This window comes from Prionailurus viverrinus, chromosome B3 (assembly GCF_022837055.1).
Source record: "Prionailurus viverrinus isolate Anna chromosome B3, UM_Priviv_1.0, whole genome shotgun sequence".
Lineage (NCBI taxonomy): Eukaryota > Metazoa > Chordata > Mammalia > Carnivora > Felidae > Prionailurus > Prionailurus viverrinus.
In genome coordinates this window covers 66,345,124-66,417,212 of record NC_062566.1, presented here as the reverse complement: position 1 = coordinate 66,417,212, position 72,089 = coordinate 66,345,124, and the positions used below count along the sequence as shown (strand labels likewise).

General features: G+C 36.8%; 3 protein-coding genes across 3 annotated transcripts; 2 read left to right on the top strand and 1 right to left on the bottom strand.

The window, feature by feature from the left end:
• The first annotated feature begins 4,290 nt into the window (after nt 1–4,290).
• On the top strand, nt 4,291–5,217 carry LOC125168602 (olfactory receptor 4N2). The gene has a single exon (XM_047863754.1). It carries the CDS (start codon nt 4,294–4,296, stop codon nt 5,215–5,217), a length of 924 nt encoding a protein of 307 aa, XP_047719710.1. The 5' UTR covers nt 4,291–4,293.
• A 27,780-nt stretch (nt 5,218–32,997) lies between these two features.
• Nucleotides 32,998–33,960, top strand: LOC125168547 (olfactory receptor 4K2-like). The gene has a single exon (XM_047863666.1). It carries the CDS (start codon nt 33,001–33,003, stop codon nt 33,958–33,960), a length of 960 nt encoding a protein of 319 aa, XP_047719622.1. The 5' UTR covers nt 32,998–33,000.
• Nucleotides 33,961–47,607: 13,647 nt separating this feature from the next.
• LOC125168432 (olfactory receptor 4K3) lies at nt 47,608–48,555 on the bottom strand. Its single transcript, XM_047863555.1, has one exon. It carries the CDS (start codon nt 48,553–48,555, stop codon nt 47,608–47,610), a length of 948 nt encoding a protein of 315 aa, XP_047719511.1.
• Between the last annotated feature and the right edge of the window lie 23,534 nt (nt 48,556–72,089).

The window sequence follows — 72,089 nt, the reverse complement described above, 5'->3', positions numbered from 1 at the left end:
CATAAAACCCTTGGAGACTCAAATTTCAGGGGCTGGGAGCAGTATTTGTATTTATAAGAAACAAGAAGGAAAGAACAACAGAAAAGGTATTACAGCTATTCTGCTCCATCTCCTGCCCTGGAATACAATGGAACAGAGGTCAGAGTTTCAGTAGGAATAGCAGAGGCAAAGGCCTAAATTCAGCAGAGTGGCATTTTCTACCGTCTCCTCTAATACATTTCCATTATCTCTTGATGCTTAGAATTTAATGGTGGACAAAAACTTTCATTCTCTTGTCATAGTTAAGTGAAATTATCAGTGACTTTCAGCAAATTGACATTTGATGTTAAAACCAAGGAGCATATAAATGACTGATGTGTTTTATTTTCCTTATGAAGAACAGATGGAAGGAAGGAAGATACAGAAAGTTAGGCTAAAGTCTTCAGGGGAAAAACTTAACAGATTTTATGATTTTTCAGATTAGCGCAGATATCTTAACTTCCATACTCAACATATTTGAGAGTTTCTTCTATTGTCTGTGGTTCCATTATTCATCAACATAGGGTAACTGAGAGAAAGCTTGTAAAACTGAGAAAAGCTTGATCTACAAATGACTTACACGAAGGCTTTATTGCACTTCCACAATTTCTTCTATTAATCAGATTTTTGCAGCTGTCACCCAGGGTTTACCCTGCAGTCATTGACAAAGGATCTCGTGGCAGTATGTCCACTCAGTAGAGCTACCTCGTAACATCTACAGATTTGCAGGGTTAGCTTTGGTTTAAACACACTGGAATAAGTTAATTATTATTATTATTATCTCCTTTGATCCTTATATCCCTGTCAGACAGGAGTCAACACATTATTCTATATGATAAATGAAAATTCAGCCTTCTGAAAGCTGGGTGACTTTCCTAGGGTAATACATTTAGTGAATTGCTGAGCCAACACTTACTCATTCTAAAAAGGTATTAGAATCTGGGGCGCCTGGGTGGCGCAGTCGGTTAAGCGTCCGACTTCAGCCAGGTCACGATCTCGCGGTCCGTGAGTTCGAGCTCCGCGTCAGGCTCTGGGCTGATGGCTCAGAGCCTGGAGCCTGTTTCCGATTCTGTGTCTCCCTCTCTCTCTGCCCCTCCCCCGTTCATGCTCTGTCTCTCTCTGTCCCAAAAATAAATGTTGAAAAAAAAAATTAAAAAAAAAAAAATAAAAAGGTATTAGAATCATATAAAAGGACTTCAAACCAAGGATATTTCTACATTATTTATTATTTCCTAAAAAGCTAGGGAATTTAGAAGTACTTTAATTTAACCATCTCATTTCATTGATGAGAGAATTTTCTGGCTGAAGACCAACACATTTGTTTAGTGCTTTATACGTCCATCATTAGCATCAGTATTAAATTTTTGATCATGTTCTTCAGCTTGATCCACATTTTTAAGGATATGTAGAACTTGTTAATTTATACTTAAATAATTTATAAGCTTCAATCAATATGCTGACAGACATTACACTCAAATTTTTGGAAACTTTGTTAAATATATTCATTAGAATGATATTAATGAAATTTACTTTTCAAAAAGGTAAAGTATCTCATTTTATCAAGTTCACTTATATGCAGTAAAAAAAATATATGAGGGAAATGGGAAGTATTAATGAGTGGTTCAGATTTAGTAAACTGTAAGGATACCATTCAAGAGAAAATGGTTAGTACTGAAAAGTGACTTACACATTTTATTTTGTAGACCAACTGTTTAGAATGGAAGATGATGGGAAGCATATGTATTGCTTGTTTTGTTTGAAAGGAAACAATATGGTTTTTGTTTCATATTTATATTAATTTTTACACTTGATCTTAGCCAAAAGGCCAAGAAGTGATTAATATTAATTTTTTAAAAGTTTATTTTGAAAGAGAGAGTACACATCAATGGAGGAGGGGCAGAGAAAGAGAGAGAAAGGAGAGAGATAATCCCAAGCAGACCCTGTGCTGTCAGCGCAGAGCCTGACATGGTTTGTAAGATGATGGCCTGAGCTGAAATCAAGGGTCAGATGCATAACCGACTGAGCCACCCAGGCACCCCTTGTTTTTAGATATAATGGCAAGAGAGGCATGGGATATAGTGGAGTGACAGTGAACAAGGGGACAAGCAGAGAGAGTGAAAAAATTTCAGAGAGAAGAGAACACGAATACATGATAGGGAGAAAGAAGAGAAAATGATACAGTGTTAGATTTATAGAAAGCCAGGTAAATAGGGAAAGAAAATTAGGAGAAAATGAGTTCAATAAATTAAAAGGGGAAAAGAAACCATAAACAAATTTATACAAATAAATTAGGAAAATGAAGACTTGGTGATGAGTGAAAGGGGAGAGAAGGAGAATAGAGGGAACATTAGGAAGGAAGCATGAGTAAATGTTTCAAAGAGATGGGGAAGTTAAGGCCCTTTGGTCTCTACACCTGGCTCCAGGGGCTGGTCGACCACTGTTGGCGCTCCAGGCCTGCACAGTTGGTTTCCACCTTAAAAATGAGGGCAGCCCTTCTCCCTTGCCTTCCTACTTCTATAATATATCATCATTGCCACAGTGAGAAGAACGTATGTATTAGCTGAAATGGCAAGGAAAATTGGAGATAGGGTGGTAAGGATTTAGATTTTTGATCCTTTTCCGACTAATTGGCTAAAATAGGATATTTTTATTCTGAAGAGGGCTGTAATTTGTAGATTTTGTCCAGAAATTTATTTTACTTAGAAAAATGCTCATCTCATAGTCTCTGCATCTATGCCAGCCACCATTTCAGAATCACAGGTACAGAAGGCACATATACGAAAATAGGTTATGGGATAAAAATGAATTACATATGTCAGGTAGTGTGTAATACCATATGTTTAGGTAATAGTTGAAAAACAGAGGTGAAAGACAGGAAAGAGGCTGAGTAGAAGAGCCTATAACCCTTAATCACAAAGACCTTCAGAAATCTTCTGATGTCTTAGAGATATATTTAAACACACATCACGAAATAATACACTCTGAGTGAGTTTGTGGGATGCAAAAAACCTAAGTAGAGGGTGGCTTTGACTTACATTCTTTGGTGTATTTTTATAGGAAAATTATGGAATGAATGTTGAGACAAATGGCTGCTGAAATGTTGAAAAGTTAAGAGGTGAGCAGAGAAGCTAATTTAGAGAGTCTACAAATTTTTTATTAAAATTATGTGTCTGTCCCACTTTCTGTGTGTGTGTGTGTGTGTGTGTGTGTGTGTGGTGTTTGTGTATATGTATATCATGTATATATACTGATCAATATACCAAAGTATGACTTTCATAAATTCCACCTGTGGTTGCAAGTAATACATGGAAACCTGTATATTATCCACTCTATTCAGCTCTGGAGATACTTAAAACAGATATTTTTAATGTTTTCTAAAATATGTACCTTAACAATGCACTGTATAGACATACTATTTTGTTTTTTGTTTTGTTTTGGGGTTTTTTTTTGGCTTCTCTATTTCTTCTTTCTTTCCCTCACTCTTCTGTCTTTCCTTTATAACTAATGACTCATTAGCATTTTTGGCACCCCATGTTCCACAGAACTTACTTAAAGCAACTATGCTATTTAGCATAAATAGCATAGGGGAGTACTGGCATATATTACATTTTTCTGTAGATGAGCAATTTTCAATCTTAGATCATTTCATACCCATAACAAAACATTTTTTGAACATGTGCTTTAAGTATATGCAATTTATTTATACAGTACATATATGCCTTGATACTAATTTATATTATACATATTAAAAAGTAGCATTTGAAAAGAATAAAATTAAAATATAATGACTGACTCAGAGAGAGAGAGAGATAGAGAGACAGAGAGGGGGAGAGGGGCAGAGAGTCAGGGAGAGAGAGAATCCCAAGCAGGTATCCCGCTGTCAGCATGGAGCCTGACACAGGGCTCCATCACAGTAACCATGAGATCAGGACCTGAGCCAAAATCAAGAGTCAAATGCTTAACCAACTAAACCACCCAGGTGCCCCAGGATGCCAGATTCTTAAAGTGGAGAGCAGTTCTATAGAAGCACATGATTGAATGGGAATAAGAGTTGTGGTATAAGAACAGTATTTTTGTTTGTTAGTTTGCTTGCTTTAAATCTGGAGTTAATGAAAGGTTTGGAGTTTACCCAGGATACTGGAGAGGGCTGAGACCTGTTTTTAGCTAATGTGATATATATGTCAAATATTTTTAGTTGGACAGGAATGAGGGTCTAGATAGAAGAAACAGTAATAACAATGAACTCTGCTTCTTGATGTACTGCAGACAGAGGAGATGGAAAATGACAACAGCACGGTGGTGAAAGAATTCATCCTTCTTGGTCTCACCCAGTCTCGAGATATTCAGCTCCTGGTCTTTGTCCTAGTTTTAATTTTCTATCTCATCATCCTTCCTGGAAATTTCCTCATCATCCTCACCATCAGATCAGACCCTGGTCTCACAGCCCCCCTCTACTTCTTTCTGGGCAACTTGGCTTTCCTGGATGCATCCTACTCCTTCATTGTGGCTCCCAGGATGCTGGTGGACTTCCTCTCTGAGAAGAAGGTAATCTCCTACAGGGGCTGCATCACTCAGCTCTTTTTCTTGCACTTCCTTGGAGGAGGGGAAGGGTTACTCCTTGTTGTGATGGCCTTTGACCGCTATATCGCCATCTGTCGGCCTTTACACTATTCCACAGTCATGAACCCTAGAGCCTGCTATGCCTTGCTGTTGGCCCTGTGGCTTGGAGGCTTTGTCCACTCCATTATCCAGGTGGCCCTCATCCTCCACTTGCCCTTCTGTGGCCCAAACCAACTGGATAACTTCTTCTGTGATGTGCCACAGGTCATCAAGCTGGCCTGCACAGACACCTTCGTGGTGGAGCTTCTAATGGTCTTCAACAGTGGCCTGATGACCCTCCTGTGCTTCCTGGGGCTTCTGGCCTCCTATGCAGTCATCCTCTGTCGTGTACATGGATCTTCCTCTGAGGGGAAGAGCAAGGCCGTATCCACATGCACCACCCATATCATCGTTATATTTCTTATGTTTGGGCCTGGCATCTTTATCTACACTCGCCCCTTCAGAGCCTTCCCAGCTGACAAGGTGGTTTCTCTCTTTCACACAGTGATCTTTCCTTTGCTGAATCCTGTGATTTATACACTTCGCAACCAGGAAGTAAAAGCTTCCATGAGGAGGCTGTTTAATCAGCACATAGCCTAATTAAAGGAAAAAGAAAAGAAAATCAAGACCAGAGAATTTCCTCTAAAGTAAACTTATCCATTTCCAAATACTGCATTTATTGAGCATTTTCATTTTTGTTGGTACTATTTTAGGCACTAGGAGAAAGAGTTATTAATGAAACAAGTAAAGTCACTGTTCTCCTTAAGGTACAATCTAGTGGAATAGACATTAAAGATAGAAACATGAACAGAATGGTTTCAGGAAGAGATACAGAAACTAAATAAAAAAGCAAAAGGATTGATAGATAATAGAAAGTGTGGAGTGAACATTATAAGTTCACTTTCCATCTTTAATCAAGGTGTTCTTCTGGATGTGACATTTTGGCTAATAACTAGATGAACTAAACGGTCAACCATGCAAACATCTGGAGGCAGAGCATTCTAGGCAGAGGGAACAGGTAGCACATAAACCTGAAGATTAGGTAATGAACTTGGTGTATTTGAAGAATACAACAAAGTTCAAATTGAGGTATAATAAGTGAATGTGAAAATGATTAGAGTTGGAGGTAGTGTTCAACACACCTGAGTCTATGAAGTGAATATAAAGAGGTTCTTTTTGGTATTTTTTTTGTAATTATAATAAGAAACCATTCTAAGGCTTTAAGCAGCAGAATGATTTCTCATATGCAGTTTTATAAATGTCTTAGGGCTGTAAACTCAAGATTCTGTGCAGATATCAAGAGTTGAAAAATTATCAAGAGGGATTATATTTTGAAAAAAATTAAACTGCCAACTTTTTTTTTCTAAATTAGATGAAGGCAAAACAATTTAAAAAATTCTTGAGTAGAGTTGACACACAATATTAAATTAGTTTTATGTGTACAACATAGTGATTCAATACATCTGTATATTATGCCATCCTCAATACAAGTGTAGCTACTGTCACCACACAACACTATTACAAACTGTTGACTATATTCCCTATCCCGTACTTATTATTCCCTTGACTTTTCATTCCATAGCTGGAAACCTGTATCTCCCACTCCTTTTCACCCATTTTCTCCATCCTGCCACCGATCAGTTTGTTCTCTATATGTATAGGTCATTCTGTGTTTTGTTTCTTTGTTTATTCATTTGTTTTTAGTTTCCACATACAAGTGAAATCATACTGTATTTGTCCTTTTTTTTTCTTAAGTTTTTATTTAAATTCCAGTTAACATGCAGTGTAATATACAATACAGTGATTCAACACTTCCATATAACACCCGGCGCTCATCACAGCAAGTGCGCTCCTTAATCCCCATCATCTATTTAACCCATCCCTCTAACCCAACTTTCCTTTTGGTAACCATCAGTTTGTTCTCTATAATTAAGAGTCTGTTTCTTGATTTACCTCTCTCTCATTCGCCCCCCCTTTACTTGCTTGTTTTGTTTATTCCACATGAGTGAAATCATATGGTATTTGTCTCTCTGGCTTATTTACCCAAAGAATACAAAAATACTATATCAAAGGGATACATGCACCTGATGTTTATAGCAGCATGATCAATAGTTAAATTATGGAAAGAGACCAAATGTCCATTGGCTGATGAATGGATGAAGAAGATGTGGTGTGTATGTATGTGTGTGTGTGTGTGTGTGTGTGTACATACATATACATACACACCACACAATGCAATATTACTCAACCATAAAAAAGAATTAAATCTTGCAATTTACAATGACCTGGATGGACCTAGAGTGTATTATGCTAAGTGAAATAAGTCTGTTTCACTTAAAATACACTCTAGGTCCATTTATGTTGTCACAAATGGCAAGATCTTATCCTTCTTTATGGCTATATTATATACACACACACTATATATTATATTCATAGCGTTACATATATATAACATATGTATATGTTACACATACATACATTATGCAATATATATATGCATATTATATATGCACATATATGCATATACATATTATATATATATATATATTTATATATATATATATATATATAATGTGTGTGTGTGTACCACATCTTCTTTATACATTCATCTATCAAAGGGTACTTCGGTTGCTTCCATATCTTGGCTATTATACATAATGCTGCAATAAACATAGGGGTTCACGTATCTTTTCAAATTAGAGTTTTCACTTTCTTTGGTTAAATACCTAGTAGTCAAATTACTGGGTCATATGGTAATTCTATTTTTAATTTTTTGAAGGACCTCTGTAGTGTTTTCCATAGTAGCGATATCAATTTGCATTCCTACAAACAGTGCATGAGGGTTCCTTTTTCTCTTCATTAAAACTTAGTATTTCTTTTCTTTTTCATTCTAGCCATTTTGACAGGGGTGAGGTGATATCTCATTGTGATTCTTACTTGGATTTCCTTGGTGATTGGTGTGATATTAAGCATCTCTTCATGTGTCTGTCATCCATCTGTCTTCTTTAGAAAAATGTCTATTTAAGTCCTCTCCCAATTTTTAAATTTGATTATTTGGGGCTTTTTTGGTGTTGAATAAGTTCTTTATATATTTTGGATACTAATTCTTATCAGATATGTCATTTGCAAATACTTTCTTCCATTCAGTAAGTTGCTTTTTTGTTTTGCTGATGGTTTCCTTCACTGTGCTAAAACTTATTTGTTTATAATAGTTTATAATAGTTTAAATAGTTTATATTTGTTTCCCTGGCTTATGGAGACATAGCTGGAAAAACATTGCTACAGACAATGTGGAATAGATTACTGCCTATGTTCTCTCCTAGTAGTTTTATGGTTTCAAGTCTCATATGTAGATCTTTAATCCACTTGATTTTATTTTTGTTTATGGTGTAAAAAAAGTGGTCTAGTTTTTTTTTTTTTTTGCAAGTAGCAAATGCAAAATGTAAATATTGAAGAGACTTATCTTTTCTCCACTGTATACTCTTGGCCCTTTGTTGTCATAGATTAATTGATCATGTAAGTCCAGTTTTATTTATGAGCTCTGTATTCTGTTCTATTAATCTATTTGTCTCTTTTGTGGCACAACCATACTGTTTTGATAACCACTTTGTAGTATATTATTTTGAAATCTGGGATTGGGATCCCTCCAGCTTTGTTCCTCTTTTTCAAGATTGCTTTGGCTATTTGGATTCTTAGGTAGTTTTATATAAATTTTAGTATTATTTGTTCTCATTCTATGAAAAATCATGTTGGTATTTTGATAGGGATTGCATGGAATTTGTAGATTGTATTGGATAGTATGGGCATGTTAACAACATTAATTCTTCCAATCCATAAGTATGGTATATCTTTCCATTTGTTTGTGTCATCTTCAAACTCTTTCATCAGCATTTTATAGTTTTCAGAGTATAGTTCTTTCCCCTCCTTGATTAAGTTTATTCCTAGGCATTTTATTCCTTTTGGTGAAAATGTAAATAGAATTATTTTCTTAATTTCTCTTTCTGTTACTTTGTTATTAGTGTATAGAGGCACAGTGAATTTCTGTGTATTAATTTTTTATATTGAAGTTTTACTGAATTCATTTATTCTAGTACTTTTTTTGGTGGAGTCTTGAGGGCTTTCCATAGTGTATATAGTATATATAGTATATGGTATCATGTCATCTGCCAATAGTGAAAGTTGAACTTCTTCCTTATAGATGCTTTTTTTTTTTTCTCTGATTACTGTGGCTCGGACTTCCAGTACTACATTAAATAAAAGTGGTGATAATGTATATCCTTCTCTTGTCCCCGATTTTAGAGGAAAAGCTGTTTTTCACCATTGAGTATATTAGCTGTGGGTTTTTCATATATGGCCTTTATTATGTTGAGGTATCTTCCCTCTAAACTCATGATGCTGAGAGTTTTTATTGTGAATGGATGTTGAATTTTGTTAAATATTTTTTGTATCTATTGAGATGATCATATGATTTTAATCCTTCCTTTTATTGATGTTGTTTATCATGTTGAGTCATTTGTGAATATTGAACCATCATTTCATTCCTGAAATAAATCCCACTTGACTGTGTTGAATGATACTTTTAATGTATTGTTGAATGTAGTTTGCTAATATTCTGTTGAGGTTTTTTGCAACTATGTTCAACAGAGATATCAGCTTGTAGTTTTCTTCTTTTGGTGTCTCTGTATAGTTTTGGTATCAGGGTAATGCTGGCCTTGCAGAATGTATTTAAAAGCTTTCCTTCCTATTTTTGGAATAGTTTGAGGAGAATGGGTACTAATTCTTTAAATATTTGGTAGAATTCACCTGTGTATCTATGTATATATGTGTGTGTATGTATATATATACATGTACACGTACATATATATATTGGTAGTTTTTTGATTACTGATAGAATTTTGTTACCATACCTGGCTAGTTCAGGTTTTCTATTTCTTCCTGATTCAGTTTTGGAAATTTATATGTATATAGAAATTTATCCATTTCTTCTAGGTTGTTCAATTTGTTGGCATATAATTTTTCATAGTATTCTCTTAAAATCCTTTGTATATCTGTAGTGTCAGTTCTTTTACTTTTATGACTTGTGTCCTCTTTTTTTCTTAATGAGTCTAGCCAAAAGTTTATCAATTTGTTTATCTTTTCAAAGAACCGGCTCTTGGGTTCATCTTTTCAATTGTTTTTTAGTCTTATGTCATTTACTTCTGCTCTGATCTTTATTATTTTCTTTCTTCTAGTGACTTTGGGCTTTTTTCTGGTTCCTTTAGGTGTAAGGTTAGATTGACTTTTTTTTCCTTGAAGTAGGTCTGTACTGCTCTATATTTCCCTCTTAGAATATCTTTTGCTGTGTTCCAAAGATTTTGTACCGTTGTGTTATCATTTTCACTTGTCTCGTGTATTTTTTAAATTTCTTTTTAAATTTTTTTGTTGACCCATTGGTCATTTAGTAGCATGTGGTTTAGCTTCTATGCATTTGTGTTTTTTCCAGTTTTTTTTTCTTGTTACGATTTCTACTTTCATACCATTGTGGTCAGAAAGGATGCATGGTATGATTTCCATCTTGTTGAATTTGTTGAGACTTGTTTTGCAGCCTAACATGTGACTTATTCTGGAGAATGTTTCATGTGCACTTGAAAGAATGTATACTCTTGTTTTGGGATGTTCTGTACATATCTGTTATGTCCATCTGGTTTAATGTGTCATTCAAAGGCACCATTTCTATGCTGATTTTTTGCCTGGATTATTTATCCATTGATGTAAGGGGGTGAGGAATGTTAACGTTTCCTACTGTTATTGTAGTACCATCAATTTCTCTCATTATGCCCATTTACATTTGATTTATGTATTTAAGTGCTCCAATGTTGACTATGTAGATATTTGCAATTGTTATATCCTCTTGTTGGATTGATCCCTTTTATCATCACGTAATGCCCTTATTTGCCTCTTGTTCTAGTCTTTGTCTTAAAATATATTTTGTTAGATATAAGTATTGCTACCTTGGCTTTTTTTTTTTCTTGCTTCCATTTGTATGGCAAATGTTTTTCTATCCCTTTACTTTCAGTCTGTGTGTGTCTTTAGGTCTGAGGCAAGCCTCTTGTATGAAGAATATCAATGTCTTTTTTATTCATTCCACCACCCTATGTTTTTTGATTAGAGCATTTAGATCATTAATGTTAAATTATTGATATGTATGTAGTTATTGACATTTTGTTGTTTTCCACTTGTTTTTGTAGTTCTTTCTGTTTCTTTCTTTTTCTTTGTGATTGATGAGTTTCTGTAGTATTGTGTTTTGCTTTCTCTTTGTTTTGTATCTATTATAGTTTTTGGGTTTGTAGTTTCCATTAGGTTCATATATAATATCCTAAATATATATAGTAGTCACTAAAGTTGATGGTTATTTAAGTTCAAACACATTCTAGAAATACCTCTTATTTTTACTCTCTCCTCCATGTTTTATGTGTAGACTGTCAAATTTTACATCTTTTCATTCATAATTTTCTTATGGTCTTATGGTTAATTATGGTCTTTTCCATTAAAAAAATTCCTTTTAACACTTCTTGTCAGGTCAGTTTAGTGGTGATGAACTCCTTTAACTTTTGTTTGGGAAACTCTTTAAGTCTCCTTCAATTCTGAATAATCTTGCTGGTTAGAGTATTATAGGAACTACCTCTTATTTTTACTCTCTCCTCCATGTTTTATGTGTAGACTGTCATATTTTACATCTTGTCATTCATAATTTTCTTATGGTTAATTATGGTCTTTTCCATTAAAAAAAATCCTTTTAACGCTTCTTGTCAGGTCAGTTTAGTGGTGATGAACTCCTTTAACTTTTGTTTGGGAAACTCTTTAAGTCTCCTTCAATTCTGAATAATCTTGCTGGTTAGAGTGTTATAGGTTGTAGGTTTTTTCCTTGAAGCACTAGGAATGTACCATGCCACTCCTTCTTGCCTGTACAGTTTCTACTGAAAAATAAGCTGAGAGCCTTATGGGGTTTCTTTTGTGCCTTTTTTCTCTCTTGTTGCTTTAAAATTTTTCTCTTTAGCCTTTGACATTTTAATTATTATTATGTAATGGTGTGGACCTCCTTGGATTTATTCCTAAACCTGGATGTCTATTTCCTTCCACAGGTTAGGGAAGTTTTCAGCTATTATTTCTTCAAATGTGTTTTCTGCTCCATTTTCTTTCTTTTTTCCTTTTGGGGCAGCTATACTGCAAATGTTCATTTCCTTGATATTTGCTAGGAGATCCTTATTTTTAAGCTGTCCTTATTTTTAAAAATTCTCTTCCACTGTTCACCTTGAGTGGTTTTCATTACCCTGTCTTTGAGATCACTGATCTGTACTCCTGCACCCAATAATCTATTGTTTATTCCCTCTAGTGTTATTTTCTATTTTAGTTATTATATTCTTCAACTGTGATTGGTTCCTTTCTATATTTGTCTTTTTGTTGAACATCTCAGAGTTCTTCCACTCTTTTCTCCATTCTGGTGAGCATCTTTAAGATAATTACTTTAAATTCTTTTTAGGCATATTGTTTATATGCTTGTCATTTAGTTATTTTTCTGAGTTTTTTTTTTCTTTTGGAGCATATTTCTCTGTCTCTCCATTTTGCTTGACTTTCTATGTTTCTATGGATTAGGTAGAACTGCTAAATCTTTTACTCTTGAAGGAATGGTCTTATGTGTGATTGTAACCTGTGCAGATTGTGGGTGCTAGGTGACTTTTGCTGGCTGGCAGGAGCTGTGGCTGGCATGGGGTGGGGGCTGTGGAGCACTTCATGCTGGGTCGGCCCTACTGGGATGTCCAGAATTGAAGTGGAATTGTGTTGGAGTTATCCTGAGACTCTCCAGGGAGTGGGTGCCCTGGGTGGATAGCTGAAGCGGAAGGAGGTGAAAGCCAAGGAGTACCAGGACTTTTTATGCAGTGTGAGCCCTGGGAAGACAGATAAAGTTAAAGTAGGCATGAGTTGGTGTTAACAGTACCTGGGCTCTTCATGCAGCAGGTGCCCTGTCAGAAAAACTAAAACTAAAGTGTATGGGGGAGGGGGGAGGGGTCCTGGCGTTATAAGTACAGAGGACACCCTGGCAGGATGGCTGAAGTGGAGGTGAGTGCAAGCTAGGGAGTCCTAGGGCTCTATGTGCAGAAGGCACCCTGCCAGGATAGCTGAAGTTGAAGTGGTTGTAAGTTGGGGTGTTCTTCTCTGTGCTCTCTGGTGGGCAGCTAGAGCTATGGCAGTGTGCAGGCTGGGAGGTTCTGGGGCTCTCCATGCAGACAGCACTATGGAAGGACAGTTGAAGCTGAAGTGAGTACAAGCCTAGGGACCCCAGGGCTCTGTCTGCAGAGGGTGCCCTGGCAGGACTACTAAGCTGAAGCAGACATGAGTTTCTATGGTCCCTTGGCTCTTCACATAGAAGCTATCCTTCCAGGGTAGCTGATAATGAAGTGGTGCAAGCTGGGATGTTCTGGTGCTGTATGCACATAGGGCACCTTGGCAGGATAGCTGAAGGGAGTGTAAACTAAGGTGTTCCAGGACTCTCTGCACAAAGGTGCCCCAGGAGGGTGGCTGGAGCCAAGGGGTGCAGGCTAGGGATCCTGCAGCACTCTGCACAGGAAGCACCCTGGAAGGACAGTTAAAGCTGCAATGGGTATGGGCCAGTTTATCCCCTTGGCTCTCCATTCAAAGTGTACCCTGACAGGACAGTTCAAGATGACATGGATAAGAGCTAGGGTGTCCCAGAGTCCCCAGTGCAGGGGGTGCCCTGGTGGAGTGGCTGGAACTGATGGAGGCACAGACTGGGGGGTGGTCTTGGGTACTCCACATAGGGGGCACCTTTGTGGGGTTACCGGAGTCAAGGCTGGAATTATCAGCTGGGAAGTCCAGGAAGATTCTGCACTGAGAAAGCCCTAGCAAGCTGGCTGAAGCTCAAGTGGTGCGGGCATGGAGTGTTCTAGGGTGCTTTGCCTCTGTGTCACCTTGGTGCAAATGCTGCAGCTATAGTGAGTGCTGACTAGGGGTGTCCCAGTGTGTCACAACCTGTAGCCACCTTGGTGGCACAGTTAGCAAGCACCGGGTCCCCCAGCCCATACCAGCCCTAAGGCAGCAGGTTGTTTAGGGCACCTAGACCCTGCTTCAGTTCAGGTTATTTAGGGAGAGGGGGAGTATAAACCATGGTTCTCACCAGCCCCTCTGACTTACAGAAAGTTCCAACAGCCTCCTCTGCTGCTTGGTAGAGTTCTAGGGCTGGGTCTTTTATATGCTAGTTGCTTTGAACTGTACTTCTATTTTGTGGCCCTGAGTGTAAAGGGCTGGGGTGGGCTAGGGGACCTGGGGCTCACTGAGGCAGCAGTGAGATCCTGCACCAGTCTCCATTCTTGAGATGGAGGTGGAGTGTCAACTGGTTGGCATTCACCAACTCAGATCCTCCAACCCAGAGAGAGTTCCAGTGGCTCCTCTGGCCACTTGGTAGAGCCCCAGGGTTGGATCTTTTATATACTAGTTGTTCTTTTAAACCATGCTTTTTTTTTCTATGCCCCAAGGCAGATGAATCTGTTCACAGTCCCTCAATATTATCCCTGACACTGCAGTTCACAGCTTCAGGGATGGGCATTCCCTTCATGACCCTGTCTCTGTCTATGCAGAAGCTGTTCAGTCAGCCCTCAGTTCTTCAGGATAAACTGCTGTATAAATAAATGTAAATTTGGTGTGTTTATGGAGGAAGTGAGTTCAAGGTCTTCCTACATGGCCATCTTGGACCAGAAGCCCAAAGTTGGTTATTTTCATGTGAAAAGGTCATGGAAACATTTCACTTTTTCCCAGAACTTCATGATTACTCCTGGCAGTTTTTTATGACTCCTAGATGTTTGTTGATCTCATCCCTAGTTGATTTTACACTAAGTATAATAATTCTTTGGTGGACCAGTCATGAATCTATTGCAGACAGCAGAAACTATTCTAGTTATTTTAAACACAGTATGATTTAATACAGAGGATTATATGTTTACAAAATAGTTGGAAGGTCTAGAACAGACAATGAGTAGGGCATCCAGAGATGTCTCCCAGAACAATACAGAAGACCTAGGCTGTCAAGAGGGCTGGCTGTTCTTGCTACAATCTTTGCCCTCTGTTATCTGAAAAATACCACCACATTAACCATAAGACTTGAGCCAAGAGAATGATCCAGAGCACTGTGTACCTATCAGATCCCCTCTAGCAAAATAGAAGCTTCTTCTACTACTGCCTCTCTGCCCCATTAAACTTACCCAAATTCAAGTCTCTTATGAGTACACTGTAACCAAAAATGTAAAGAAGTCTAGGACTTTTTTGTATTTAAAAACTAATCAAAAGTTAAACTACTCATAAATATAAATGATATCCATGGTAAAAATATTCAGGCTATTAAAAAACGTTCTCATTTCTCAAATATCTCTTCCAGCTCCACTCCCATCATGTTGCTTACTATTTCACTAAAACAAGAAGAGAACTGCTCAAGTCCATACCACTACATCTACCCATATACCTGCATCTGGGACCATGTTCCCTTTCATCTCTCTTGAAACTGGGTCGCTTGGTACTGCTTCTACAAAAGTCAACTCCCTGATCTATGCATCAGAATCCATCCTCTCTGCTACTAAAGGCAATTATTCTGGTAATTATTTTTTCTCTCTTTTGCACCATTAACTTTTTCTTCCCAATTGGATTCTTCTTCTAGGTACATAATCACATTTCTTTCATATTAAAGAAAACTTCACTGCCTTTTCCCCTCTAATCTCATTTCCCCCTTCTTTTTTACAGCAAAGCTCCTCAAACATTGTTTAGATTTAAAAATTAGTAGACTTTTCCTGTGTGATTTTAGGTTTACAGAAAAGTTGAGCAGGAAATAGAGTTCTCATACACCTTCTGCCCACCACTATACATACATATGCTCCCCTGTTAATATTTTTTAATGTTTATTCATTTGAGAGAGAGAGGGAGACAGAACCTGAAGCAGGCTCCAGGTTCTGTCAGTGCAGAGCCTGTGAGATCATCACCTGAGCCGAAGTTGATTTCTTAACGGACTGAGCCACCCAGGCGCCCCCCCCCCCCATTAATATTTTGCATTAGTGTAGTGCCTCTAAGTGACGTTTGACATAGTGCATCACTGCCTTATCAAAAGTCTTCACTTTCATAGTCTCGCCTCCACTTAGCCAGCTGTTCCTCATTCTTCTTTGGGAGTTTCTCCTTAGCTACCAAGCTTCCTTGGTTTTGAATTCCATCTAAGAAATATTGATAACTTCTCATTATATCTTTCTCATAAACTCTCAGCTCCTCTACCCAGAAGCCTTATGCCACTGCCACAGCTCTACTTTCGTGTTTTAATATCACCTCACATATAACATTCCAGACTGATCCCTAATCTTCCTTCATCACAACCTCCCTCCTATCCCACACCCCAACCTAGAAAACTATAATTCCATCTTTTCAGTCTCTGGTCCAAAGTCTTGGATTCATAGTATTTTAGAAATATTTTCTCTTAGATTGGAAATAGAATATATTAACAAGTCTGGATTACTTTTATGACAATAAAATTACCGATTTAGGTCATCTCTCCCTCAAATTCTGCCAGCTAGGCCCAAACCATCATCTCTTGCTTACATTAAGGCTGTAGCCTTTTCACTGGTCTCACTTATGCTCATGTTCTATTGTAGTTTTTTTCTCAGAATGATCTGGTTAAAATATGTATCATATCTCTCCTCTTATTAAGATACACAACACCCAAAAACCAAATAATACAGTTAAGAAATGGGCAGAAGATATGAATAGCCATTTTTCCAAAGACAACATCCAGATGGCTAAAAGACACATGAAAAGATACACAACATCACTCATCATCAGGCAGATATAAATCAAAACTACAATGAGATATTACCTCGCACCTGTCAGAATGGCTAAAGTTAACACAAGAAACAACAGATGTTATTAAGGATGCAGAGGAGAACCTGTTTATACTGTTGGTAGGAATGCAAACTGGTATAGCCATTCTGGAAGACAGTATGAAGATCCCTCAAAAAGTTGAAAATAGAGCTACCCTACAATCCAGCAGTTGCACTACTAGGTATTTACCCAAAGGATACACAAACACTGATTCAAAGGGACACATGCACCCCAATGTTTATAGCCAAATTATGGAAAGAGCCCAAATGTCCATTGATGATTGGAAAAGAAGATGTGGAATACATAGGGGTGTGTGTGTGTGCATGCATCTAGCTATAATGTATTATGTTAAGCAAAACCAATCAGAGAAAAGACAAATACCATATGATTTACAGATGAACATAGGGGAAGGAGAAAAAAAAGAGAGAGGGGGGCAAACCCTAAGTTAAGTTCTCTCTTAACTATAGAGAACTGAGGGTTGATACAGGGTGGTGGGTGGGGGATGGACTAAATGAGTAATGGGTATTAAGGAGGGTACTTGTGTTGAGCACTGGTATGTTACCATATATGTTACTATATTACATATAGTATTATACTATATGTTAACTAACTAGAATTTAAATAAAAACTTGAAACAAAGATCTTCAATGACTTCTTAAAGAGCTAAAAGTTGTTCCTTTTTACTTATAAAGTCCATATGACCCTGTATGCATGCCCCAATTCCTACGCCTTTTCACTTTCTGATCTCTTATCCCACTACATCCCATTTCACTGACTCTGTTCAGCCTAACTGGTCTCTTGACCTTGAACATGCTAGGCTACTCCCTCCTTAGGACCTCTGACTTGTTTCCTCTGTCTGGAATGTGCTTTCCCAAGATACTGGCATGACTCACTTCATAATTTCTTTCAGACCTTCCCACAAATGTCACCTTCCATGTGAAATCTTCCTGACTACCATATTGAAATTTGCAATCCATTTCCACAATACTCTGTATCCCCCTTCTGTGCACTACTTTTTTTCATAGCACTTATTATTTTTTAACATGACCTATGTCCCATATACTTATTTTATTCTTTCTTCATGATGCTATATAACATCCATGAAAGCACAGATTTGTTTGTTACTATTGTAACAAAGAAGGTGCCTGTAAATATTTTTTAAATAAATGAATTAAAGAATGTGAAAGTTAAATACTCAGAAATACCTAATATTAAAATTTTGTCAGTTTACATATATAAATAAGTTACTATTTTGTTAAAATTGGGTCATATTATATTCGGAGTTTAAAACTTGTTCTTTTCTCTTAATATTACAGTTATATTTCAAAGAAGTACATACAGATCACAATACTCTTTAACAATGTATTATTTATCATTTTTGATATTTAATCTCTGCCTTTCTAAGTTTAGATTTTTGCTATTTTAAGCTAAGTTCATATAAAAATGTTTTAGTGGCATTTGGGTGACTCAGTCGATTGTGTCTGACTTCGGCTCAAGTCATGATCCCACAGTTTGAGTTCGAGCCCCACATCAGGCTCTGTGCTAAGAGCTCAGAGCCTGCTTCTGATTCTGTCTCCCACTCTTTCTGCCCCTAGCCCACTCACACACTCTCCCTCTTAAAAATAAACATTAAAAAATTTTTTTAATTGTTTTAAATACAACTTTTCACAATTATTTAATTATTTTCTGGGAATAAATTTTTAGAAGCACAATTATTAGATCACAAGGTATAAACACTGATATATACATAGAAATTCTATCAATTTAATTTTCCACCAAAATATATGAAATTATCTGCCCTCATTATTTCTAACACCAGTATTTGTTCTCTTTTAAAGATCTGCATTTAGAAAAGATCAAAGTATTATATCTAGTAGAGGTTTCTATTTTAACTATTGCAAACAGTGTTTATTGATTATATTTTTTCATGTATTCAATTTTCATATGAATTGCTCACTTTTAAAAATAGTTGTGCTCATTTTATCCATACGATTTGTAACACTATTGCCATATGAAGTGAATAAACTCTGTCATTTATATTTAAAGCTTTTAACCAGTTCTCAAAACCAGGATTTCTGGTTCTGATTGAGATGGAGAGGCAGGAATTGAATTTACCCTCCTGCTTAGAGCAACAGAAAAAAAATACACCAAAAAGATTTCAAGACACTGAACATCAGGCAACAAATGGTAAAACCAAAAACCAAACAGGTAAGCTCTGTGGTTTCCTAACTTATTTTCCTGACAGAATTTCTGGGGAACAATGAAGGACAGGAAACTTACAGAAGTCTGCAGACTCTGTGTTAAGAGGGACTTGAGTTTCTAGGGGGAGAACTCAACATGTACAATTTGCAGGACAGAATGCAAGAGAGGACTGTTCTGTTCTTTTCTTTCTTTTTTAATTTTTTTAATGTTTACTTATTTTTGAGAGAGAGGGAGACACAGAATCTGAAGCAGGCTCCAGGCTCTGAGCTGTCAGCACAGAGCCCTATGCAGGGCTCCAACCCCAGAGAACTGTGAGATCATGACCTAGGCCAAAGTCGGATGCTTAACCCTGCTGAGCCACCCAGGTGCCCCGACTGTTCTTTTCTAATATGAGCATTTAATGGCATACATTTTTCTCCAAGCACTGATTTAGATGCATCCTATAAATTTTGATCAGTCATGTTTTCATTTTCATTCATTTAAAAGTATTTCCTCATTTCTATTGTGAGTTCTTCTTCAACTTATTTTGAAATACACTGTATTCAAAATATACAGAATGTATTTTGAAATACATTTCTAAATGTTTGGGATATTTCAGACTGCTTTCTCTTACTGATTTCCAAATCAATTAATTGCATTGTAATTAAAACACATATTTTGCATTTCAAATCTTTTGGATTTATTAAGGCCTTAATATTTCCTAACACTTTAAAAGAAGCTGTTTGGTGCAGTTGCTATATGTCTCAATTAAAACAAGCTGGTTGATAATGTTGTCCAAGTCTTTTATATACTTACTAATTTTCTGTTTACTCAATCATTTACTGAGGTAGGGGCATTGAAATCTAAAATATGTAAGTAGTTTCTCTAGTTCTCCTGTTAATTCTACCACTTTTTGCTTTGTGTATTTCAAAGATCTATTACTAGATGCATACATATTCAGGATTGTTATTTTCTCTTCAGTTATTGACCTCTTTGTCATTTATTCCCTTCTTTCATAATATTACTTGTACTGAAGTCTACTTTGTTGATTTTAATATAGTCATTTCAGACTTTTAATTCATATTTGTATGACTTTTTTATTAGATGTTTAACTCATCTTTAATATTTGAAATGGGTTTCTTGTAACACCATCTTTTTTATCAATTCTGAAAAGTCTAATTGGAGTATTTAGGCCTGTGCTGTCTAATAAGGTAACTACTAGCCCCATGAAACTATTTAGCCCTGAAATTCTGGCTAGTCTGACTTGAGGTGTGCTATATATACATATCAGATTTCAAAGACTTAGTATGAAAAAGTATATAAAAAAGATTGCATCTACTACATATTGAAGTAATATTTAGATATACTTGGTTGAATAAAATATTTTTAAACTAATTTCATCAGTTTACTTTTTAAGATGTGGATATTAATTTTTAAAAATATTTAGGGCTCACACTTGTAGTTTCCAGTATATGGTTACTCCATAATACATGGTTTATTTCATTTATACTTAATGTACTCATCAGTATTGTTTTTAAATCTATCATCTTGTGCTTTTTTTTCTATTTGTATCATTTGTTCTTATTTTTTCTCTCTTTAATTAGCTATATTGTTTTTTTTCTTTTCTCCAGGTTGTTCTAGGATTTACATTGTTAAGTATGCATTCTTTCTTAATTTCTATATTACAAATTAATATAACTTTATTATAATCTTAGAATAGTATATTTCCATTTCTGCCTTCCTGTTCCCTTGTGTTACTGTTTTCATACATTTTATTGCTATATGTATTATGGAACCTACAGCACGTTGTTACTATTTTTGCTTTAAAGAGTTTAAAAATGAGAACAAAATTCTTACATATTTACTCATATATATATTTAATATTTTATTATTCCCTTTTGTATATTCAGATTCACATCTGATATCATTTCCCTTCTACATGAAAACTTGCCTTTAGCTTTCATTGAGTACAGGTCTACTTATAATGCATTATATTTCAGCATTTCAGTTTTTGAAAACTCTTATTTTTTTGAATGACTTTCTTCAACATTTATTTATTTTTGGGACAGAGAGAGACAGAGCATGAACGGGGGAGGGGCAGAGAGAGGGAGACACAGAATCGGAAACAGGCTCCAGGCTCTGAGCCATCAGCCCAGGGCCCGACGCGGGGCTCGAACTCACGGACCGCGAGATCGTGACCTGGCTGAAGTCGGACGCTTAACCGACTGCGCCACCCAGGCGCCCCTTGAATGACTTTCTTGATAGGAATAGAATTCTGGGCTGACAGAGTCCTGCTACCCCCACCTTCTTTTCATATTTCAAATATCCCACTCCCATTGCCTTTTTATTTGTGCATACTTTTGGAATTTATTAGAAGAATGACTACTAAATCTGTAGTCATGCATCTTTGTTTCTCCCTATGTATCATGTATTATTTTTTCTCTGGCTGCTTTACAATTTTTCATTTTTATCATTGATTTTCAGCAATTACATTATTTTATGTATACATATAAAATAGTGATTTTCCATATTTTTTTTTGTTTGGATCTACGTGAGAATAGCTTTTATCAAATTTGCAAAGTCCCTAAGCCATTACTTTTTCAATTATTTTTCTTTTGTTTTCTTTGTTTAATGTTTATTTTTGAGAGAGAGAGTGTGAGCTGGGGACGGACAGAGAGGGAAACACAGGATCTAAAGCAGGCTCCAGGCTCTGAGCTATCAGCACAAAGCCTGATGTGGGGTTTAAAGACAGCCTCCCAGGTGGCCCAAAATATTATTCCCAGTTATTTGCCTCTAGACAAGCTTTGGAATTATTTTGTTAATTAAAAAAAACCTTATTTACTTGTTGCTGGAGGTCAGGAAAATGGTGGAGTAGGAGAATCCTTCAGCCTACGAACCCACTGAGATAACAGCTACATCTGTACAACTAACTTTGAGAACAGTATGAAGACTGGCAGAACAGATCTTCTACAGTTAATCATATAGTAAAGAGGCCACATTAAAAAGAGTAGGAGGGGCAGAGATGTGGTTGGGAACCAAACCTCTTTAAGAAACTAATCACCCATGGGAGGGATCCCACCATCATGGAGAAGAAAGAGGATTAGACCACTCTCCAGGCACCCCAAGCATGGGGGACTCACACTAGGAAGAGGAATGGGGCTTAACTCCAAGTATTTTAACAATCAGTGGGTTTATTAGCTCTATAACCTCTAGGAGTGCTGGAGGGCAATAAGAAACTGAGTTACTGTAACATATAACCATATAGCCAGCATAACAACCAAATGAAAACATAGATGCAGTAGTTTGAAAAGTGCCTGGGTATATGAAGGAGATGTACTTACTAATCCAGGAAAGGCAGGGAGTTTTAGAAGACTTCTCCAAAAATAAAAGTGCTGATAGGCATCATTTCTCTTCCCCTCCTCCAGCCTAGATAGGCCAGCACTGTGAGAACCAGCATGAACACTCTTCACCTATCTTGCTATCATGTTCCCCACCCCTGCATTCCCAGGCAGACCTGCCCCACTTACAGGGGTCCTTGTAAAGCAGCTCCTGCCCTGACACACCCTGCAGGCAGCCCCAGCAGGGACTGGTGTCACCCCAAAGTGATTCCTGTCCTGAGGAGTGGGGAAGATAACCACACACAGCAGAGTGCCCACAGTTCCGGCAGACAAGTAACTGGTCTGAATGCCAGCTCCACTAACAAACAAAAATCTCTCAGTGGGCAGCCCAGGGAGAGTACCCTGCAGCTCACTGTGCAAGTAACTGTGACAGACTGACAGAATGAGTGCAGACAGCTAGCCTGACTGCTGACACTGCCCAGCTATAAGCCCATGGAAGCCTCAGACTTCTCAACAGCACACGACCAAACCCTGCCCTGTGCACCCACAGCAGCCAAAGTGGGCCACTGCAGCCAACTGATCTGAAAGAAACATGGCTCAGCCAGAACACTAGGATGCATGGACCCATAGAGACACCCCTGGAGAGCCTGATTCTGATGACCAGAGAGTATGTGCATTACAAGGCACCACATGACTTTTTCTTCAAAAGGGCACTACAGTCAAGATCAGGAGACATAGCTGGCTTTCCTAATACATAGAAACAGACAGAGTTAGACAAAATAAGGAGACAGGATTATGTCTCAAATGAAAGAACAGAACAAAATCACAACAAAAAAGCTTAAATGGAGATAAGAAATATGCTTGATAAAGACAAAGTGATGGTTATAAAGATACTGGACTTAAAAAAGAGTGGAGAATCTCAGTAAGAGCTCCAAAAAAGAGATCACAAATGTAAAAAAGAACCAGTCTGAGATGAAGAACACAATAACAGAAATTAAAAACACACTAGAGGGAATGAATAGCACATTAGAAGAGGCAGAAGAAAGGACCAGCAATCTGGAAGCCAGGATAATGGAAAGCAGGCAAGCTAAAATGAAGAAAGAATGAAAATAGGTTAAGGAAACTCAGTGACATCATCAAGCATAATGTCATTCATATTATAAGGATCCCAGTAGAAGAGAGAGAGAAAGGGAAAGAAAACATATTGGAAGAAATAATAGCTGAAAACTTTCCTAATCTAGTGAAGGAAACAGATATCAGATGGAGGAGGAACAAAAGCCACCACCCAAATCAACCCAAGGAAGTCCACATCAAGACATATAATAATTAAAATGGCAAGAAGTAATGATAAAGAATTTTTAAAGCAGCAAGGGCAAATAGTACATACAAGGGACACTCCATAAGGCTACCAACTGATTTTTCAGCAGAAACTTTGCAGGCCAGAAGGGAGTGGTGATATATTCAAATGTGCTGAAAGGAAAAAACCTGCAGCCAAGAATACTCTATTCAGCAAGTCTATCCTTCAGAAGAGAAGGAGAGATAAAGAGATTCCCAAAGAAAAGTTAAAGGAGTTCATCACTACTCAAGCAGTCTTACAAGAAATGTTAAGGAGAATTCTTTGAGTGGAAAGGAGGAAAGTCCATAATTGGCAGTTAAAAAAAATAATAAGGTAGTAGATTAATCACTTATAAAACCAGTAGGGAGGTTAAAACATGAAAGCAGTAAAAATCAATTATATTGACAAAAATTAATCAAGGGATTCACAAAAGGATGTAAAAAGTTATACACATAAAAGGGAGGGGAGTTAAAATTTAGTGTTTTTGGAATCTAAGTGACCATCAACTTAATATAGAAATGCTATATGCCTAAGATGATATATATGAACCTGATAGTAACCACAAATCAAAAACCTGTGATACACACACACAAAAGAGAACAAAATCCAAGCATAACAATTTAAGGAAAGCTATCAAACCACAAGGGAGGAGACAAGAGAAGAACAGAAAACAACTACAAAAACAACCAGAAAACAAGTAATAAAATAGCAATATGTACACACCTATCAGTACTTACTTCAAATGTAAATGAACTAAATGCTGCATCAAAAGACAAAGGGTGACAGAATGAATTAAAAAGCAACACCCATCTATATGCTGCCTACAAGAGACTCATTCCAGACCTAAAGACACAGATTGAAAGTAAGGGGATAGAAAAACATCATGCAAATGAAAGTGAAAAGAAAGCTGAGGTAGCAATACTTATAACCAATAAAATAGGCTTTAAAGCAAAGACTGTAGGGAAAGATAAAGGAAACATTTCAACAAGAGGATAGAACAATTGCAAATATCTATGCATCCCAAAAGGAAGCATCTAAATACATAAAGCAACTATTAACAGGGAAAAAGGGAGAAATTGATCATAATACAATAAATAACAGTAGGGGACTTTAACACCCCGGTTGCATCAATGAGATAGTTCATTCAGACAGAAAATCAACAAGGAAACAGATCTATGCAGTCTTGTGTCATTCAAAGCCAATGGTATGTGTGTGTACGTACACACACACGCACACACACACACACACACACACACACACACACACACACACACACTGTTCCATCGCCAAACAGCAGAAGACACATTCTTTAAAGCGCACATGGAATATTCTCCTAGATAGAACACATGTTAGGACACAAAACAAATCTTAATACGTTAAAAAAGATTGCAATAATAAAATACATCTTTTCTGAACACAATGGTATGAAATTAGATATCAGTTACAGGAAAAAAAAATCTGGAAACAAAGCAAATAAATGGAAGCTAAATAATGTACTTCTAAATAATGGTTGGGTTACCCAAGAAATCAAAGAGGAAATAAAAAATACACAGAGACAAATCAAAATGAAAACACAACCATTGTGGGGTGATGTAGGAAAAGCTGTTCTAAAAGAAGTTTACAGCAGTATAGGCCTATCTTAAGAAACAAGAAAAGTCTCAACCTAACCTTACACCTAAAGGATCTAGAAAAAGAAGAGCAAACAAAGCCAAAAGCCAGTAGAAGGAAGGAAATAATAATGATTAAAGCAGAAATAAGTGAAATAGTGTCAACAACAACAAAAACAACAAAACAATAGAAAAAAATGAATGAAACTGGGAGCTAATTCTTTGAAAACATAAACCAAATTGATAAACCTTTAGTCAGACTCGTCAATAAAAAAGAGAGAGGACTCAAATAAATGAAGTCAGAAATGAAGGAAGGACACCATTAAAAAAGGGTTATAAGAGAATATTATGAAAAATCATATGCCAACATATTAGAAAACCTAGAAGGAATAGACATAATCCTAGAAAGTATAACCTTCCAAAACTGAATGAGGAAACAGAAAATCTGAACAGAAAAATTACTAGCAACAAAATTGAATCAGTAATCAAAAAACTCTCCAGATACAAAAGTACAGTACCAGATCGTTTCACAGATGAATTCTAGCACACATTTATTATTTTTTTAACGTTTATTTATTTTTGAGACAGAGAGAGACAGAGCATGAATGGGGGAGGGTCAGAGAGAGGGAGACACAGAATCTGAAACAGGCTCTAGGCTCTGATCTGTCAGCACAGAGCCCGACGCGGGGCTTGAACTCACGGACCGCGAGATCATGACCTGAGCTGAAGTTGGCTGCTTAACGTAATGAGGCACCCAGGCGCCCCTCTAGCACACATTTAAAGAAGAGTTAATGCCCACTGTCCTGAAACTATTCCAAAAAAATAGAAGAGGAAGGAAACCTTCCAAATTCATTCTAGGAGGCCAGCATTTTCCTGATACCAAAACCAAAGACAGTACAAAACAAAACAAAACCCTACTAGCCAGTGTCTCTGATGAACATAGATTCAGAAATCCTGAAGAAAATATTAGCAAACTAAACTAACAATATATCAAAAAATTATTCACCAGGATCAAGTGGAATTTATACCCAGAATGCAAGTGTGGTTGAACATTTACAAATCAATGTGACACACTGCATTAACAAGGGAAAGGATAAAAATCATATATGATCATTTCAATAGACACAGAAAAAAAAATATCTGACAAAGTGCAACATCCATTCATGATAAAAACCCTCAACAAAGCGGGTTTAGAGGGAATATATCTCAATAAAGGCCCAAAGCAAAAAGCCATAGCTATCCCATCATACTCAATGGTGAAAACTGAGAGCTTTTCCTCTAAGATCAGGAGCAAGACAAGAATGTCTAATCTCACAACTTTTATTCAACTTATCTTGGAAGTCCTCAAAATAGCAATCAGATAAGAAAAAAAGGTATCCAAATTGGTAAAGAAGAAGTAAAACAGTCCATATTTACAGATGACATGGTATTATAGTTAGAAAACCCTAAAAACTCTACTAAAAAAGTACTAAAACAAAAATTGAGTAAATTTGCAGATAGAAAAGATACAGAAATCTGTTAAATTTCTATACACTAATAATGAAGTAGCAGACAGAGACTTTAAGAAAACAATCCCATTTATATAAACTTAACCAGGGAAGTGAAAGACCTGTACTCCAAAACTATAAAACACTGATGAAAGAAACTGAAGACACAAACAAATGGAAAAATATTCCATGCTCATGGGTTGGAAGAATTGATATTAAAATGTCCATGCTCCCCAAAGCATTCTTACATATTCAATGCAGTCCCTATCAAAATACCAATAGCAGTTTTCACCAGAACTAGAACAAGTAACACTAAAATTTGTATGGAATCACAAAAGCCCTTGAATAGCCAAAGTAGTCTTAAAGAATTACAAAGCTGGAGGTATTACAACCCAGATTTAAAGATATACTCCAGGGGCACCTGGGTGGCTCAGTTGGTTAAGTGTCCGACTCTGGGTTTTGGCTCAAGTCATGCGTGATCTCATGGTTTCATGGGTTTGAACCCCACATTGGGCTCTGAGCTGGCGGTGCGGAGCCTGCTTAGGATTCCTTCTCTCTCCCTTTCTCTCTGTCCCTCCCTTGCTCACACTGTCTTTCTCTCAAAATAAATAAATAAACTTTAGAAAAAAGATCTACTATGAAGTAGTAGTAATCAAAGTAGTATGGTACTTGATAGGCAGGAAGCTTGGCATGTGCAACGGGAGGATGGACCTTAGACGTCCTGACAGAGAGCCCCAACCGAGGGACACGCTGGGACCACTCCATCCCACTCATTTAGCAGTCAGCTTGCAGTTACAACATCCTAGCAGAAGAAGAGTTAAATTTGTTGTGCTTGTTGCATTTGTGCAGAAAGCAGCTGCCTGTCCTTATTTGACCTCTATCTCTAGAATAGAAATAATGCGGTTTCCTACCCTGTGCAGGGATTTCAAATGCATCTTGGTAAAAGACATGCATGGTTGGCTAATTATTATATAATCCAGGCCTGTCACTCAAATGTCGCTACTCTAGGACCCACCCCAAAGAGAAAAAACTGATATAAGCTCATACCCCAGAGTTTCTGGGGCCTTTGTCTCTCTTAACTGGCCTATTCCTCCCTTGGTGTATACTTCAGTAAAACTGCTCTGCTTTACTTTCATTTTCCTGTCCTGTTATTCTTCACAGTGGCAGCAAAAAGAACCAAGGCTTCTTTCCTTTTTTATCTCTCAGTAACAGTATTGGCACAAAAATAGACACATAGATCAATGGAAGAAAATAGCACAAAAATGAACCCACACTTATATGGTCAATTTATCTATGGCAAAGGAGGAAAGAACACACCATGGGGAAAAGAAAGTCTCTTCAACAAATGGTCCTGGGAAAACGGGACAGCTACATGCAAAAGTGAACCTGGAACATTTTCTTACACCATACACGAAAATAAACTCAAAATGGATTAAAGACCTAAATGTGAGACCTGAAACTGTAAAACTCTAGAAGAAACCATAAGTAGTAATTTATCTGATCTTCCATAGAAACATTTTTCTAGATAGGTCTCCTGAGATAAGTGAAAGAAAAGCAAAAATAAACCATTGGGACTACATCAAATAAAAAAGCTTTTGGACAGCAAAACAAACTATGAAAAAAGATAAAGCAACCTACTGAGTAGGAGAAGATATTTTCAGTCATATATATGATAAGATGCTAACATTCAAAATACACCAAAAAAAAACCCAAACAACCTGATTAAACAATGGGCAGAGAACCTGATTAGACATTTTCCCAAAGATATACAGATGGTCAACAGACACATGAAAAGGTGTGCAACACCTCTAAAACATCAGGGAAATGCAAATCAAAACCATAATGAGATATCAGCTCACATCTGTCAGGATGGCTAAAATCAAAAACACAAGAAACAAGTGTTGGCTAGGATGTGGAGAAAAAGGAACCCTCCTGCACTATTGGTGGGAATGTAACTGGTATGGCCACTGTGGAAATCACTATGGAGGTTCCTCAAAAAGTTAAAAATAGAAACACCATATGATCTGGTAATTTCATTACTGGGTACTTACCTGCTCCAAAACACAAAAATTTGAAAGATAATGTACCTTTATGTTTATTGCAGCATTATTTACAATAAGCAAAATATGGAAGCAGCCCAAGTGTCCATCAACTGATGAATGGTAACAGAAGACACACACACAATATTATTCAGCCATAAAAATTGAAGTCTTGCCATTTGCAATGACATGGATGGAGCTGGAGAGTATTATGCTAAGTGAAATCAGTCAAAGTAAGACAAATACCATATAATTGCACTCAGTGTGGAATTTAAGAAATAAAGAAACAGAAAAAGACAAAAAAAAAAAAAAACCCAGACTCTTAAATACAGAGAACTGGTAGTTTCCAAAGGGGAGGGGTGGGGACGAGTGAAATAAAGGGGATTAAGAGGTATAAATTTATAGTACAAAATAAATTAAGTCACAGAGAAAAAAATACAGCATAGGGAATATGGTTATTAATATGGTTAATGTGGTACATTGTTTGGTGGCTACACTTACCATGATGGGCACTGAGTAACATAATCGTACACCTGAAAATATAACGCTGTATTTAACTGTACTTCAATAAAAAAAATTTTACTTTAGTGATACTGTGATACTGTATTTTGCCTTCCAATAACACAGCATGTACCTTAATTTGCTTTTTGCTTTTGTAGAGTATTATAGCCTGTCACATAGATCCAACACCTTTCTGATTAAGATTATTCCTATTTACTCTATGTATTCTATTGCTTACCTGAAAAGGCTTTTTTTTTTTTACTATATATTTTATTAGGGTAGTGTTGGTTTATAAGAAAGCTCATGGTTTTATTTGCTTACTTTGTAAGCAAAATTATCTGGTTTTGCTTTCTAAAATTATACTTTATAAATTCTCTTAAATTAAAATTGGTTTTGATTTCTTTTGGTATGCAGTGCTATGAATTTTAAGACATGTAATGATTCATGTAACCACCACTGCAACCAAGATACAGAACAGTTGCATAATGCCCCCAAACTCCTTCATACTCTTTCTGAATTATCTTTTATTTCTATTATCTTTCTGTTAATTCTCTTAACCTTTCCAGGTTAACTCTGGTTATGTCTGCATACATTTACTTTTTGTTTTCAAGTGGGCAAATATTGATTGGGGTGCCTGGGTGGCTCAGTTGGTTAAGCATCTGACTCTTGGTTTCAGCTCAGGTCATGATCTCATGGTTCATGAATTCAAGCCCTGCATCAGGTTCCTTGCTAACAGCATGGGTCTTGCCTGGGATTCTCTCACTTGCTGTCTCTTAAATAAAAATTTAAAAAAAAGTTTAAAAATTGGGCAAATATTTAAAATTTAGTGAATTTTTTCAACTGCTCTTATGTTAGTTGGCTTTTTAAAAAATTTCCTTTCTTTACAGAAATTGTAAAAATATTCAAAACAAAGTTGTTTATTATTTCAAAGTCTGTAAGAAATGTGGTCATCTAGGGAGGACTTCCTTGGACTCTACTGCTAGCCTTCTGGGGAATGTAGGATAGTTATGAGGAGTTCAAATTACTGAGGTATTTGAGGAGAAAGTTGTGTTTGAAGAGCAATCCACACATGAATGATTCAAGTAAATATGGCAACATCCTCAGTTATTGTTTCAGGTTGAGAATCTACATCTGGTATTTTCCTGAATTATGTGTGACGGACATTTCAAAAAATAATGTTATTTAGAATCACCTCCACTAGTTATTCTATATTTTATTCACTACTTTCTCTATGCTAGGTATTGTGCTAAATGCTTTACATTTGTGTAATTTAATTCATACACCATTTTTCTAGGTTACTTGCAAAGTACCTGTCTTAACTTCTTGTTATTACTTTGGGCTTTCCAACTTCTCCTTCCCCAGATTTCACCTATTGGTGGTGGCAGATATCATTATACCTACTAGCCTGTAATAATTTTTAGTGTCCTGTCAAAAACTTTAATGCAGATTATACCTTTATATAAGCAGTAAGCAATATATATATAATATATATATTTTATATATATATTATATAATAATATATATAATATATATAATATATTATATATAATATTATATAATAATATATATATATTTTTTTTTGGTGACAAAGTATCTTAGCCTAAAAGAGTAATTTTCCAACATTGAGACACTGAACACTGTGGCTTAAAGGTGGGACTATTTCTATATTCAAAGGAGCAATTTTTTGCTAATAAAATGCTCCTTGATGTTGCTCAAAGGTGTCCTTCTCCCAGTCCAGTCCCAATTATGCTCTTTCTCTAATGAAGACTGATTCATCATGGGTGTATCCTCACTTTAAATAGCAAAGACACACTCCACAATTCTTGTAACTTTGGGAAAAGTCAATTCAACATTTAATAACTCCCACTGCAAGTAGACAGGAGTGTCTAATCCCTCATCTTCTGAATGTCGCTGCTTTCTAGAGGTTTTTATACCAGGAATGGGAAAAACCTATATCCATACTCCAGGCTTTTGATGCTTACTAAGAATCATGGTGATTTCAGTAGGCTTGTGACTCTCAAACTACATGGTGTTTTTGATTCCTGATGTATAACTGGTAGGTTAAAATCTGGAAATAATATTAAGGATCTTGGGAAGCAGTCGTGTTTTGTGTTCTTCAGGTGGCAAAAACAATTCATTTAATAATTCTATAGAGCAAATATAATGGAGTAGCAAAGAAAAAAATAATGAAGATGTAAAGATAGATGGTTCCACTAAATAGGAATTAAATGTGAATTCTGTAGATTAAAGGAGAAAAAATTCTGACAACTGTTTATTCAGTTACAATGAATATACAATATATTCATCCTATATACATATACATATACATATATACATATATATAGATTAGGCATAATAGTTTCTGAGTTTCCATTACTAATTACATTATCAAGTTAGGAAAACAGAAGAAATACTTAAATGTGTGAGGCTGAGTATTTTCAGTGCATTTAATATATCAAGGTACTCATAATTTTCATTTAAAATGAAGTAATTTAACTTCAAAAAGATGAAATGATTTTTGTAAGAACACGTCTTTTCCTAAATCCCTGCACTGAAACCAGGTTTGAATATTTATGCTGTAATTATTATTATTAATGAACTAAAACAAGCTGATTATTTCAGAACAGTATTCTTAACTATGAATTTTGAAACCTAGAGAATTCTTAAATGTTGCCCAGGAAATATGATAGGTGCTTTATACAGACTATCTAATTTAATCTCTCGATCAAGATCAAGGTAAGATCAAGGCCACACAGCAGGGTAAGGACACCTTAACCCTTTGAACTACTTTGCCACAGTCCAGTTTTAATATTTCTGGACTATTGTTCTCTGATAAATTTTACAGATATTTATCAATATTGAAAGAACAATTTGAGTATTTGCAAATGGTTTATGAAACCTAATTTTTTGTCATGGAAAAACAGGAGATTATTTAAATTAAAAAAAAAACATCACAGAAGGTATTTGCAGAACTTGAAATGTGCTGCAAATTACAAACTCAATTTTGAAGAATGAGTCTGAGTCCTTAACGTGTCTTTCCCACCCTCCCCCAAGTGGCTCCTGTGTCACCTTGAGATACCACCATCTAAGTGGATTTTTAAATTCGTTTTGTTTTGAGCATTATGGTACTCAAGGATGTCCAAAACTTATCTTGTGTATCTCCTTGTCCAGTTGTAGAATATATTTTTTTCTAGTCTAAAAAAATAGTTTTGTTGGAGTAGCATGAGAAGGAGGGATATTCTCTCTCTTTCAAATGTTTCTATGGGATCATAAAATAAAATTGAGAAAAGCTCATAGGTACACCTTTTGGTTATCAATAGTTTAATGGGGTCAAGAAAGTAACTTATTATTTATATATTTAAGTATTAAGAATAGTACTTATCAATAGTGAGAAAACAATTTGAAAATTTGCAAGTAAAGTAAGGGTGGAAGTGGATTTTTTTCTGTAGCTGAGAAAACAGAAGGTCACTAGTTATTACCCTGATAGGAGACACTAAATGGGTCTTCTGAAATTGTTCTGTTAAACTGTTAGTTAAATCCAGTGCTCAACAATGGATTTGACATCATCATATTTTTATTGTTATTGTTTAACAGAAAGCTTGGAGATTTCAACCATCATTTAATTTTTTATATACCTGAATAATAAGTAGAGCACACTTAGTGTAATTCTTCCTCTATAAATATGGATTATATAACTCCTTAGTATCCAGAATATTAGTGTGTGGGTATGTGATGAATATAACCCAAAATGTGCTGATGTTGGTCAAAGTCAAGAAGTTGTCCATTTGAAGTGATATCTGATAGCAACTGTTAAATTTGTGCCAAAAGGAAAAATCTTTACTGAGATAGTTATTAGTTGGCTTTTAGGTAATCAGTGTTCTTGTGAATTATTGATACCATAATTCCTTCATGTGTAATTGTAGAAGTGTCACATTTTCTAGCTCTGTAATTTTGTCCTATTTTGCCATTGCAGAGCAGAGTCTGCAGATCATGGAGGGATTCAACCATTCTGGAGTATCTGAATTTGTATTACTTGGACTTACTGATTCTCCTGAGCTCCAGATTTTTTTCTTTGTGATGTTTTCTGTTTTCTATTTACTAACTATGTTGGGCAACTGCTTGATTTTGCTCACAGTCCTATGCACCCCACACCTTCACTCCCCCATGTATTTCCTCCTCAGCAACCTCTCTCTCATTGACATGTGCTTGTCCTCCTTTGCCACTCCAAAGATGATCATGGACTTCTTTGCTGAGCATAAGACCATCTCTTTTGAGGGCTGCATTTCTCAGATCTTCTTTTTGCACCTTTTCACTGGGACTGAGATTGTGCTGCTGATCTCCATGTCTTTTGACAGGTACATTGCCATATGCAAACCTCTCCATTATTCAACAATTATGAGCCAAAGAGTGTGTGTTGGGCTTGTGGTAACTTCTTGGACAGTGGGCTTCCTGCATACAATGAGCCAGTTAGCTTTTACTCTCTGTTTACCCTTCTGTGGTCCTAATGTTGTAGACAGTTTCTTCTGTGACCTTCCTTTGGTCATCCAGCTGGCTTGTATAGATATCTATGTTCTTGGAATCTTCATGATCTCAACTAGTGGTGTGATTGCTCTTGTAAGTTTTCTGCTTTTGCTCACCTCCTACGTCATTGTTCTTGTCACTATCAAGGACCACTCTTCCACAGGATCATCTAAGGTTTTTTCTACCTGTACTGCACATTTCCTAGTTGTGTTAATGTTCTTTGGCCCCTGCATCTTCATCTATGTGTGGCCTTTCACTAACTTCCTGGTGGACAAAGTTCTGTCTGTTTTCTATACCATCTTTACCCCCTTTCTGAATCCACTTATCTATACTTTGAGAAACCAGGAAATGAAGACAGCTGTGAAGAAGAAACTAAGTAACCAATACCTAAATCTTGGGAAAACTTCTCCAAGATATCCAGTGCAATGAATCTCCTGAGATTTATATCATCAGTTTATTTTTATAGCAATACTTAGTATCTTCATTTCAAGTCTTTTAGTTTAAATTCACAAAAAGAAGCAGCCAGGGTTGAGAGATGTGAAATAATCTTGTCTAAAAATTACTGAGATGTTTGTGAGCCTTTTGAGGTTACAGAAACATTTGAAAATCTGCTGAAATCTATAGGTTATTTTCACAGAAAAATGCACATATAATCAAAACATAAATTCAGGGCTTCATATACCCATGAATCCTATCAACATACCTCAGCAACTTAGAGAAGCCTGAGATAAAATACTGTTCTCTTGTCTTCTACCCCAGAACATTCCTACTCAGTTGCACAGCCTTGTGGTACTTTGATGGTGTCCACTTGCAGAACTTTGATTAAAAGTGTTTATTTTTCATTAGAAATATTTTTATGGGAAAATTCAAATGGTGAAGAGATTCTTCTGAGTCAACTTTGAACAAAAGAGAACAGTTTGGAGGATCTGAAATTTAACAATCTGGTTTCTTAATAAGTGTATAGATCATTACCACACTTGATAACTGATATAGCAAATAAATATTTAAACAGCCATTTGTGAAGTTTAAGCCATAGAGAGTAAACAACTAAAATATGATTCTCTCCTAAAACCTGGCTGAGTGTCAGAGATATGATGCATTCATTTACTCTCAAGACTAAATGTTTGAAAAATTAACTACTAAATTCATGACAAGTTTGTCATTTCCAAAGTAAAACATTACAAAACTTTATTAGTCTTAGTATGAGTTTTGTCTCTCATTCTCAACATAACGTAGCCTAGAAGAAGAAAAGATGAAACTAATTTAAAAAAATACATAGCACAATTCTTCCTAATATGGCTTATTAGTGATTGTGTTATTTTTATTTATTTTTTTTAATGAAATTTATTGACCAATTGGTTTCCATACAACACCCAGTGCTCATCCCAAAAGGTGCCCTCCTCAATACCCATCACCCACCCTCTCCTCCCTCCCACCCCCTATCAACCCTCAGTTTGTTCTCAGTTTTTAACAGTCTCTTATGCTTTGGCTCTCTCCCATTCTAACCTCTTTTTTTTTTTTCCTTCCCCTCCCCCATGGGTTTCTGTTAAGTTTCTCAGGATCCACATAAGAGTGAAACCATATGGTATCTGTCTTTCTCTGTATGGCTTATTTCACTTAGCATCACACTCTCCAGTTCCATCCACGTTGCTACAAAAGGCCATATTTCATTTTTTCTGATTGCCACGTAATATTCCATTGTGTATATAAACCACAATTTCTTTATCTATTCATCAGTTGATGGACATTTAGGCTCTTTCCATAATTTGGCTATTGTTGAGAGTGCTGCTATGAACGTTAGTGATTGTGTTAAACATACTTTTTATTCCAAGACATTTTTTGAAAATCAGCTAGCCAAACCATTTCCCTAACAGTGGAAGAACCTAAGATACAGAAAATTCTTAGAGCTGGTTCAAGACTGGATTACTGTAATGGGCAAAAGTCATTGCTCTAAATATACCTAGACCCCAGATTTAATTTTGGATCTGTCATTTCCTAGTTGTATTATCCTGGGAGTTTCACTTCATCTCTCTACCCTGTTTAATCTCTAATATGAAGATAATAAAAATTGTCTGTTGTGACCATTTTATGGAAAGTGGACACAACAGACTCCAAAAATGTCATTTTCTTTTCCCTTCCCAACTACACAGACTCTTACCCAAAACTCATTTTATTTTTAAGTAGTATACCTTTAAAGAATAACCACATTCAGGTGAAACCAGTAGCTCACAAAATTTGACATTCTAGTTTTAGGACGTCTCTTTGCAGCTTGTTAAGACATATGGCAGAAAAACAAATAGAACACTTTCCAGTTTTCCATTGTTAACATGGAGGCTGGTTGTAGAAATTAGATTGCCAGATACTTTGTGTTTTTTATGAATAACAACATACTGATAGGCTGCATCTCTTTGAATTGATTGAAGTTTATGAAATAGTTTAGGAAACAATCTGTTATGATGACATTCATGGTATTAATAGTTTCTTATATTTATTCTGGACTTTTAAGGTTTCAACATGATTCAACACAATCTTCAAGATAAATATTTAATATCTGAAGTTAAATAATGTGGCAGAGGTTTATGAAGAAATGTAGTATTGGAGCTAGGTATAAAAACCACATTCTAGTTTAAAATACTAGTTAATTTTTAGCCAAATCATAAACTCTTTATTCTTGCCATAAAGTCAGTCAAATAAGAAAAAGTAAAAATGTCCTTTTGTCTCATCTCCATTCATTAGCAAAAATTATCATCTTTGTTTTAAAATATAAACCCTGCTTCTGGGGTGCCTGGGTGGCTTGGTCAGCTAAGTGTCTGACTCCTGATTTCAGCTCAGGTCATGATCTCATGGTTTGTGGGATCAAGCCCCATGTCGGGCTCTGTGCTGACAGCATGGAGCCTGCCTGGGATTCTCTTCCTCTCTCTCTGCTCCTTCCCCATTTGCTCACTTGCTCTCTCTCAAAAATAAATAAACAAATAAACATGTAAAATAAAATATAAACCCTGCTTCTGAAATAGCAATCTTTAGTTCAATGACTATTTATTGAGCACCCATTCTGTTTAAGGTCCTTTCTGGGTGCTGATGATACTACGTTAATGTACAAGAACTATTTCTCTGTTTTTGAGGGACGTATGTTTAGCAATTAGATGGGACCAGTCTTGAATTCCAATTGCATCGCTTTCTTGTTGTACAACTTTGAGCAAGTATTCCTAACGTTTCTAAGACTTTGTTTTCTCACCTATAAAATGTGGATCTAGTTATATAACCACTAGGAATGTTGTGAAAATTGAAAAGACATGTAACACAATTAGCAGTGCTTGGCATTCATTAAACGTTTAACCAATACTAACTAATAAATATTACTTAGTGCCATTGTGTTAGATATGCACAAATGACAGGGTAAACGGAATGGAAATAGATGTGCTTACCTGAACTTAAAGGGCATGGTTTTAAGACTGTTTAGGATGTGTCAATTTACCTAATATTAACTAATGTTAAAATATTGGATTTGTGCCAATTATTAATCTTTGGTGCACTTATATAGTTAATGTTGTCCTTTGTATGTTTGTGTTTTGCAAAGGAAGTATTATATTTTAGAAGTTTCTTATTCATTTTAAGTTTAAATATATTCCAAGATTGCATAGGAGGGAAAAAACAATGCACAATGTTCTACAAGTCAGTGTCCTTTTCACGACAATGTTTTTAATTTTTTTAATTTTTAATTTTTTTTTTTTTTTTTTTTTTTTTTTCAACGTTTATTTATTTTTGGGACAGAGAGAGACAGAGCATGAACAGGGGAGGGGCAGAGAGAGAGGGAGACAAGATCAGAAACAGGCTCCAGGCTCTGAGCCATCAGCCCAGAGCCCGACGCGGGGCTCGAACCCACGGACCGTGAGATCGTGACCTGGCTGAAGTCGGACGCTTAACCGACTGCGCCACCCAGGCGCCCCACGACAATGTTTTTAAATAAAGTTTTTATGATTGAAAAGTGGTAAAATATTATTCATGTATTTTGTCTGTCTTTATGTTTTACCCATTCAAAAGATAGGGAAATGCTTTAAATTCTTAACTGGGAGGGGCAGCTGGGTGGCTCAGTCAGTTAAACATCTGACTCTTGATTTTGGCTCAGGTCATGATTTCGCAATTAATGAGATCAAGCCCCAAGTTGGGCTCTGCACTAGCAGCATGGAGCCTGCTTGTGTTTCTCTGTCTCCCTCTCCCTCTACCCTCCCCCATGCTTGCTCTCTCTTAAAATAAACAAACATTAAAAAAAAATATTAACTGGGAAATGAATGGTGACATTTACCTATTCACTTTATATTCAGCTTATTAATAAAGAAGTTACTGGGGAACCTGAGTGGCTCATTCGGTTAAGCAGCTGACTTCAGCTCAGGTCATGATCTCATGGTTTGTGGGTTCGAGCCCTGCTTTGGGCTCTGTGCTGACAGCTCAGAGCCTGGAGCCTGATTCTAATTCTGTGTCTCCCTCTCTGTCTGCCCCTCCCCCACTCACACTCTGTCTCTCTCTCCTTCAAAAATAAATAAACATTAAAAAAAATTAAAAAAAAAATAAAGAAGTTACCACTACATGCAGAAAGATCTTGTCCAGATTTACAGAAATATAAGGGAATAGTTTATTTGGAAACATGGTAGAAGTATTATTTAAGAAACTATTAAAATTGGAATTGTGAAATTATAGCATCAAGTCAGACATTTCATTTGGCTAAGATATCCCTGAAGCTTTGGATAAATATCTAATTTCTACCTGAGCATTTCTGTGGTTAAGCCTATTCCTGGGGAATCAGTTAAACCCCAAACTATATTTACAGCTCATTTTGATAACTATATTTCAGTATAATTGGTCTTCTTTACACTCCTATGTACTTTAGTTTGTGTTTGCAATATTGTTCCAGTGAGGAGGCTAGAGACACACACGTCTCCCCCTGCTCTCCCCCGCATGACTAAGAACTCCCAGAGTGGGGACTGTGAATAGCACCAATGAAGCCAGGTTGTCTGATCTAAACTTGGATTTACACCACTTATTAAGCCTCTGGTTTGGTGCAAGTTTGTCATTGTCTATCCCAGTTTTTTTAAATTCTTTTAGCAGAGTTTGGAAGCCAACAGCCTGCATTCACAACATGTTTGTCTTTCCCTAAAAGGTTTATAAAGAAATCAAGCTAATTCAACAAAATTAGATACTGGGAGATTTCACAAGAAAATATAGCTTGATAGATTTTTAAAAAATTTTTAATGCTTATTTATTTTTTTTTTAATTTTTTTTCAACGTTTATTTATTTTTGGGACAGAGAGAGACAAAGCATGAACAGAGGAGGGGCAGAGAGAGAGGGAGACACAGAATCGGAAACAGGCTCCAGGCTCTGAGCCATCAGCCCAGAGCCTGACGTGGGGCTCGAACTCACGGACCGCGAGATCGTGACCTGGCTGAAGTCGGATGCTTAACCGACTGCGCCACCCAGGCACCCCAATGCTTATTTATTTTTGAGAGAGAGAGAGAGAGAAAGAGAAAGAGAGAGGGAGAGGGAGGGACAGAATCCAAAGCAGCTCCAGACTCCATGGTGTCAGCACAGAGCCCGGAGTCAGGGGTCGAACTCATGAACCATGAGACATAATATGAGCTGAAGCTGGACACTTAACTGACTGAGACACCCAGGCATCCGAGCTTGATAGATTTTCTTAAAAAAAAAAAAAAGAAAGAAAGAAAGAAAGAAAAAGAAAAAGAACCCTGCCAACACTGGACCACAATTCTAAGTTGCAGCTGAGTTTTCAGATTCGGCTAATACCAGAGATCTCCTCTCTCTGTTTTGTCTTGAACTAGGCCACTCCATTCATGCATATTACCCCAACAGTTTCTGATCCTTATAAAGAATGTATAATATGTATAAGATGTATAATATGCCTTTTCCTTCACCATGCTTATAACTTTTCTTCCAGCCTTAACCCATACTTTGACACAATTCAATTATGCCTCCAACTTTTGATGGCTCACTCTCAACAAACAGCATTTATTGTATCTCTTTGGAATACTGATATTCCTATAAATTTCTATATGAGGATTTAAGCCTAACTGGGATACAAAAAATTCATTATACTTCTGTCTTCTTCTTTTTTTAATGCCTTCCTTCTCCTATGTCCTGATTTTCTTTTGACTACACTCCAGTGGAAATTTGCTCTTGGTCACTTGTATTTCATTTTATATTGAAGAGCTACCTCAGCATTTTTAATTATAGGAGGATAGGACTGCCCTCTTCTTGAAAATAGTTCAGTATTAGAACAGAGGAGATGACATTTACTTAGGTAGAATTTTCTGCTTCTGTCAAACAGGTGCCACCTTAATATCCCCCTTTAGTATAGATATTCCAAGAAATGTTTTTTTTTTAATGTTTATTTATTTTTGATAGTGAGAGAGAGAGAGAGACAAGTGTGAGAGGGGGAGGGGCAGAGAGAGAGGGAGACACAGAATCCAAAGCAGGCTCCAGGCTCTGAGCTGTCAGCACAGAGCCCGATGTGGGGCTTGAACTCACGGACCATGAGATCATGACCTGAGCTGAGTCTTGGAAGCTTAACCAACTGGGCCACCCAGGTGCCCCCACTCCAAGAAATGTTTTTTGGGGCTTTTTTGTTTGTTTCAGGATATATGCTCTGTCCTTTGGAAACACAAATAATAAGACATTATCCCTTACCTTTAAAGAGATTATATCTAGTACAAAGAAAAGTAATCACAACGCAGTGTCATAATGGTCATGATGTAAGTTTGCACATGGTAATATGGAGACTTAGGAAAGGGCATGTCCAAATGTGCCTGCAGAGTCAGAGAAAGCTCCTCAGATGTAGTGCTGAATCTGAGACTTGAAGGCAAAATTGGGGGGAAAGTATGCCACAGGGAAGGAACAACATGGGCAAAAAGCAGAGAAAAATATAAATGCCTAGTGAATTCAGGAGCTGCATATGGTTTATTATTTTTAACGTTTATTTATTTTTGAGACAGAGAGAGACAGAGCATGAACGGGGGAGGGTCAGAGAGAGAGGGAGACACAGAATCTGAAACAGGCTCCAGGCTCTGAGCAGTCAGCACAGAGCCCGAACCGGGGCTCGAACTCACATACCGCAAGATCGTGACCTGAGCCGAAGTCAGACACTTAACCGACTGAGCCACCCAGGCGCCCCTGGTTTATTATTTTTAGAGAACGAGATGTTAAATTAGCAGAAAGAGATTGTACTGAAAGAAAGTGGCAAGAGCCCTGAAAAGAAGGAGGAAGCATTGGGTACTGAGGGCAGACTGTAAGCAATGGGTCAGCTTTTACCCAGTTCCTGTTGTGAGAACGTTTTACAGCCTTCTCAGGTGATTTGATGAAAGTTCTGTCTTATTTATTTTCTGTATGATTGATAAAAGGGTGCCAAACACATAGTCTGCACTTGAAGACGATATTGGAGTCACAGAAGAGAAGTTATCCTGGCTCTCCTTATCTCTTTACAATCTCTCCTGTATAATTTTGAATTTGTTTACTTGACCAGCATCCTCAATCTTAAGTTATATGGTGAGGTGACTTGCAACTGTTAACCCAGTAATTTCTGGAAATAAGGCTTCCGTTTACCTCTTCTCTTCTTTTCCCATCACCTTGCATCTTGAAGCTATTCCCCAGCATCTCTTCTCCTCCCATACCCTGAAATGATCTTACTGGCTTCTTGATGTCTGTTCTGAATGGCAGGTTAGTGTATTTTCACTGGGTGGATGATATGCAAGCTGGTGGGAGCCTTTACATTAAGGTGACAGAGAATACCTGGAGGGGAGCAGGAAGGATTAGAGAAGAGAACTGGACATCCCCGGTGAGGCATATACCTCTCAGCACTTGTCTCTCTAAGGGTGAAATATTCTGATTTGATGCTTGAACACTGCTCATTTCACTACTGCTGAAGATCATATATTCATTTATTCTCCAATATTTATTACTAAAAGCTTAACATGTGACAGGCTTCATTCTATGTATCATAGAAAAAATGCTAATGTGGTTGGGGAATATACAACAACAAATTACTACAAATTATAGTAGGCCATGCATCATCTGGATCCTGCTTACCTTCTCAGCCCTATTTTACATTCCTCTCCCCTTTAGATGCTAATTTTCTTCTTCTCATGTGCAACACTCCATTGTTTTGGATGCCTTTGCACATGCTATTTTATCTGCTTAAATTCTTACAACACTACAAAGGGTTTGTGTGTGGGGGGTAAAAGTGTAGTCTTTCTATGCAATTAAAGTTGTTACCAGTCTAAAATAGACTGTTATAAGTTTTTTTTTTGCAAGCCCCATGGTAACCACAAAGAAAAAACTTGTAGCAATACAAGATAGAAAAGAATCAAAACATAGCACTACAAAGAATCATCAAATCAAAAATGAAGATGGCAAAACTGGAAAGGGAACAAAAGAAATTACAAAACAGAAAACAATGAACAAAATGGCAATAAAAAGTCCTTATTATAAACAGTGACTTTAAATGTAAATAAACTCACCACGCAAACAAGACATAGGGCGGCTAAGGATAAAAAACAAGATCCAACTATATGCTGTCTATACGAGATCTGCTTTAGATTTAAGGACACACAAACAGGCTCAAAGTCAAGGAATGGAAAAATACATTCCATTCAAATGGTAACCAAAAGAGAGAAGGGTATCTATACTTCTATAAGAAAAAATAGACTGTAAGTCAAAACTGTCACAAAAACAAAGAAGGTCTTTATGTAATGCTAAAGAGTCAATTCAAAAGGAAGATGTAAAATTAGAAAAATACATGTACACAAAATGAGAATACTTAAACATATATAGCAAATATTGACAGATCTGAAGGGAGAAATAGATAGCAATAAAATAGGGGTGCCTGAGTGGCTCAGTCGTTTAAGCGACTGACTCTTGGTTTCAGATCAGGTCATGATCTCCTGGTCTGTGGGATTGAGCCCCAGGCTGTGTGTATGCAACCTGCCTGAGATTGTCTCTGTCCCTCCCCCCTCACATACCCTCTCTCTCTTTCCCCCTCAAAATAAATAAACTTTAAAAAGAAGATAGCAATACAATAGGGTTGGAGACTTCAATACCCCATACAATAACGAACAGATGATCCAGACTAACCACTCATAAGGAAACAGCAGGTGGAAACAACACTACAGACCAAATGGACCTACCAGACACATACAGAACATTTCACCCAAATGCGGCAGACTATATATTCTTCTCAAGTGTGCATGAAACATCCCCAGAAGAGATCACATGCTAGGTCACAAAACAAGTCATTACAGATTTAAGAAGACTGAAATAATTCCAAGTATCTATTCCAAGCACAGTGGAATAAAAAATTAGAGATCAATGACAAAAATAAAATGGGGAAATTAACAAATATGTAGAAATTAGCTTATTTTTGAACAACTGTATCAAAAAAGAAATAAAACCAGAAATTAGCACATATGTTGAGACAAATGAAAACACAACATACCAAAATTTATGGGATGCATACCTCCCTGGGTCTCCAGGATATTTTGAAGAGTATAAAAGCAGAGTCCCATGGGGGTGGGGGCGTCGGGGAGAGGGAAAATGGGTGATGGGCATTGAGGATGAGCACTGGCTATTGTTTGTAAGTGATGAACCATGAGAATCTACCCTAAAAACCAAGAGCACACTTTACACACTGGGTGTTAGCCAATTTGACAATAAATTATATTTAAAAAAAGAAAAAAAAATGCAGAAATGAATACAAAATAATAAGCATAAGGAGGTATTATTAAAAAAAGAAAAGCAGAGTCCCTTTCCCTATATATTCTACCTCAATTTCTCCTGACTTTTAGGAAGTTTTATAATTGAATTACCATATGATAAAATGAGTTGACAATCAAAGGTCCTACACACAACAAGTACTCCAAAGCACGTCACAGATGATTCAATCAGATCAGAGATTTGCACAAGGTCCCATAATTAATGGCAGAATTTGATGGGGACAGAATTTGATAGGGGCAACTATTTATCTCTGAAATGCTCTCTATCTGAACATTTCTATGATTAATATGACACAGTAAAAGAATGGTGGGGTAGTAACAGGAAAAACACAAAAGGGTGTCTGGAAAAACATTATTACTTTAAAAATTGTACCAAATCACTACTTGTAACTGTGCCTGGAGTCACATGCTATGGCAGGTACTAAAAACAAATTACCCAAACAAATGAATAACAACAACAAAAGCAAGGGCAAAGTTTCTGTTCTCAAAATGTTTATAAATTACAAGGAGAAAAGACAGACTCAAGAAATGGTTAGGCAACAATATATATCAATGTATAAAATTAATAATGCAGGAAACATCAGTTCTGAAAAGAGTAGAGGTTAATAAAAGAATTTGAGGAGCCGCTTTTGAAGAGGTGGGGCTTAGGTTAAACCTTCAAGGAGGATGTCATAAGATCATACTATCTATGTCTTGGTTCTAAAACCATTGAAATTTTTTTTGAATTTTTTTTAACATTTATTCATTTTTGAGAGACAGAGAGAGACAGCATGAGCGGGGAAGGGGCAGAGGGAGGGAGACACAGAATCTGAAACAGGTTCCGGATTCTGAGCTCTCAGCACAGAGCCCGACATGGGGCTCGAACTTACAAAGTGTGAGATCCTGACCTGAGCCAAAGTTGGATGCTCAACTGACTGAGCCACCCAGGCACCCTATAAAACCACTGAAATTTTTAAAAATGAAAATTGTAACATCATCTTCTAAATCATGGGGGGGGGGGGGGGGGATGAAAACTGACCAGAAAAAATGACACAAGAAAAAAATCTTTTTTTTTTTTTGGTCAAGTTTTTGATGATGAAGCATCACAAACCCTCAGCTACATCATCAGATGAAAGGCCACTTTGCTGGTTTTTCTCTCCTCAAACGAGCAGGAGACAGTAGTTTTTTGAGCAGAACAATGATTTTTTTTGCTGGGAGAGAAATATATCTAAAGTGATTTTTGATATCAGGAACCCAGTTTGGGGATGATGGCCCACTGCTGAGATCATCCACTCTGAGACAAACTCAATTTTATGTGTGTACATTTAATTTTTGAACAATATTAAGTATTTTGACATATATATATATATATATATATATATACATACATATATATTTATTTATTCCTGGTTTCGTTTATTAGACTATAATTAAGAGATCAATTTGTAAAATAAGCTCAATAGAGATAAATGAAGGACATCTACTTAAAGAATAAAAAAAAGAGGGGCGCCTGGGTGGCGCAGTCGGTTAAGCTTCCGACTTCAGCCAGGTCACGATCTCGCGGTCCGTGAGTTCGAGCCCTGCGTCGGGCTCTGGGCTGATGGCTCAGAGCCTGGAGTCTGTTTCCGATTCTGTGTCTGCCTCTCTCTCTGCCCCTCCCCCCTTCATGCTCTGTCTCTCTCTGTCCCCCCAAAAATAAATAAACGTTGAAAAAAAAATTAAAAAAAAAAGAATAAAAAAAAGAAAAGAAAAAAATTGCTCTACTGAACCACAGTAGTCACGGTTTCAATTAGGCTAATGACTCTTCCAGGTGAAGAGATGGCATCATAAAATTAGCTTATTTCCTGAAATTGTTTGTCAGGTTTATACTTTACAGCAAACTGTTGAGACTCAGTGTTAGGCTTCGTCTTTGTGGTAATGAGAATACCAGGTAAAAGAGCATGCTCAGATAATTGAGTGTCAGTAGAGAATATGAGGCAGGGAGGGAGAGAACCCTGTAGGTGGAGTGCTTAGAATGCAGAATGGGAGAGTCCTTTATTCATATTTTCTTAGGTTGGTGCTTATGTTAACCATCTAGATTTTGTCTTTGGGGTTAATTTACCATGTTGCATTCCTAATACTTGGAACTTTATTTTAAAGCACATGTAAATTTCCATATAATGGAACCCATGATATTTATTTGGCAATAATTCTATTAGTGTGTATGTTAAGATGCTAAACTGGAGCAGAAAATACATAGTCTGACACAGGAAAAAAATGCAATATTCCTTACCCTGATCAGCCAACCATATGCTATTGATCAGAATGAAATATGAACAACCTGGAAACTTGATCTAACAGAATTGAGAAGGTGGGAGAACAGATTTATAATACCCAGAGTCATAAATAAACAAAAGGTTTTTAAATTACTTTTTTCACTAATATTAATTCATTGGTAGATCTCTCAAGTAACCATTAAAACACATTAGTTAACTGAACTAGTTGTACTTCATCACAAGAAGTATTTAAGAGTTTCCCTATTCAGGGCCCCTGGGTAGCTCAGTCAGTTAAGCATCTGACTTCTGCTCAGGTCATGATCTTGCAGTTCATGGGTTTGAGCCCCATGTTGGGCTTTGTGCTGATAGCTCAGAGCTTGGAGCCTGCTTTGGATCCTGTCTCCCCGTCTGCCCCTCCCCCACTCACACTCTGTGTCTCTCAAAAATAAATAAATATTAAAAGATTATCCCTTTTCAACTTTACTAAATTCAATAACCTTTCAAATAATTTTAAACAAGTGATAGTTGCAATTCACAATTGTACAGATTCAACACACAGACTACTGAGTCAATATAGTAAAGTTTTTATTCATTTATTTATGATTACAAGCATTTCTTACGTATGTATGTATCTATCTATATCTTGCTATACAGCCATCTCCCGTCTATCTGCTTTTCCATTTATCTGTTCATCCATTCAGCTAATGATTGGTTTATCTTTCTTTCAACTCTTTACAATCCATTTTTCCCATCAGTCATCTCTAGATATTCACCTGTCTTTACCTAAGCCCAAACGAATACAATATTACAATATTATGCAAACTTTGACAATGCCAGGAAGCTGGATAATTATTTAGGGTTACAGTTAGTCCACTTATATGCACTGACATTTCTTCTATGTGTAACTCTCAGAATGACAATGACCAAATGCTCTTGAACATAACCTAGCCCTTGTTCAGTTGAGGGAGAGAGAGAGGAGAGGCATGTTCTAGGCTAGACTTTGTCATACAGATGAATGAACTTGAGAAAGTTACTTGTTCCCTGATTCTCAACTGCATCATCTGTAAAATAAATAGATATTTATAGATGGTTTCTATATTCTAAAAACTTTAGTTATTAGGTATATCAAATATGTTGAAGGACCACTGTTTCATAGGTCCCTTAAGTCAAATACTGTGTCTAACCAGGGGGGAAACTGGTTCAGATCCATTAGGACACTACTCTTTACAGGTATCTTTTGATTATAAAAACAATAAAACAAATGTCATAGCACCAAAATAACACTTGTTACTGTTTAGAAAACAAACATATTTCTCTCTTTGGAGGTGAATGACCTAGATTCTGCCTCTAATTAGCATTACCATGAAAAAGCTACAGTGTCCTTGGGTCTCTAGTTTCAGCTTCTAGAATGGGAGTGTGGATGGAATTTGCTATATACTACATATCAATCTTTAATATATAAGACTACCAGAATTTTCTGGAGTTAACTGTACTGTTTTAAAATTGGAAAATCCACTCTAGGGAACTTAGGGACAGAATGTAAATAAGGTACATTCTTATTTTTGGTTTCAAAATATTAAATACCACATATTTTTAATTCATAAGAATCTTCAATTTTTTCCCGACTTTTGAAGTAAAATAATTCATGCATCAGCACCTTTGTCAGCAATAAATAATTTCATTGTTACTTCAGTGTACAGGGTAGTATACTGGGTGTTGGCTTAGAGGCTACTTACAAGAGACTAGAAGCAAATTTACTCTTAAAACATGCAAATGTCTCAGGGGGAGGAATACTCAAATAAATTGTTTATATCTGACAAAAGCTGGATATTCTAAAAAGTGGGTCTCTGGGCAGTAAAATGCTGAGTATAGATGTGATGATGCCCTGTTGTAAATGTTACATTGTGTGAAGAACAATTAACATGAACAGAACTCAGTGAGGGCTAAGACTGATTACATAAATAATTCTGCCAGGAACTTACTGGTTTCTCAAAGTAGCATCACTTTGTTGACCAACTGAATGAGGAAGGTAAATGCCAAACAGGTATTTCATTTTTGTATAAGGAAATCAAGGGGTATGATCAGTCTTCCTAGACTTAAAGATATGGCTGCTAAGTTTTCTCATGCAATCCTTGACGTCTTTATTTCTAAGGGTATAGATCACTGGATTCAAGAGGGGAGTGAAAATGGTATAAAATACTGAGAGCACTTTGTCTATTGGGAAATTTGTGAAAGGCCATACATAGATGAAAATGCATGGGCCAAAGAAAAGGGTCACAACAGTGAAGTGGGCACTGCAAGTGGAGAGGGCTTTGGAGGACCCACCAGAGGAATGTTTCCGCACAGTGACCAGGATGATAGTATAGGAGATCACCAAAAGGATGAAACACACCAGGGCAATCATGCCACTGGTTGAGATCATGAATACTCCCAGAATGTATGTGTCTACACAGGCGAGTTTAATTACCAAGGGGAGGTCGCAGAAGAAGCTGTCCACTTCATTGGGTCCACAGAAGGGCAGATTCACAGTAAATGCTAACTGACTCATAGCATGGAAGATGCCAACAATCCAGGAAAGTGATACGAGCCCAACACACATTCTTCGGCTCATAATGGTTAAATAACTTAGAGGTTTACATATAGCCACGTACCTATCAAAAGACATAGATATCAGCAGTACAATCTCAGCACCCCCTAACAAATGCAGGAAAAATATCTGAGTGATGCAGCCTTCAAAAGAGATGGCTTTGTGCTCACTGAGGAAATCTGCCATCATTTTGGGGGTGGCAAATGAGGCCAGAGACATGTCAATGAAGGAGAGATTGCCCAGCAAAAAGTACATGGGGGAGTGAAGGCGTGGCTCTGACATGATGGTGAGCACAATAAGGAGGTTCCCCAGTACAGTGGCTGCATAGACTATGAAGAAAAACAGGAAATAGAAGATCTGGAGTTCCCAAGAACCGGAGAGACCCTGTAGTATGAATTCAGTTACGACTGACTGATTATTCCAGGCCATTCACTCTGATTTCTGGAAGGATTCTGACATTTCCAGATGGGAGGATAACTAGGAAAAAATACAGTGATCAAATTAAAAGTAAGGTGTTTTGGTTTTTGTTTTGTTTTGGCATGAAATAATTTAGTAGCATCCCACTACCAGATAGTTCCCTGTTTTATCACTTCCCTGATCATAGTGGTCAAATACTTCACCATGGTCTTTCCAGGTATCTAAATTGATTCAATTCAAGATTAAATCTTATGGCTTAGAAATTTGCTTAAAAATAAGATATAAGTCTTCATAACAGGAAATAAAAAAATAAGCTATTTGAAGATTTACTCCTCAGTTGTGAAGTACTTAAAAAAATTTTCACAACTTCCAAAAAGTTTTGAAGGGAAAGAATGGTAACCTTTTTCAAAACATCATGATGACTGAAGGACTGGAGTGGACAAAGTTTGAGAATCATGATAGATGGTAAGTGGGAACACACAAGTGGAAAGGAATGTGGGCACTGTCTCTTACAGTGGGTAGGATAAAGGAATAGAACATAAGGAGGGGAAAGAGCTACAGAGAAACATAATCTATTCCAGTTTTCAGATGGAGATTGTCCAGAATCAAAATGAAATAGCCTCTCATTTTTAGTTCTTCATTTCAGTCATGCAGACATGAATAACATTTGTTTTCTATAGTACCCAAGGCCAGGCATTTTTCAAAGGCTGGTGAACATGATGTAGCTAGAGTGTAAAGGTTTTATAAATTTCCTAGTATATTTTATTATTCATTTATTTTTTAATGTTTATTTTATTTTTGAGAGAGAGAGAGCACGCAAGAGAGAGAGTGCAAGAGAGAGTGCAAGAAAGAGCACAAGTGGGGGAAGGGCAGAGAGAGAAGGACAGAGGATCCAAAGCAGGCTCCACACTGACAGCAGAGAGCCTAATGCAGGGCTTAAACTTGCCAACTGCAAGATCATGATCTGAGCCAAAGTCAGACACTTAACCGACTGAACCACCCAACTGCCCCCCGCCATGTATATTTTAAACAGAAAGACTGTTAAATGGCATGCTACCTAAATATTTTTTAACTGCTAGCTTTTATAGACTTTCACTGAAGCAGTTTGAAGCAGAAAACTCTTCGTGTTTCAGGAGTTCACTTGGAACAAATAGACAGATTTAAGTACAGACAGAAGATGGTGATGGTGAACCTACACGTTAGGTAATACCATATGCCTTAAAAGTTAAAACTAGACTTCTTAGGTTATCTGGATGTCACTGAGATCCGAAAAGACTTTACAAACTGCATTGAAAGCCAATTGAGAAGATATGTACTTAAAATTCACAACAAACTCCAAACTCCTTTATTCTTGCCACTAAACTAAGCTTTTTTCTTTCTCAAAACTCTGCTAGAAGTACACATTTTAAATGAATTGTTCTAAGACTAAATCCTATTTATACATGCAATTACCCATATTTATTGGCTTTTTCCCCCCTGAAATTTGGGTGCTCTTTCCTTAACTCCACATTGTTGTTCTGACTTTATCCATTCCAGAAACTTTTAGATTTGTTTCTGGCCCCACATACCTGATATTAAAATGGGTGTCACAGCTCTTGCTTAGATTGGTGTAGCAGAAATAGTGGCAGCCCAGGATTCAGACAATGTGAATTAAATCTTGTCCTATGTATGTGAGACTGGATAATTTACTAAATCATCTGGTGCCTTGATTCTTCATAAATAATACAAGTTGGTTGAACTGGATGATTTTAAGATCCTTTCCACACACATATTAATATTGCAACATTCAACGAGTACCTGAAAGCAGTGACAACTGCTTGAGAGTGACCTCATGTCAATACTATGCCTAATTTCTAAGTCAAGGAGGCTCACAGTTCTTGGGACCTTTGTATTTATAATGTCCGTATTGGTAGGAATCAATTCAGTAAATGACATGGCATGAAAAAGACCAGCTGCTGCTTGGGGAATAAACAGATGTTCAAGTTGCAGTGAGAGTTATTAAAACATTCAAATTTGGCCACAGTTAAAGATGAATCACAAAATGTTATGATTGTTCTTAAGTGCTTCATGTATATGGTATGGATATTGTGGGATAAGGGAAGCCAGTAGGCTTTTAACTTTTATCTTGGACCATAGCAAAGGTAAGAAAAATAAGATTATTTGACTTGTGGGATTACAAATGTCATCTCTCAGTTCCTCCACTAATTTTTGAGAATAAGGCCTGTGTTTCCCTGCTCAGAGAAAAATTCATACTGTGAATAATAGAATCAATGAATGGTTGAGAGTTTAGATTTTATAATATTCACTTGAATCATTATAGAGTAGGGGAAGAAAAGAGAAATGAAAGGTGAAGAAATATATGACACATTCTAAATACATAAAAGATGTTAAGAGATCATTAAGTCTTTAATATCTCTACATAATCAGAATAACAACCAATAAAATTTAGATGAAAATTAAGTATTTTTCTATTGAGAAATTTTGAAATATCTACCTTGTGCTTGACTTGTACTCATCAAGTAAAAGGAAATAATTTGATGAAACTACATTATATACAGCTGGGGTAATAAAGAACATTGGATATTAGATTTGGAGGCCTGAGTTCACATCACAGGGCAAGACTTTACTATATTACCCTGAGAATATTACCACATTATCATTTTGAACTTTAATGTCCTCATCTGTAATGAGAAATATAAAACATATTCAATTTCATAAAAATACTCAATTTTTTGTAGTGAATTTTAAATGAGATAACACTAATTTGAAAAGATAAGCTAGTCAAAGCCACAATAGGAGATCACCTCACACCTGTTAGAATGGCTATCATAAAAAAGATAAGAGATATCAAGTGTTGCCTAGGATGCAGAGAAAAGGGAGCCCTAGCACACCTCTGGTGGGAATGTAATTGGTACAATCACTTGGAAAACAGGATGGCGGCTCCTCAGGAAATCAAAAATAGAACTACCACATATGATCCAGCAATCCGACCTCTGAGAATATACCCAAAAGAAATGAAATCAAGATCTTGAAGAGATATCTGCACTGTTCAAGGTAGCATTATTCACAATAGCCAAGATATAGAAAGAACCAAAGTGTCAGTCAACAGATGAATGGATGAAGATGTGGTATTACATACAGTGGAATATCAGTCATGAGAAAGAAGGAAATTCTGCCATTTGCAATAACATGAAAACATTATGCTAAGTGAAATAAGTCAAACAGAGTCATTTACATGTGAAATCTAGAAAAGCTGAACATATAAAAACAGAGTAGAATGGTGGTTACCAGAAGCTTGAGAGTGGGGAAATGGGAAGATGTTGGTAAAAGGGTACAGACTTTCAGTTACAAGATGAATATGTTTTGTAGATCTAATGTAAAGTATGGTAATTATAGTTAACCATACTGTTTTACATACTTGAAGGTTGCTAAGAGAATAGATCTTAAATGTGTTCGCCACAAAAAAGAAATGCTAATTGGATGAAGTGATGGAGATGTTAGCTAACTCTACAGTGGTAATCGTTTTACAATATATAAATGCACCAAATCAACATGCTGTACACCTTAAATGTATATGTTAATTATATCGCAATAAAGCTGGAAAAAATTAAAAAAAAAATAAAAAGGATACGAACCATGTACATTTTTGGTCGAGAAAACAACAGGTTTAAGTTCCATAAAGTAGAAATGTTACAATCATTCTATGATCAAATGCAACAAAACTAGAAAATAATGGCATTTTTTAAAGGCTTTTGCACATGGAAATTTAAATATTTTAAATATCTTCTCTTAAACTCTGGTGGCTAAAAAACAAACTACAAACCAAAATTATAGATTTTCTTAAAATTCATAATATATGACATTTTTGAATCTATAAAGAATATTTAAATGGCATTTAGAAGAAAATGTATAGCTTTAAACATTTATCAAAAATAAGTGAATTAGGGGCGCCTGGGTGGCGCAGTCGGTTAAGCGTCGGACTTCAGCCAGGTCACGATCTCGCGGTCCGTGAGTTCGAGCCCCGCGTCAGGCTCTGGGCTGATGGCTCAGAGCCTGGAGCCTGTTTCCGATTCTGTGTCTCCCTCTCTCTCTGCCCCTCCCCCGTTCATGCTCTGTCTCTCTCTCTGTCCCAAAAATAAATAAACGTTGAAAAAAAAAAAGTGAATTAGATTCCCAACTCAAAAATTTAGGAAAAGAATATAGCAGAAGCCAAAATAAGGCTAAAGAAATTAATGAAGTAGCTAAGAGGAGGAGAATTTAGTATTTTTTTTTAAGTTTACTTATTTGAGAGAGAAAGAGATTGAAAGACATAGAGAGCGGGAGGGGCAGAGAGAGAAAGGGAGAGAGAGAGAGAGAGAGAGGGAGAGAAAGAATCTCAAGCAGGCCCTGCACTGTGAGCATGGAACCTGATATGGGGCTTGAACCCACAAATTGTGAGATCATGACCTGAGCCAAAACCAAGAGTTGGATGCCTGACCAACTGACCCACCCAGGTGCCCCAAGAAGTAGAATTTAGCAATAAATCAAAATCTCAGTTCTTTAAAAAAACTTCTTTGAATATATCTGGGTTGTTAGTTTTTACTTAGGTTGAATTCTATCAGTCAGAGTTCAGTTTAGAAAGCAGAGCCACTGTACATTATGGGATAAAGATTCAACCATAGAATTCAGACCCTGAACAATTGTGGAAAGACCTGCAGAAGGAAAAATATAAAATGAGGAGTTGCAGAATCAGAGGCAACACCAATGAGTCAATCTAAGAAAGCAAGCTCATCTAGCCAATGAAGTAGGGCTATAAAAGGAAGCTGGTACAAGAAAAAGGAAAAGGAAAAGGAAAAGGAAAAGGAAAAGGAAAAGGAAAAGGAGGAAAGAAGGAAAGGAAAGGAAAGGAAAGGAAAGAAGGAAGGACGGAAGGAAGGAGAAGGAAGGAAGGAAGAAAGAATGAGAAAGAAAGATGTAAAACTGTTGTGTGCATAGGCAGTTGCATCTGTTACTTGTGTGCATCTGTCATGGCCTGTGGCTACTGTAGATACTCAAATAAGACAGGAAAAAGAATTGGGATACAGAGTTGGAGTAAAACAAGCCAGAACCAGAACCTCTAGGAATGTCTGCATCTGCATGATATCTAATCTAACCATAATGATCAGAAGGGAATGGCTACTGCTTTATGCTGACTCCTCACATCCCAAACAAACTTATTTTAAACAATACTAACCCAGAAACCTGCAGGGTAGGGGACTAGGGAAAATGCAGTTCTTATGTAACCATGTCCACAATAGAAAAATTCTGTTCACTTCTCCCCACAATCCAAAGGAGAGACTCAGTTAAATTTATTTGGGAGATTGGCTGGTGCAAAAACACCCAGGATGGGTTTCCGTACATTTTTGTTGCTCAGCTTGAGTGGCTGAAATGGCTGGGGGTCTCTTCCTTTCTACACAGTATCTTACATCCAGTAGCCTAGCCTGAGCTTATTTATATGATGAAATTTTTATTTTATATGATAAAAATCAAAGCTGTAGGACTGTTAAGGGCTCAGCTCTGGAACTCACACAACAACCCTGCAGCCACATTGTATAGTGCTAAGCAATTTACAAGGCCAACCAAGATTCAAGGGATTAGGCAAAAATCCATTTCTTATTTGAAGGAGATATAAAATATTCTGGTTATTGTTTTTAATATGTCGCTATCCACTCTCTGGATATGAATTCTGTAAATGAATTATTTACATTTCTCTCAGATAGAAAACATGCCCACTCAATTGCGAGATACCCAAAGTCTCAAGCAATTACAGCTTTTGGCTTAAGTTCCAGAATCATTTCTCCTGTACCAGTTCCAGATATATATGCAGCCCCTTGGGTACAGATCCTCTTAGTATGGATATCTCTGAACCGAAAAAGATACCATTTGCTCTATTCTCCACACAATATACAATGATGAGACTATGATCAGTTAATTGTGATGGGTCAGCCAATGCAAAAAGCAGGTAACACACAGCAGGCCCTGGCCCACAGTTATTCTGAAATACTTCTGGGTATTTCGTCAACTTCCCTGACTCCAGAAGGCAGAGAATGTTCCTTGACTCTGGCCTGGTTCTGCCCCCTCCTCCCTAAGGTAGTTCCCTAATCCATTGATCTAGGTAGCTCTTGGCCACAACCTAAGAGTCATTTTTCTTTTTCCATAGGTGACAGACTATGTTTTCTGCTGAATAGTTCCCTCGGCCTATCTACTTCAGATCTACAAAAATTGGGAGCCCCAGAGATCTCTCTTGATTCCCATTTGTAACATATCTTTCAAAATGTTGTGGGCTCACAATGTACTAGGTGGTATACAAAATGGATAAAGCGAAATGATAGATCAAATCTGCACAGCATTGGGGAAAGGAGGAGAGGAAGCAAAGAGTAAAATACAGTAACTAACCTAAAACTCTCTGGATTGTAGTGTAATGTTCAGGGTTTTAGAGGTGGGTTTTAAAGTTCTACCACAAGGTGAACTTTTAGAGCTAAGGCCAGGGCAGCAAGAGTAGTTCATGAATAACACTACTTCCCAAAATATATTTTATAAGTTTAAAATTGTATTCAAAGATTGTTATCTTGCAAAATGTAACCCCAATTATGAAAGGTGTGTGCCTTTTATTCCCAGTAATTACAAATACAGTGGTCAAAAAGAAGCTAACCAGGAATCTAGGGCAAGTAATGGAGAACTATCAAAGAAAAGTGGCATTTCTTGCATCCCATATCAATTCACATTTCTCATCATCTTTTTTATTTTTTAAGGTCTATTCAGATTGTTTTTAAATTTTATTTTTTTTAATTTATATCCAAATTAGTTAGCATATAGTGCAACAGTGGTTTCAGGAGTATAATCCTTAATGCCCCTTACCCATTTAGCCCATCTCCCCTCCAACAACCCCCCCAGTAACCCTCTGTTTGTTCTCCATATTTAAGAGTCTCTTATGTTTTGTCCCCCTCCCTGTTTTTATATCATTTGTTTCCCTTCCCTTATGTTCATCTGTTTTGTCTCTTAAACTCTTCATATGAGTGAAGTCATATGATTTTTGTCTTTTTCTGACTAATTTCACTTAGCATAATACCCTCCAGTTCCATCCACGTAGTTGCAAATGGCAAGATTTCATTCTTTTTGATTGCTGAGTAATACTCCATTGTATATATATACCACATCTTCTTTACATTCATCCATCGATGGACATTTGGGCTCTTGCCATACTTTGGCTATTGTTGATAGTGCTGCTGTGAACATGGGGTGCATGTGTCCCTTCAAAACAGCACACCTGTATCCCGTGGATAAATGCCTAGTAATGCAATTGCTGGGTCATAGGGTAGTTCTATTAGTTTTTTGAGGAACCTCCATACTGTTTTCCAGAGTGGCTGCACCAGCTTGCACTGCCACCAACAATGCGAAAGAAATCCTCTTTCTCCGCATCCTTGCCAACATCTGTTGTTGCCTGAGTTGTTAATGTTAGCCATTCTGACAGGTGCCAGGTGGTATCTCATTGTGGTTTTGATTTGTAGTTCCCTGATGATGGGTGATGTTGAGCATTTTTTCATGTGTCGGTTGGCCATCTGGATGTCTTCTTTGGAGAAGTGTCTACTCATGCCTTTTGCCCATTTCTTCACTGGATTATTTGTTTTTTGGGTGTTGAGTTTGGTAAGTTCTCTATAGATTTTGGATACTAACCTTTTACCTGATATGTCATTTGCAAATCCTTGAGTCAATTTAGGTAGTTTGTATATTTCTAGGAATTTGTTCATTTCACCTAAGTAATTTACTGGCATACAATTATTCCGAGTATTTATTATATCTTTTTAAATTTCTGTAAGGTCAGTAGTGGTGACCCCTGCTGCAATGATGCTGTCATTTGAGTCTTCTTTTCTGTTTGTCAGTCATGCTAATCTTTTCAAAGAACCTTGTGGTTTCATTCATTTTATCTATTGCTTTGCTACTCTCTATTTCATCTGTTTCTACTCTAATCTTTGTTATTCCTTTTCCTTGCATTAAGTTTTATCTTTTTTTTCCAGTGTCTTAAGAGGTGGAAGATTGGGTTATTAATTTGAAATCCTTATGTTTTTAATGTAATTGTTTAGAGCTGTAAATTTCTCTCTAAACACTGCTACTTTAGCTACATCCCATAAGTGTTAGTATGTTGTGTTTTTTTATAATTTTTTTTACATTTATTTATTTTTGAGAGACAGAGAGAGAGACAGAGCGTGAGCAGGGGAGGGGCAGAGAGAGAGGGAGACACAGAATCTGAAGCAGGCTCCAGGCTCCAAGCTGTCAGCACAGAGGCCGATGTGGGGCTCGAACTCACAAACTGAGAGATCATGACCTGAGCCGAAGTCAGAGGCTTAACCGACTGAGCCACCCAGGACCTCAGTCTTAATTTTAATTCACCTCCAGTAGGTGAATAGTAGGTATGTCTTAATTTTAATTCACCTCCAAGTATATTCTAATCTTCTTTGGATAACTTCTTTTACCAGTTGGTTATTTAGAAGTATATCGTTTAATTTTCACATATTTGTGAGTTTACCAAATTTCTTTTATTGATTTGTAACTTCATTCCATCAAGGTCAGAGAACACACTTGTTATGTTTCAATCTATTTATGGATATTTGCTTTATGGGACTAGTATACGGTCTATTCTAATAAATGAGACATCTGCACTTGAGAATACATATGCTGCTGTTGTTTGGTGAACTATTCTATCGGTGTCTACTAGACCTAGTTGGTTTACAGGACTGTTCTTCTATTTCTTTGTTGATCTTCTGCCTAGTTATTCTACCCATTATTGAAAGTGAGGTATTGAAGTCTCCAACTATGATCCAACTACTGTTGTTGAATTGTCTGTATCTCCCCTCATTGTTGTCACTTTTTCCTTCATGTACGTTGGTGCTGTTATTAGGCTCTTATAGTTTATGACTGTTATATCTTCCTGATTGATTGACCCTTTATCATTATAAAATGCCTCTTGTTGTCTCTAGTAGTATTTTTGTCTAAAAGTCTATTTTGCCTGATAGTCTAATCACTCCAACTTTTCTGTGGTTGCTGTTTGCATGATATGTCATTTTCAATTTTTTGCTTTCAATCTCTATCTTCGAATCTAAAATGTGTCTCTTATTACTTTTATTTTTTAAAATACTAACTTGAGAGAGAGAGAGAGAATGGGGGAGGGGCAGAGAGAGAGAGAGAGGAAGAGAGAGAATCCTAAGTAGGCTCTGTGCTGTCAGTGAGGAGGCTGACACAGGGCTCAATTGCACAAACCATGAGATCATGACCTGAGTTGAAATCAAGAATTGGACACTCAACCAACTAAGCCACACAAGCGCCCCTAAAATGTGTCTCTTTTAAATAGAGTATAGTTGTATCTTATTTTGTTTTTTACAGTCTGACAATCTCTGACTTTTTATTGGGTTATTTTTAATGCATTCACATTTAATGTTGATATTGATATTATTGGACTTACATCTATTTTGCTTTTATTTTCTATATATGTCATGTTTTCTTAATTCTTCTCCTTCTCCTTTACTATTTTCTTTTTCATTGAATAAATATTTTTATTAAAATTTTTTTTTAATGTTTATTCATTTTTGAAAGACAGAGAGAGACCAGAGCACAAGCAGGGGTAGGGCGGAGAGAGAGGGACGACACAGAATCTGAAGCAGGCTCCAGGCTCTGAGCTGTCAACAGAGCCCGACATGGGGCTTGAACTCACAGGCCATGAGATCATGACCTGAGCTGAAGTCGGATGCTTAACTGACTGAACCACCCAGGCGCCCCTTGAATAAATATTTTTAATGTAGTCCTTTACCTTCTTTAATGATTTTTTTTGTTATCTTTTTGAATTATTTCCTTAGTAGTTGTTCCAGTTCTTAGTGTGTATCTTATGGACATCAGCTTCAGATTTATATTAACTTGATTCTAGTGAGAAATGGAAACAGTACTTTTATATAGTTCTATTCCCTTTCCCTCTATTTTGTGATATTATTGTTACACGTATTATGTCTATAATTATTATAGTACACTGTTACAATTATTACCTTAGTCTTTTTAATTGTTTTATTTTTTTTAAACTTACACCAAGGGAAGAATTTATTTTTAAAAAGTTCTCATTTAAATTCCAGTTAGTTAAAATACAGTGTAATATTAGCTTTAAGTATACAGTATAGTGATTCAACACTTCTATATAATGCCTGGTGCTTATCACACGTGCACTCCTTAGTCCCCGTCAACCATTTAACCCATCCCCCCTCCCACATCTTCTCTGGTAACTATCAGTTTGTTTTCTACAATTGAGAGTCTATTTCTTGGTTTGCCTCTCTCTCTTCTTTCCCCTTTACTTATTTTGTTTCTTAAATTTCACACATGAGTGGAATCACAAAGTATTTGTCACTCTTTATTTTGCTTAACATTATACTCTCTAGTTCCATCCATGTCATTGCAAATAACAGGATTTCTTTCCTTTTTGTGGCTGAATTATATGCCACTGTATATATACAACATCTTCTTAATCCAATCATCAAACATTGGACACTTTGGCTGTTTCCATAATCTGGCCATTGTAAATAATGCTGCTATAAACCTAGGGCTGCATGTATCCCTTTGTTTTTTTTTTTTTAAATGTCAGAAAATCTCTATTTTATAAATGCCTTTTTATTTATTTATTTATTTATTTATTTATTTATTTATTTATTTATTTTATGAAATTTATTGACAAATTGGTTTCCATACAACACCCAGTGCTCATCCCAAAAGGTGCCCTCCTCAATACCCATCACCCACCCTCCCCTCCCTCCCACCCCCCATCAACCCTCAGTTTGTTCTCAGTTTTTAACAGTCTCTTATGCTTTGGCTCTCTCCCCTTCTAACCTCTTTTTTTTTTTTTTTTTTCCTTCCCCTCCCCCATGGGTTTCTGTTAAGTTTCTCAGGATCCACATAAGAGTGAAACCATATGGTATCTGTCTTTCTCTGTATGGCTTATTTCACTTAGCATCACACTCTCCAGTTCTATCCACGTTGCTACAAAAGGCCATATTTCATTTTTTCTGATTGCCACGTAATATTCCATTGTGTATATAAACCACAATTTCTTTATCCATTCATCAGTTGATGGACATTTAGGCTCTTTCCATAATTTGGCTATTGTTGAGAGTGCTGCTATGAACATTGGGGTACAAGTGGCCCTATGCCTCAGTACTCCTGTATCCCTTGGATAAATTCTTAGCAGTGCTATTGCTGGGTCATAGGGTAGGTCTATTTTTAATTTTCTGAGGAACCTCCACACTGCTTTCCAGAGCGGCTGCACCAATTTGCATTCCCACCAACAGTGCAAGAGGGTTCCCGTTTCTCCACATCCTCTCCAGCATCTATAGTCTCCTGATTTGTTCATTTTGGCCACTCTGACTGGCGTGAGGTGATACCTGAGTGTGGTTTTGATTTGTATTTCCCTGATAAGGAGCGACGCTGAACATCTTTTCATGTGCCTGTTGGCCATCCGGATGTCTTCTTTAGAGAAGTGTCTATTCATGTTTTCTGCCCATTTCTTCACTGGGTTATTTGTTTTTCGGGTGTGGAGTTTGGTGAGCTCTTTATAGATTTTGGATACTAGCCCTTTGTCCGATATGTCATTTGCGAATATCTTTTCCCATTCCGTTGGTTGCCTTTTAGTTTTGTTGGTTGTTTCCTTTGCTGTGCAGAAGCTTTTGATCTTCATAAGGTCCCAGTAATTCACTTTTGCTTTTAATTCCCTTGCCTTTGGGGATGTGTCGAGTAAGAGATTGCTACGGCTGAGGTCAGAGAGGTCTTTTCCTGCTTTCTCTTCTAAGGTTTTGATGGTTTCCTGTCTCACATTTAGGTCCTTTATCCATTTTGAGTTTATTTTTGTGAATGGTGTGAGAAAGTGGTCTAGTTTCAACCTTCTGCATGTTGCTGTCCAGTTCTCCTAGCACCATTTGTTAAAGAGGCTGTGTTTTTTCCATTGGATGTTCTTTCCTGCTTTGTCAAAGATGAGTTGGCCATACGTTTGTGGGTCTAGTTCTGGGGTTTCTATTCTATTCCATTGGTCTATGTGTCTGTTTTTGTGCCAATACCATGCTGTCTTGATGATGACAGCTTTGTAGTAGAGGCTAAAGTCTGGGATTGTGATGCCTCCTGCTTTGGTCTTCTTCTTCAAAATTCCTTTGGCTATTCGGGGCCTTTTGTGGTTCCATATGAATTTTAGGATTGCTTGTTCTAGTTTCAAGAAGAATGCTGGTGCAATTTTGATTGGGATTGCATTGAATGTGTAGATAGCTTTGGGTAGTATTGACATTTTGACAATATTTATTTTTCCAATCCATGAGCAGGGAATGTCTTTCCATTTCTTTAAATCTTCTTCAATTACCTTCATAAGCTTTCTATAGTTTTCAGCATACAGATCCTTTACATCTTTGGTTAGATTTATTCCTAGGTATTTTATGCTTCTTGGTGCAATTGTGAATGGGATCAGTTTCTTTATTTGTCTTTCTGTTGCTTCATTATTAGTGTATAAGAATGCAACTGATTTCTGTACATTGATTTTGTATCCTGCAACTTTGCTGAATTCCTGTATCAGTTCTAGCAGACTTTTGGTGGAGTCTATCGGATTTTCCATGTATAATCTCATGTCATCTGCAAAAAGCGAAAGCTTGACTTCATCTTTGCCAATTTGGATGCCTTTGATTTCCTTTTGTTGTCTGATTGCTGATGCTAGAACTTCCAGCACTATATTAAACAGCAGCGGTGAGAGTGGGCATCCTTGTCGTGTTCCTGATCTCAGGGAAAAAGCTCTCAGTTTTTCCCCGTTGAGGATGATGTTAGCTGTGGGCTTTTCATAAATGGCTTTTATGATCTTTAAGTATGTTCCTTCTATCCCGACTTTCTCAAGGGTTTTTATTAAGAAGGGGTGCTGGATTTTGTCAAAGGCCTTTTCTGCATCGATTGACAGGATCATATGGTTCTTCTCTTTTTTTTTGTTAATGTGATGTATCACGTTGATTGATTTGCGAATGTTGAACCAGCCCTGCATCCCAGGAATGAATCCCACTTGATCATCGTGAATAATTCTTTTTACATGCCGTTGAATTCGATTTTCTAGTATGTTATTGAGAATTTTTGCATCCATATTCATCAGGGATATTGGCCTGTAGTTCTCTTTTTTTACTGGGTCTCTGTCTGGTTTAGGAATCAAAGTAATACTGGCTTCATAGAATGAGTCTGGAAGTTTTCCTTCCCTTTCTATTTCTTGGAATAGCTTGAGAAGGATAGGTATTATCTCTGCTTGAAACGTCTGGTAGAACTCCCCTGGGAAGCCATCTGGTCCTGGACTCTTATTTGTTGGGAGATTTTTGATAACCGATTCAATTTCTTCGCTGGTGATGGGTCTGTTCAAGCTTTCTATTTCCTCCTGATTGAGTTTTGGAAGAGTGTGGGTGTTCAGGAATTTGTCCATTTCTTCCAGGTTGTCCAATTTGTTGGCATATAATTTTTCATAGTATTCCCTGATGATTGTTTGTATCTCTGAGGGATTGGTTGTAATAATTCCATTTTCATTCATGATTTTATCTATTTGAGTCATCTCTCTTTTCTTTTTGAGAAGCCTGGCTAGAGGTTTGTCAATTTGGTTTATTTTTTCAAAAAACCAACTCTTGGTTTCGTTGATCTGCTCTACAGTTTTTTTAGATTCTATATTGTTTATTTCTGCTCTGATCTTTATTATTTCTCTTCTTCTGCTGGGTTTAGGCTGCCTTTGCTGTTCTGCTTCTAGTTCCTTTAGGTGTGCTGTTAGATTTTGTATTTGGGATTTTTCTTGTTTCTTGAGATAGGCCTGGATGGCAATGTATTTTCCTCTCAGGACTGCCTTCGCTGTGTCCCAAAGCGTTTGGATTGTTGTATTTTCATTTTCGTTTGTTTCCATATATTTTTTAATTTCTTCTCTAATTGCCTGGTTGACCCACTCATTCGTTAGTAGGGTGTTCTTTAACCTCCATGCTTTTGGAGGTTTTCCAGACTTTTTTCTGTGGTTGATTTCAAGCTTCATAGCATTGTGTTCTGAAAGTAAGCATGGTATAATTTCAATTCTTGTAAACTTATGAAGGGCTGTCTTGTGACCCAGTATATGATCTATCTTGGAGAATGTTCCATGTGCACTCGAGAAGAAGGCATATTCTGTTGCTTTGGGATGCAGAGTTCTAAATATATCTGTCAAGTCCATCTGATCCAATGTCTCATTCAGGGCCCTTGTTTCTTTATTGACCGTGTGTCTAGATGATCTATCCATTTCTGTAAGTGGGGTGTTAAAGTCCCCTGCAATTACCACATTCTTGTCAATAAGGTTGCTTATGTTTATGAGTAATTGTTTTATATATTTGGGGGCTCCGGTATTCGGCGCATAGACATTTATAATTGTTAGCTCTTCCTGATGGATAGACCCTGTAACTATTATATAATGTCCTTCTTCATCTCTTGTTACAGCCTTTAACTTAAAGTCTAGTTTGTCTGATATAAGTATGGCTACTCCAGCTTTCTTTTGGCTTCCAGTCGCATGATAAATAGTTCTCCATCCCCTCACTCTCAATCTAAAGGTGTCCTCAGGTCTAAAATGAGTCTCTTGTAGACAGCAAATAGATGGGTCTTGTTTTTTTATCCATTCTGATACCCTATGTCTTTTGGTTGGCGCATTTAATCCATTTACATTCAGTGTTATTATAGAAAGATACGGGTTTAGAGTCATTGTGATGTCTGTATGTTTTATGCTTGTAGTGATGTCTCTGGGACTTTGTCTCACAGGGTCCCCCTTAGGATCTCTTGTAGGGCTGGTTTAGTGGTGACAAATTCCTTCAGTTTTTGTTTGTTTGGGAAGACCTTAATCTCTCCCTCTATTCTAAATGACAGACTTGCTGGAAAAAGGATTCTTGGCTGCATATTTTTTCTGTCTAGCACCCTGAAAATCTCGTGCCAATTCTTTCTGGCCTGCCAAGTTTCAAAAGAGAGATCAGTCACGAGTCTTATAGGTCTCCCTTTATATGTGAGGGCACGTTTACCCCTTGCTGCTTTCAGAATTTTCTCTTTTTCCTTGTATTTTGCCAGTTTCACTATGATATGTCGTGCAGAAGATCGATTCAAGTTACGTCTGAAGGGAGTTCTCTGTGCCTCTTGGATTTCAATGCCTTTTTCCTTCCCCAGTTCAGGGAAGTTCTCAGCTATTATTTCTTCAAGTACCCCTTCAGCACCTTTCCCTCTCTCTTCCTCCTCTGGGATACCAATTATGCGTATATTATTTCTTTTTAGTGTATCACTTAGTTCTCTAATTTTCACCTCATACTCCTGGATTTTTTTATCTTTTTCTCAGCTTCCTCTTTTTCCATAACTTTATCTTCTAGTTCACCTATTCTCTCCTCTGCCTCTTCAAGCCGAGCTGTGGTGGTTTCCATTTTGTTATGCATTTCGTTTAAAGCGTTTTTCAGCTCCTCGTGACTGTTCCTTAGTCCCTTGATCTCTGTAGCAAGAGATTCTCTGCTGTCCTGTATACTGTTTTCAAGCCCAGCGATTAATTTTATGACTATTATTCTAAATTCACTTTCTGTTATATTATTTAAATCCTTTGTGATCAGCTCATTAGCTGTTGTTATTTCCTGGAGATTCTTCTGAGGGGAATTCTTCCGCTTGGTCATTTTGGATAGTCCCTGGCGTGGTGAGGACCTGCAGGGCACTTCCCCTGTGCTGTGGTGTATAACTGGAGTTGGTGGGCGGGGCCGCAGTCAGACCTGATGTCTGCCCCCAGCCCACCGCTGGGGCCGCAGTCAGACTGGTGTGTGCCTTCTCTTCCCCTCTCCTAGGGGCGGGATTCACTGTGGGGTGGTGTGGCTCGTCTGGGCTACTTGCACCCTGCCAGGCTTGTGATGCTGGGCATCTGGCGTATTAGCTGGGGTGGGTAGGCAAGGTGCACGGGGGCAGGAGGGGCAGGCTTAGATCGCTTCTCCTTAGGTGATCCACTTCAGGAGGGGCCCTGTGGCAGCGGGAGGGAGTCAGATCCGCTGCCGGAGGTTTGGCTCCGCAGAAGCGCAGAGTTGGGTGTTTGCACGGAGCGAGCAAGTTCCCTGGAAGGAACCGGTTCTCTTTGGGATTTTGGCTGGGGGATGGGCGGGGGAGATGGCGCTGGCCAACGCCTTTGTTCCCCACCAAACTGAGCTCTGTTGTCAGAGGGCTCAGCAGCTCTCCCTCCCTTTGTCCTCCAGCCTTCCCGCTTTCCGAGCAGAGCTGTTAACTTATGACCTCCCAGAGGCTAAGTCGCGCTTGTTGTGGGAACACAGTCCGTCAGGCCCCTCCGCTTTTGCAAGTCAGACTCGGGGGCTCTGCTTGGCCGGCGCGTCGCCCCTCCGCCCCGGCTCCCTCCCGCCAGTCCGTGGAGCGCGCACCGCCTCGCCGCCCTTCCTACCCTCTTCCGTGGGCCTCTCATCTGCGTTTGGCTCCGGTGACTCCGTTCTGCTAATCCTCTGGCGGTTTCTGGGTTATTTAGGCAGGTGTAGATGGAATCTAAGTGATCAGCAGGATGTGCGGTGAGCCCAGCGTCCTCCTAAGCCGCCATCTGCATGTATCCCTTTGAATAAGTGTTCTTGTATCTTTTGGGTAAATATCTAATAGTGAGATTACTGGATTGTAGGGTAGTTCTATTTTTAACCTCCCCTTTTCTTTTCTTTTCTTTTCTTTTCTTTTCTTTTCTTTTCTTTTCTTTTCTTTTCTTTTCTTTTCTTTTTAGGAACCTCCACATTGTCTTCCACAGTAGCTGTACCAGTTTGCATTTCCACCAACAGTGCAGGAGGGTTCCTTTTTTTCTACATCCTTGCCAGCACTTATCCCTGGTGTTTTTGAGTTTAACTATTCTGACAGGTGTGAGGTGATATTGTAGTTTTGATTTGGATTTTCCTGAAAATAAGTGATGTTGAGCATCTTTTCATGTGTCTGTTGGTCATTGGTGTGTCTTCTTTGGAGAAATGTCTGTTCATATCTTCTGCCCATTTTTTAATTGAATTATTTGTTTTGGGTATTGAGTTGTATAATTTCTTTACATATTTTGGAAACTAACCTTTTATGAATATGTCATTTGCAAATATATTTTCCCATTCCTTAAGTTGCCCTTTAGTTTTGATTGTTTCCTTTGCTCTGCAGAAGCTTTCATTTTGATGTAGTCCCAACAATTTATTTTTGCTTTAATGTGCCTTGCCTCAGGAGATATATCTAGAAAAATGTTACTATGGTCAATGTAAGAGACATTACCACCTGTGCTTTCTTCTAGGAATTTTATGGTTTCAGGTTTCACATATTTAGGTCTTTAATCCACTTTGAGTTTATTTTTGTGTATGGTGTAAGAAAGTGGTCCATTCTTTTGTGTATAGCTGACCAGTTTTCCCAACACTATTTTTGAAGAGACTTTTTCCCATTGGATATTCTTTTCTGCTTCACTGAAGATTAATTGATCATATAATTGTGGGTTTATTTCTGGGTTTTCTACTCTATTCCATTGACTGATCTATTTTTGTGCCAGTGCCATACTGTTTTGATTACTATAGCTTTGTAATGTAACATGAAGTCTGGAATTGTGCTATTTCCAGCTCTGCTTTTCTTTTTCAAGGTTGCTTTGGCTATTTGAGGTCTTTTGTGGTTCCATACAAATTTTAGGATTGTTTGTTCTAGTTCTGTGAAAACTCCTGTTGGTATTTTGATAGGATTGCATTAAATTTGTAGAATGCTTTGTGTAGTATAGACATTTTGATAATATTTGTTCTTCCAATCCATGAGCATGGAGTGTCTTTCTATCTCTTTGTGTCGTCTTGAATTTCTGTCATCAGTGTTTTAGAGTTTTCAGAGTACAGGTCTTGCACCTAACCTAATTGATTAGGTTAATTCCTAGGTATCATATTTTTGGTACAATTGTTAATGGGACTATTTTCTTAATTTTTCTCTCTGCTGCTTCATTATTAGTGTTTAAAGTGCAACACATTCTGCACATTGATTTTGTATCATGCAACTGTGCTGAATTCATTTATCAGTTCTAATAATTTTTTGGTAGCTTTCTTTTTTTTTTAATTTTTTTTTTAACGTTTACTTATTTTTGAGACAGAGAGAGACAGAGCATGAACGGAGGGGGGTCAGAGAGAGGGAGACACAGAATCTGAACCAGGCTCCAGGCTCTGAGCTGTCAGCACAGAGCCTGATGTGGGGCTCGAACTCACAAACTGCGAGATTATGACCTGAGCCGAAGTCAGCCGCTTAACGACTAAGCCACCCAGCCACCCTGGTAGCTTTCTATATATAGGATTTCTACATATAGGATTATGTCATCTGCAAATAGTTAAAGTTTTACTTCTTCCTTATCAATTTGGATGCATTTTCTTTTTGTTGTCTGATTTCTGTGGATAGGACTTGCATTACTACTTTGAATAAAAGTTGTGAGAGTTGATATCCTTGTCTTGTTCCCGATCTTAGCTGAGTATGATGTTACCTGTGGGTTTTCCATATATGGCATTTATTTATTATGTGGATGTATTTTCCCTCTAACCCTACTTTGTTGAGGGCTTTTATTGTGAATGAATGTTGTATTTTGTCAAATGCTTTTTCTAAATCTACTGAAATGATCATATGGTTTTTATCCTTTCCTTTATTGATGTGAGGTATCATGATGATTGATTTGCACATATTGAACCACGCTTGCGTCCTGGGAATTAATGCAACTTGATTGGGGTGAATGGTTTTCTTAATGTATTGTTGGATTTGGTTTGCTAATAGATATATATATATTATTTATTTATTTTGAGAGAGAGTGAGTGGGGGAGGGGCAGAGAGAGGGAGAGAGAAAATCCCAAGCAGGCTCTGTGCTGTCAACACAGAGCCTGACCTAGGGTTCAATCTCACAAACTGTGAGGTCATGACCTGAGCTGAAATCAAGAGTTGGATGCTTAACCGATTCAGCCACCCAGATGCCCCAGTATGGTAATATTTTGTTGAAGATTTTTGCATCTATGTTCATCAGAGACATTGGCCTGTAGTTATTTTTGCAGTGTCTTTATCTGGTTTTGGTATCAGGGTGATATTGGCCTCATAGAATGAATTTGGAAGTTTCCTCCCTCTTCTATGTTTTGGAATAGTTTGGGAATAATAGGTATTAACTCTTCTTTAAATGTTTGGTACAATCTGCCTGTGAAGCCATCTCGTCCTGGACTTTTACTCATTCTAAGTTTTTTTAAATTTTGATTTAGTGGTAATTGGTCTGGTCAAACTTTTTATTACATCCTGATTCAATTTTGGGAGTTTATATATTTACAGGAATTTTTCCCTTTCTTCTGTGTTGTCTAATTTGTTGGCAAATAGTTTTTTATAATATTCTCTTACAGCTGTTTGTACTTCTGTGGTGTTGGTTATTTCTCCTCTGTCATTTGTGATTGTGTTTGAGTCCTTTATCTTTTTTTCTTGATAAGTCTCACTAGAAGTTTATCAATTTTATTATTTTTTTCAAAGAACTAGCTCTTGGTTTCATTGATCTATTCTATTTTTAGTTTCTGTATCATTTATTTCTGCCCTAATCTTTATTATTTCCTTCCTTCTGCTGGTTTTAGGTCTTGTTTGCTATTCTTCCAGCTCCTTTATGTATCAGGTTAGGTTGTTTATTTGAGATTTTTCTTGCTTCTTGTGGTTGGCCTATATTACTATAAACTTCCCTCTTAGAACTGCTTTTGCTGTATCCCAAAGTTTTGGACCAATGTGTTTTCATTCTCATTTGTTTCCATATGTTTTTTGAGTTCTTCTATGATTTCTTGGGTGACCCATTCATTGTTTAGTAGCATGTTATTTAACCTTCATGTATTTGTGGTCTTTCCAGATTTTGTCTTGTTGATTTCTAGTTTCATAGCTAGTGGTCAGAAAGATTCATGGTAAAAAAAATGCATGATATAACTTCAGTCTTTGTGATTTCATTGAGACTTGTTTTGTAGACTTGTTTTGTGATCTATTCTGGACAATATTCTGTGTGCCCTTGAAAAGAATGTGTATTCTGCTGCTTTAGGATGGGATATTCTGAATATATCTGTTAAATCCATCTAGTCCAATGTGTCATTCAAAGATACTGTTTCCTTGTTGATTTTCTGTGTGGATAATCTGTTCATTGATATAAGTGGGATGTTGCAGTCCTCAACTATTATTGTATTACTATCAATTAGCTTCTTTATCTTTATTAACTGTTTTATGTATTTGGGTGATTTAATTTTGGATGTATAAATATTTACAACTGTTATATCTTCTTGTATTGTCCTCTTAATGATTATATAGTGTCCTTCTTTGTCTCTTGTCTTTGTCTCTTGTTTTAAAGTCTATTTTGTTTGATATAAGTATTGCTACTTCAACTTCCTTTTCAATCTGCATGTGTCTTTAGTTCTGAAATGAACCTCTGCAGGCAGTATATGGATTTTTTTTAATCCATTTCATCACCCTCTTTCTTTTGACTGGAGCACTGAGGACGTTTACATTTAAAGTAATTATTGATAGGTATGTATTTATAGTTATTTTGTTACTTGTTTTATGGTTGTTTTTATAGTTCTTCTCTTACGTTATTCCCTTGTTCTCTTCTCTCATGAAAACTTGGCTTTCTTTAGTCATAGACTTGGATACCTTTCTTTTTATTTTTTGCATATCTATTACTAGTTTTGGATTTGTAACTAGCATCAATTTTATATACAACATCTTCTGCATAGGGCCATCTATATTAAATTGATGTTCACTTAAGCTTGTATCCATTCTTACTTCTCTCCCTCCCGCCTGCCACATTTTAGGTATATGGTGTCCTTTATATTCTTTCATTTTGTGAGTCCCTTATTGACTTATTTTTACAGATATATTTTTTCTGCTTTTGTGCTTCCCGCTTTGCTTACTGTTACTTATGGTCTTTCCACTGAAAAGGTCCCTTTTGACATTTCTTGTAGGGCTGGTTTAGTGGTCATGAATTCCTTTAACTTTTATTTGCCTAGAAAACCCTTTGTCTCTCCTTCTATTCTGAATGATAGCCTACTGGATAGAGTATTCTTGGCTGTATGTTTTACCTTTCAGCACTTTGAAAAATTCCTGCTGAAAAATCAGTTGATAGACTTATGGAGTTTCCCTTGTATGAAACTGCTTTTTTTTCCCCCTCCCCTCTTGTTGCTTTTAAGATTCTCTCTTTATCACTACTTCTTGCCATTTTACTTACTATGTTTCTTGGTGTGGACCTCCTTGGGTTGATTTTTTAGGTGGCTCTTTATGCTTCCTGGATTTGGATGTTTGCTTTCTCCATATATAAGGGAAGTTTTCAGCTATTATTTCTTGAAATAAATTTTCTGCCCTTTTTCTCTCTCTTCTCCTTTAATCCCTATAATGTGAATGACACTGCTGAGTTCCTCTGACATATTTTCATTTTTTTATTGTTCTTTTTCTTTTTGCTGTTGTGCTTGGATGCTTTTCGTTACTGTATCTACCAGCTCACGGATTCATTCCTCTGCTTCCTCTTGTTTACTATTCCTTTTAGTGTATTTTTAATTTGAGTTATTGAATTTCATCTCTGATTGTTTTTAATATTTTCTTTCTCTTAGTTGAAGATTTCAGTGAGATTCTCCACACTTTTCTCAAGTCTAGTGAATATACTTAAGGCCATTACTTTGAAATCTTTATCAGGCATATCACTCATCTCCATTTAATTAAGCTCTTTTGCTGTGATTTTGTTCTTTCACACACACACACACACACACACACACACACATTAAAAAGTAGACATATCTAACTATTTTTCACTTAAAATGTTTTTAAGATTCAACTATGCTGTAATTTGTATCAGTCTTCATATGTCATTTCATTTTATGGCTAAATAATAATCCATTGCATCGCTCTAGCACATTTTGTTCATTCATTTATCAGTCGATTGGTTTTTCTACCTTTTGGCTGTTGTAAATAGTACTGCTCTGAATACTTGTGTATAAGTTTTTGACTCAAAACAGTAAAAAAATAGTAAGAAGTGAAAAATATTCAAATACATATAAATAGCAAAATGCATCATTTCCCTGCCCCTGCAAGACCACTTTCTTGATTAAAATTCTATAAATTTTATCTAAAATTCAGTTCACTAATGATCTCTGAGAATTGTGTGAACATTAGATTTATTTGACTGTATTTTTTTCACTAATTTTTTATTTATAGGTATTCAATATACCCAAAGAAATAATAAATGACTTGAAGCAGAGGTGAATGTTTTTGGGTTTTATTCTCCACTGCCTGTAGAACATGCTTAATCAGAGGTGCTTATTAAAGCTCACTGGTTTGATATTTCTAGCTAACTCTTAAATGATGGCTGTTCTAACTTCCATTCCATGAATCTCTCTGGTCCAGATGAAAATAATCATTGTAAATTCCCATAAGACTTTTGACATATATTGTTGTTGTGAGCCAAATAATACCATTTTTGCTATTTAATGAATCCCATTGCAAGATGTTTTCTTGGTCAAGCCCCAAGTTTCTACAATATCCATTTTATCTACAGCTGCTAAACAACTAATGATCAACTAGGTCATTTATTTATATATAAAATTACCTCCTATATGCTGTCAGAGCCTACCTAACACTGAATAATCTCAAGCCCTGATTATGCTGTAGATCTGGTAAGTTTAAGTGTTTTACAAAATTATTTCTACTGAAAGATTTTAAATCTCTGCCCTTCCTACTTCCATCTCCTAACCCTGATTTCATGGAGCTGAGATCAATAAAATAGTTTACATATATTAGCATATATGAAAGGACAATTCAACAGGGAGGGCTTAAAGAGCTTAATCTTGGAGCTCTTTCCCATAAAAAGGATGTGATATAGTAGTCTTTAGGAGATAAAGGTACATTTTTAAGTCATAGAACTATAAATACTTGTAGGAGGAACAGATTCATATTTTAACAGAAAAGAAATTGTGAAGAAAAGGTAAATGCTTTTCTCTGGGCTGTATGGCTATATTGTAGTAAACCTGCTAATAAAGCAGTCTTCTTCCATTTTATAAAGATCAGCAAAACTAATTTTCTCTGTGATGGGTTCAACTGATATCTGTGATTATGTTGAAAATCTTCTCTGGAAATTTACAAGCGTTCTGCAACTGTTCACTGAAGCCTGTCTATAATGCAATATATATATATATATATATATATATATATATATAATTTTTATATATTCTTTCAGTAAGAGTATTCTTAGTGATGAATTCTAAATGACTTCTGTGTGTGTGTGCATGCACGTACGTGTGTATAACACGCAGCCATCCCAGAGCAGGTGCTTCCTTAATGTTAGCTATTATCCTTAGGATTATATAGATGAATAGATGGACAAATATGTAGTTAAGTAGATACATTATAATGACATATTCTCAATTTGATTGCTATATAGAACCAAATAACAGATATTATTTTCAATATCTATGACTTAAGCTTTATTTCACTATAATCTCTAATACCCTATAATTATCTTTCAA

What these genes read in the sequence shown, in the direction of transcription:
- LOC125168602 (XM_047863754.1), top strand. Translation starts at nt 4,294, where the DNA reads ATGGAAAATGACAACAGCACGGTGGTGAAAGAATTCATCCTTCTTGGT.
- LOC125168547 (XM_047863666.1), top strand. Translation starts at nt 33,001, where the DNA reads ATGGAGGGATTCAACCATTCTGGAGTATCTGAATTTGTATTACTTGGA.
- LOC125168432 (XM_047863555.1), bottom strand. Translation starts at nt 48,555, where the DNA reads ATGGCCTGGAATAATCAGTCAGTCGTAACTGAATTCATACTACAGGGT.